We start from the raw sequence: 72,089 nt of genomic DNA on the forward strand, positions 1-72,089 counted from the left end.
ATTGAATTCATCATGCCAATACTTTACTCACAGATCCAACACATCTATATGTTTTCTTTTCTCATTCAGTATTACTTAACTTACACTATGAATACAGAAAAGTACTGAAGGTTCCCCATTGTTCCTATAGCTTCCTTCTGTAACGCCTTCTAGGGGAAAAACATTGAACATTGCTACTGTAAAACATTTAATTTTTTCAAGTGCAATCATAAAATTCTTGAAGATCACCTTTAAATGTGAGCAAAATCCAGACTTCAGTAGTTCCACATGTTAAAAGAACAAGAGTTTCCCTGCTAAAAGTTAAACATTTGCATTTAGTCGCGCATGTAACTTTCCAAGCAACAAATATACTTCATAAAGCATTATAGAGATTGGTAGTGTGAGTAGGCTACTTGCCTGACAGTCCAAGAATCGGTGATGTTAGCAGTCTTTACTTTTGTCATGTACTTTACATCTTTAACAGATGCAGCACTACAGCATTTGACTTCATTTGCCTATACAGTGCATGTAAAATGAAATAGTTTGCATCTATTCGCTATGAACAGATGGTGTATGAAATTAATAGAAACCTTTATAACTGACAGACGAATTCAAGTGCAGTAATGCTGCAAATTGACCATGAGCAGTATAGTGGGCCTATTTTATTTAATCAGACCACAACACTGTACTGTATGTAAATTAGGAAAAGCAAAACATAATCATTAGCCAAAACAATTGTTAGCTGTTTGACTTTTACTTTCATCTGTTGAACACAAGAGAAGATGTTTTGGAGAAAGCTGGAAACTGGTAACCATTGACTGCCACAGTATTTGCTTTTCCTACAATGGAAGTCAATGGTTACACGTTTTCATCATTCTTCAAAATATCTTCATTTGTGTTCAACAGAATTTTAAAAACATATACAAATTTGTAAGGGAAAGTAAATAGTAAGTAAAAAATGCTATTTTAAAATCTTATATTTTAGGGTAGCATCAACTTTATTTCTGTAACTGGAACAATTCAATAAAACAAAACATCATTCAAATGTTTAAATTACCTGAGAAAAAAGTACACAAAAACAAGATGTTTCTAAAATTAGGCTAATTAACGACATCATTAACGCACGACGCATGCATTAAATGAGATCTATTTAAAAAAATACCAAGGAATAAGTAGTTATGCTAATAATCCTGCGATGACAGGTGTTTGAGAGCGCGCGCGCGCACTGGAGCAGTGGGTCAGCGCGGTATTAGGTGACGTCATAATGCCCCGCTAGAAGCGCTCGCTTATGATGTGACCGTCTGAAGAGAAAGCGAGAAGAAAATGAACTTCAGCAACAAATTTGTGTAACCAAAACGTACAAAAACTACTTCAACATGTCTCAAAGAACTCTTCCTTTGCTCATTATAAACCTCGGCGGAGAAATGATCTACATTCTGGATCAGCGCCTCCGAGCGCCGGATGAAAACGATGAAAAAACTCAGAGAGGTAACCAACAGTAGACTACAGTATAGCTGCTAAACGAACAACTCCTGCTATAGAAAACTACCAACAACTACATTAAATAGCCTTGTGTTTCGTCACATTCATTTATGATAAAACATTTAGAGTAGATAATTTCTTATATCTCAAAATAGCCTAGAAATAAAGTGCAGATAATAAAAACTGAAGCCACATTGATGGTTAAACAGTCTTAGTCAGGTGTTAATCATATTGAAACTATGGTATTTTTAGTCTTTTTTGTATATAATATATAATATAACCAATTGATCAAACAAGCTGTCAGCTTTCATAGGTATTTTTGTATATTTGTGTACTGTGAGCACACATTTTTGAAAGGCCTAATACAATTTTAAAGTTTGTTTTAAGGACATTTTGTACACAATAACCTGAAACTTGAAGCAAAATCAGTAGAGAAACACAAACCAGAAGTAAATAAAACACTGAAACAAGCTTTCAACTAAAATCTTATTACATTATTTTAGTTTTTATCCTGAGTAAATATATATTATACTAGCAGAAGGTAGTTTGAAAAAGCTTCATGTACCATGTTTAATAAATGGAGGTTCATGTCTGTGTTGCAGGCTGTTGGACAGAGGATGACAGGAAAAGAGGTACACTTACTTTTCTTTCTATTTGTTATGTTACATTCTTCAAAATTATTTGCAAAGATGTAGATGATTGTTTAAAACAATAAAAATAAAAATACGCCTAATAGAGTTCAAAAGCTATATAATAATGCAAAAAATAGATCATAATAAATACACTTTACAATTCAAAATAAAGCATAAAAATGACTTTATCTCATCCTCCAGACAAAACAAAAACATAAATAACTATAATAACATATAATAAAATTAATCATAAGTTCTATGTCTAGTTCTTAACCAAATACATAATAATAATAATAAATACACTATTAAAAATTCAATAACAAAACAATGATAACAAATGCTTTTATGTTACTGTAAATTATATCAATAAGTTATTCAAGTTTCAACATTTTTTTAAGTTATAAAATATTTAACTTTTTTTTTTTTTTGTCAGAATGACTGATGTAATTTGAGATAAATAAAAAGTTAATTTAAACAAAAACAAAAGCAATTTTTTAAATGGGATAGCACACCCAAAACTGAAAACTTGATCATCATTTACTCACCCTTCACTTGTTTGACTTTCTGTTGAACACAAATGAAAATATTTTGTTGAAAAGCTGGACACAGGTAACCATTGACTTTCACAGTATTTGTTTTTCCTACAATGGAAGTCAATGGTTACAGATTTTCATCATTCTTCAAAATATCTTCTTTTGTGTTCAACAGAATAGAAAACACAAAGATTTGTAAGGGAGAGTAAATAGTGAGTACATTTTCATTTTTGGGTGTAATATCCCTTTAAGGCAGCATAATGGAGCTTCTACCCATTTTTTCTGTCCTTTTGTGAGATGTTAAAGATTTTAGCCTTATCTTAATATTTCTCCTTTCTCCCTCATCTTTCTCGTTCTCTTTATGCAGTTATGAATGATATAGTGAGCACTATGTTTAGTAAAGTGTTTCTGGAGGAGCTCTTGCAGCCGCAGGATCTGTACTCTCACCGAGCCCTGCGGACAGTGTTAACTCGGATAGCACACACATCTATTATGCGTCTCAATCCGGCAAGCATGGACAAGGTATGAACCCACCTTTTTTCATTACAGAACTCACTTCAATACAGTTATGCAAATGTCTAAAAGTCTGTATCGATAAGACATTTTATGCATTGCTTTTTTATTGCCAGCATTAGACCAGCTTATAATGAAAATCATAAGCGTAATCTTCCCTGATTAAACTATACATACTGTAATTATTATTTAATTATTATACTGTTTTTATATACTGAATATTATATAATACACAATATTTTATTATTCATTCATTCATTTTCCTTCAGCTTAGTCCCTTATTTATCAGGGGTCGCCACACTGTACCCCAACTATTCCGTTTTACACAGCGTATGCATATATAGCGGATGCATGCATATGTTTTACACAGCGGATGCCCTTCCAGCTGTAACACTGTAGTGGGAAACACTCATAAATACTCATTCACACACACACACACACACACACACACACTATGGCCAATTTAGTTTATTCAATTCCCCTATAGCGCATGTGTTTAGACTGTGGGAAAAACCGGAGCACCCGGAGGAAACCCACACCAACACGGGCAGAACTTGCAACAGTCAGTGACATTAATAGTAATACAATCATAGTAATACTATATTAAATATGACTTGAATGCATGCTTATGTGGCTCAAAAATGTTCTCATCTCTCTAATTCTGTTTTCTTAATGGCAGCTGTACGATTTGATGACCATGGCCTTTAAGTATCAGCTGGTTTTGTGTCCACGTCCACAAGATTTACTGCTGATCACCTTCAACCACACAGACGCCATCAAGGAACTGGTAAAGGATAATCCCAGCCTCGTTAACCAGATCAATGAAGCCCAGCGGCTGCTTATTGAGGTAAACTCCCACTGCATTGCAAAAAGTCAGACATTGTATTAACGTTAAAACAACACTTCAACTTGTTGCACCTAAAAGAATTCAGTTTTTTTTACTTATTTTGAATTAGTGTAGTTTGCATTAATAAATCATTTCAATTTAGTTTTTAAGATGATTTAATATTGAATTTTTATAGTGTTTCTCCAATCAAAATCCTGCTTTCAAATACTTTTTCATTGTGTACAAATAATGTGTGCGCTTTTAATCATTTTTCAAATACTTCACAAATACTTTATTTTAAACATAATAGTTTTATTAACTCTATTTATTTATCAGTTAACTTTAGCAACTATTTATTTGGTCTTTACTATGAAGACATACTCTTTATTGTGCAGGATAATAGTACTTTAGCAGCCTAAAGTACAATTTAAAGCCTTAATAGGCAAGTTAGGTTAGGTTTTTGACTCTTCTAAAGCATAAAAATATATTATGTTTGCGTGTATTTAAGAAACATGCTAAGTGAACATTCTTGTTTATCTGAAAAACAATGCTGAAGTCAGATATTCTGCTTTAAATATGTGCGTAACGCAGAACGTCTGTTTTTGTTTTGGTCTCTTTAACCCGCCAGTTTAATCAATTATATTTCAGCACCCTTGGTTGCCTTGTTGGAAAACTGAACATTTCGTTCATTCAGTCAGTAACGCTCTCAAAGCATGTGTCTGCGACCGAAATGCAACCTCCTGTGGACAGTTACAGACTGCGAAATTAGATGCAGCTTTAGAGTTCCACATGAGGTTATTAATTAGGAAATAATATTGCAAATGTAAACATTAGGTGAGCAGGTTACATTGTAATCCCTTCTCCCAACAACACGCTACGTGACCAGATTTGCAGTGATAAGCAATTTGGCTGTTTGCACCAGACAAAATACAACCGAAATTTAAATTCAGGCATTCAGAAGCACAGAATAGCGCACTCACTGCACTCCAACGAAATGGTGAGGTTTATAATCTAATTAATACATGTTAAACCTCTTTAACATTATTAAATGTACAGGCTAAATCACTGATGTGTGTTGGCTTGCAACAACTTCAATTTCAGACGGTTTATTTTATTTTCAAGATCTGAAGTGAATCTGCTGCTGCTTTCAGTAGTATGGCTGTAAATGTCATGTGAAATGGCATTCAAACTAACATTATTAGCATTTAACACAGAATAAAGCACATGAGGTGCACCTGAGGTGATCATTATCAGTTTATCCTGTTGTTCAGCTGCAAAAAAAATATAGAATAGTTTCTAAGATTTACATTTCAGGTGTTGGTTAGGACAAAAACTCTTTTAATATGGAAAATATTCCTCCTATCGCGTGCCGTTGCTTTTATTTAGAACAGAACTAAATCAGCTTTTAGGCTCGATAGTCAGGCTCGCTCCAGTTGGTGTCATCAATCTGGCAACCTGCGCTTGCGTGTGTTTTGAACCAGGAGTGCAATACCTAGTTCAACCACTGGGTGTCAAACTTACATACTGCACCTTTAATTAGGCAGGTCGCTATAGGCAACAGTGGTTTGTTCTGTAGACAATTGAAAAATATATATTTCTTAAGGTTTCTTAATATATATTTCTTATATTTCTTAATATTGACCATAAAAATTGCTTTTATTCCAGCCAAACTAACAGACATAAGCTTTTCTCCAGAATAAAAATATATAATAGAAAATCCACATCTCCGTTTAACATCACTTCGGAAACATTTGAGAAAAAGAAGTTACATGTCAAAATATTTTGCATTCAACTGTATATCACTACATCTCTTTTAAAAACTATTCAGGTTCATTTGTGCTTATGTTATGAAGTAACTGGAGATCAAGTTGCTTTTCTGTGGCAATGTTATTAAAAGGCTCTTCTTCCAAGGTATACACACCCTTATCCGACGGTGAGCTTCAACTCATCAGGCACACACTGCTGCTTCTCTTTCAAGATATGCAAATCAGGGTGAGTGAATGGTTCTTACCTGTGAGGTTTATCCTGAGTGTTTGCAGTGGAACGCTGCCAGGCCATACGGTTATATGCAAATCATCTCATGACATTTATGTAAGAACATTCAAGCTGGGGTGTTGCCAAGTAGTCATAATGAAACTGATTTCATGACATTTTCGTCAATCAGGTTTCAATCTTCTTGAAAGAAAAAATCCAGAATCCAAATGGGCACTTTGTGCTGCAGACCTCAGGGCCGGTGCCTTATGGACTTCAGGTTCCTGGTTTAATCAGGTAAAATGGACGAAAGGTTACAAATTTATACTATATTACAGTGTTTCCCAACCCTGTTCCTGAAGGCACACCAACAGTACATATTTTGGATGTCTCCCTTTTCTGACCTCTGGAGTCTCTTCTGATGTTATGATAAGATGATTCAGGTGTGTTTGATTACGGAGAGGTTGTAAATGTGGATTGTTGGTATGCCTTCAGGAACAGGGTTGGGAAACACTGCTATATTTTATACTAAATATACTATTAGTAGTAGATATACTATTCTAAACATACTATTTAATAGTAAATTGTATTATATTGTGGTAATTAGAAGTTTTTGACTGAAAAACACTGAGGTTTCACAGAAATAAGATCACATCCTTGCAGTCAATAATTCATTATATCTAGGTGATATGACAAAAATCTCACATCATATATACTGTTAACAATTTCCTGTAGAATCTACAGTAACTTACTGGCAGCAGTTCGCCAGCAACTTACTATAAATCAATTACAGCAAAAAATACTGTATTTAAATTCATTGCACAATTTATCTTGCTGTATATGTATATAGGTTCTGTAGAGTGGTGTAATCTTTAAAAAAAAGGTGGTGTACTATTACACCCGACCCAAATTTTAAATGAAAGTAGGCAAAGAAACGACGAAAGTCAATGTTTCTTTGATTGATTAGCTAGCCTTGGCAATTGGCTGTATGTATACAGTATGTAGCTTATATAATCATTTTAATACTGAATAAAAGCATCAATCAAGATAGTTACAACAATTTAGTTCACTTTTATTTAAGTTAACTCAATAGGGCCTGTGCATACATGGAAAGACAGCTTTTTAACTTACTTTCTTTACTGGCTTATTACTTTACATTTAATAGGTTCCTTTAAACATCAATTAGCCATTATTTTTGATTGTCACATTCGTGCATGCTTGTTTTAAACCAAACTATTAGGACTCTGTCCTCTGTTGTCACTATTATATACTAGTAGTTACCCTTTTAAATTGCATATTGTTACGTGATTTTATGATTAGCCTCATAAAAAATTTTTTTGTGTTTTACATATATATATATATAGTACAATTTCTGTAACTTGAATCAATTGTTAGTTTACATATATATATATATATATATATATATATATATATATATATATATATATATATATATATATATATATATATATATATATATATATATATATGTATGTATATATTAAACATATGTCAAGGACTAATTATTTTTAACATTAAGTATATATTCAGAAATCTACTCATTCATATGTGATCATATTTCTCACTTTACTTAGAATGCAAATGTTTGATTAGAAATATAGAAATATAAAATAAAAATTAAATATAAAACGCTTTTCAAAAAGCAATGATTACGGGTCCAACATAAAAAAATGTAAAATATTGTTGAATAAAATGCAAAATGTAAACTTTGTACTTTTAAGATTGCAAATTTCTCATGATGCTGTCGTTCATGTTTCTGTTTGCATCCCCGTATATGACTATATATTGTCATATTGCACACTCATAGAAAATCGTGTCTTGCAGGTTGTTTAATGCAAAAGGCAGAGAGGTGACGAGGAGCAGATTTCCCAGTGGAGGAAGCTACACGAGTGCTTTAAACCCAGGATCATTGGACCTCTATGGAGACAGGGTCACACTTCTAGGCACCAACATGTAAATATCAACATTAATAATTAGGGATTAAGGATGCTGTTACTAGAATAAAATACTAAATATTATTAATTGTGTATATATACAGTTTATTTAATTAAATTGTAATTAAAATATTTGATTCATTATATTGTTTCAATATATTAATAAGGATATAAAATATGTGGCCCTGGTCATAAGTGTCTTTTTGTTTTTATTTAAATTTTGTCTCAAAAAATTGTGTGTCTAATTTGAAATTAGTAGTTTGAACAAGCAGCAGAAATCTCTTTTAAGTGTGTAAAATTTCTATTTTTCCAACTCAAGAAATAATACTAAAATACAGTCAAATTGTTTTTGGTAATTTCGGTAAGCTTTCCATTGGTGTTTGGTTTATTTTAGGATAATATTTGGCAAAGAAACAACGTTAGACATAATATACGTGTTAAACATTATTAAAAATAATGCCATTTTAATAAAAGATGACTAAAAATTATGATTATATATGCAGATTTTTTAAAGTTCAAACATTAGTATTGTGTATTGTCAAAATAAATATAAAATAAATTATAAATAAAAACAAAATGGAAGAAACGTAAACAATAGTTTTATATTGTGTGTGTGTGTGTGTGTGTGTGTTGTTAAGCTTTTTTTAATCTAAATAAACACATGATGTGATTATATAATCAATAAAATACCTTTGTCTTTGGTATTATTCAAATTAATTTGCACAATTATATTATTATACATATGATATATTACGGTCTTATTAAATGTGAATAATTTCTGGTGACCTCTGCACAGGTACAGCACACCCTCACCTGAAGACATGAACCCGTCATCCACGCACACCAGCAGAGGGAAGCCAAAGCAGGTACACCCTCACTGCAGGCTCCACAGCAGATTCCAGGAGTACATCTCATACTGCAGTAAAACATACAAGAACATACATATTACCATTTTACAATGAGGTTTTATTAGTTAATGTATTTACTAAGATGAACTAATAATGAACAATACTTGTAGAGCATTTATTAATCATAGCTCAACATATATTAATGTGTTATTACAATGTTGTGCTTGTTAACATTATTTAATGCACTGTTTGTTAACAAGAACTAACAATAAATGACTGTATCTTCCTTAAATAACATTACAAAATGAATAAATACTGTAATAAATGTACTGCTCATTATGTATTCATGTTATATTCACTGAGAAATGTATAAGTTGTCACTTATGCTGAGCACTGTACATATTGCATTCTCATTTAGCTCAATACATTTCAAAATAAATATTTCTGCTCATATGCTTCAACGATTACAGTGCTACCTTAATAATCTATAGGAAATTAGCATGGGGTTTTATCATTACACCCCAAGGCTTTCTCACTGTCATTGCATTTTGTGTGAAAATCAGGCAGATTCGACACCCAATCCTTTGGCCACCGAGGAGCTCAATCTGCTCGCGAAACTGATGGGAGGAATGGAGGTGCAGAAGCTCTCCAATGTGGACGCTGGATTCAAAGTCAACCTGCTGGCTTTAAACCAGGAGGAGGAGAGCAGGTGAGCATTACTAATCCAAGCATAATCCTGCCACGTCCACACACAAGCTCTATGGCCTGCTTGATTTACTGTTGTGCTTTTAGACACACACACAAAACATTATTTTTGGTACAGCTCTTCTGCGAATAAATGCTATGTTTATGAAGGAAATACAGTCATATTTACTAGAGTATTACAAAAATAAATGGGACTTTACAATTAGGTTTTAATAGTCGATGTATTTACTAGCACGAACTAATAATGAACAATACTTGTGCAGCATCTATTATCATAGTTAAACATTTACTAATGTATTAATAAAATTCAATTCATGCTTATTAACATTAATGAGTTAACATGAACTAGCAATGAACAACTGTATTTTCATTAACTAACATGAACAAATACTGTATTAAGTGTGTTGTTCATTGTTTGTTCATGTTAGTAAATGCAACCTTAATTAATAATATTTATTAAGATCTTATTGTATAGTGTTACCTATAAATATTTTATTCGTTTAAACATACAGCTGCAAATAATTGAAAATAAAAAACAAATTAAAAGTCCCATTCAAAATTCTTTGGATTTAGCAGGTTTTGAGTCAAACGTTAATATTTGTTTTATTCTACAAAAGGTCCGATAACATGTTTTTACATTATCACGTGATAAAAATTCATTTTTATCCCCCCAGAAAATTTCAATTGGTAAGATTTACAAATGTTTTCAGATATTGTGATTGAAAATCAGAGTTATTTTTCCAAATATCGATTTCTTAAAACACTGGTATTATGTTATGTGAAAAAAAATACTGGAATGTCTGAAAACATTACACCTTTTTGTTGCTTACAGCTTTTCTCAGTCGCTTTGGTACATTTCTCAGATCAGAATTGAAATTTTGCAAAGCAGTAAGTGCACTTCTCAAAACAACGTGTACCAATAGCGAAACACCATGGATTACCTGCAAAAGAAAGTCGCTTGCTCAAAATCTTTCATTAGTTTAATACTCAAAACTAAATTTCTGTGTCAATGAATGTATCAGTGCCATCAGAATTAAAAGTCCATGTGTCATTGTTTACGAATAAGACAGTCAAATTACTTGTCATGTTGTCAATATAACTCTGGAGGGGTGTTCTGATGTAAACTATGGCTAATTTTATGGCTTTGTACTGTAATTTGTTGACAGATAATGTCATTGTGATACAAAAGGAAAAGCCAGCACTGCATAGCACAAAGAAAAAAACAAAACAAAAGTAAAATGTGAACATAGATCAATTGAGATGCACCTTCATTAGATAAAGTCAAGATTCACCTGCGAGAAATTGACCAATTGTATACAGATTTAGGAAAAAAAAGTCTAAAGGAAATGTATAGAAAAATGCATTATGACAAAGTATGACAACTTGTTCAGCCATTTTGAATGTAAAGCTTTATGCCATGAACAAACGAATAAATGTTATGCTGGGTGAGACTATTCAACAGAGACCAAAATAATACATTTTGACCAGCATGACATACGCAATTGATAATGTGGGAAAGATTAGAGAATTGCACATAATCATTTGCATGGATGTACGCAAGCAATTGCAACTTGTTCAGAGAAATGAGAAACTGCTTTTTTGATGAGCACAAGTGACTAAATAATGTGAAGATTAAACAAGTAATTTAGAGAATTTCAATTCTGATCTGAGAAATGGACCAAAGTGAAAAACTGTAATGCACAAACAAATATTCAAAATCAGTGTTGGGAATTTTTGTTTGAGTTATATTTTACATTATTATTTATTTATTATTCTTAAGCCCAGCAGAGATTTAAAAAAAACATAAATAGCATAACACATTAAATTGCTTAAAAAGTAACTTTTCTTTATTTAGTTACTTTTTATTCGTTTAGTTACTTCATTTAGTTACTTTTTAAGTCTTTTAAGAAGATTTTAATATGTTACTTTTAAAAGTAACTTTCCACAACGCTGCACATTTTTATTTAAATTTGCAAGAAAACGTCATCAGTAGTTTACAGAATAAAACAAGTGTGTTTTCTGTTTTATTCAATCCAAAAAAATCGTAAAACATCAAAGAAACGGAGAATTTTGACATTCGATTGTTTTTTCCATAGCTACACTGTAAAACCCGATAAAGTTAACTCTATCTGTTTGAGGAAACCGATTGCAGCTAACCATTTAATTTTTGAAACCAAATGGTTTGAGTACTGTTAACCTATATATACTGTATACTGAGTCATATACACATATATTATTCATGTTTATATCGTCAAACATTTAGAGTGTTAGTAACTTAAACATTGAATTGGGCCCAAACAACTATATACTCTACAGCTACTCAAATGATTTGGTATTGCTTCTAGCATTAAAGTTAAGTTAACACAAGGAAATAGAATTTATTCATTCATAAATCATTCAGTTTGAGTTCTGCTTGATATAATCAGTTTATGAGTTATCATAACTCTTTTTGTTAAGTCAAAGTTACTTTTTAAATAATTATAAGTTAATCTTATAAGTTAAAGTTATTTCATTTAGTGATTTTCACTGTTAGGTTTTACAGTGTATATATTTAAAATGTAAAAGGGACTAAGCCGAAAAGAAAATGAATGAATGAATGATATTTAAAATGTAATTTATTCCTGTAATGCAAAGTTGAATTTTCATAATCAATAGTCAATCCGTGAGACAAGATCCTTCAAAAATCATTCTAATCGAATATTTGTCGCTTAATATTTAAGCGGAAATCATGATAGCATTGAACGGTCTAGGGCAGTGATCACCAAACTTGTTCCTGGAGGGCCGGTGTCCTGCAGATTTTGCCTCCAACCCTAATCAAACACACCTGAACAAGCTAATCAAGGTCTTCCTAGGTATACTAGAAACATCCAGGCAGGTGTGTTGAGGCAAGTTGGAGCTAAATCCTGGAGGGACACCGGCCCTTCAGGAACGAGATTGGTGACCCCTGCCATAAATCATGACCCCTGGTCTAGGGTAATTAAAAAAATAGTCAAGATTTATTTCACTATTTATTTAATCAGCAAGGATGCATTAATTTAAAACATTTTTTTTCATTCATCAAATATTCCTGGGGACAAAAAACAAGGTTTTCTCAAAATATTGAACTTTTAACATTAAAAATAAAAACTATATAAATAATAATCAACAATTAGCACCACATCAGCATATTAGAATTTCTTAAGAATGATTTGTCATTGAAAACATCAGCATCAATAGGAAATCACAATTAAAAATTCATAGTAATAGAGTTACTTTAATTTACTTTGGTTATACTTGGTTATATTACTCAAATAAATGCTTCCTTTTAGCATAATCCCTTAATTATACTTAATTATTAACTTAATTGACCTACATTGAAGCCTGATTGAAAAAAAATAAAATAAAAAAAATAACAGACTAAAATTTTCATTGCTATAATAAATAACCAACTATCTTTGATTGCTTTTCAGTGGAACTTCAGAAGGAACTGATCAACATTCATCAGCAGTCATTAACATTCAAGCCACGCAGGTGTCACTCACTTCACAAAACCTTCTCGTATCCTCGTTTTGCTTTATTCTGTTGCCCAGGGGAGGATGTGTTTTTTTTTTTTTGCTACCAGTCAAATCTGTCTTAGTAAGAATCACAGGTTTCGCTCCAGGGCTTTTAGCTCATGATTTTAATTCCATCCAAAAGGAAGTTACCAGGAATTAAACAAGCAACCACATATTTGTATCTTCAAATTCAGATTTTTGTTTTCATTTTCAGATTTAATGTTTTATGAGAACAATCAGTACATCTAATATAACGAAATAAAATTCCAGGGTAGCACAGTGGCTCAGTGGTTAGCCCTGTCACCTCACAGCAAGAAAGTTGCTGGTTCGAGTCCCGGCTGGGTCAGTTGGCATTTCTGTGTGGAGTTTGCACTGGAAAAATCTTACACTGCAATATTTTACTTTCTGCGATTTATATTGCGATATTTCACAAGATAAATAATCAACTTAATAATTTTAGATTGATTGGGATGATTTTGTAGCATTTGCATAAAATATAATAAACAAGCTACAAGCAGAGATAAAGTAGAACAAATATACAAATGAAGGAGTCTAAAACTATACAGGTACAGAAATAAAAGAATCAAATGTACAATTAAGCTGTATATTAAGCGCAATTCATCTTTGTTAAAGCTACAAACGTAATGGTTCAATGGTTCATACTGCTTTAAACTTGTTTGAAATGTTTACAGAGCCCTTAAAATCACTTTTTACATTGTTCAGCTGAAATGACCCCGAAATGATCATGTGTGCTGAACAGTTGGAATCCTGACTCCACATTGTTCGTCCTGTGATGTGACTATTGCGGATTCACACATTGCGATATCGATGCTAAAATAACATATTGTGTAGCCGTACTATCCACCTTATTTCTTACATATGAGCCATTGTAACTTAAATGTGTCAAGACTCCCGATCTCATTCACTTCTATTAGTTTTTAGCAAAACAAAACAACTCATGCTGATTGATTTTGTAAACTGTCATTTTCATATCAGATTGTTTTAATGTATTTGATTGCCGGATGACAAGTGAGAAAGAAATAAAAGGCACAGAAAGAATTGACTAATCATAACAATAGGTAAACCGTGAAAACTCAAATAAAAAGAAAACAAAACAAAAGAAAACAAAACGTATATTCATAAAAAGTTAATAAAAAATCCATAATATTCCATGACGTGGACAAAAAATAAATAAATAATACTGATTTTAAATTATTAAAATAGACCTTTTAAATATCTGTGATATATCAGAAATTCCATCACCTGTGGAAACCCTGAATACCAGTGTAAAGAGACCACATTTATATATATATATATACACTATATTACTTACTGTATATTGGATGGATGGATGGATGGATGGATGGATAGATAGATAGACAGATGTATACATAATGGATGGATGATGGATAGATAGATGATAGAGTTGGACAGATGTATACAATACAGACAGACGGACGGACGGACGGACGGACGGACAGATGGATAGATGTATACATAATGGATGGATGATGGATAGATAGATGATAGAGTTGGACAGATGTATACAATACAGACAGACAGACAGACAGACAGACAGACAGACAGACAGACAGATAGACAGATAGATAGATAGATAGATAGATAGATAGATAGATAGATAGATAGATAGATAGATAGATAATGTATGGATGGATGGATGGATACAATATAGACAGACAGACAGACAGACCGACTGATTGATTGATTGATAACTTGTTGTGGTTGTTGTTAATAAAAAATTACCTTGGTATTACCAGGATGAGCTGGCCAGCACTGAACTGGCTCGCATAGCGGGAGAGTTTGATGAAGAGGGAAACCAGACGGAGGAACTGGGAAACAAGGGTGACGATTTGCTGGCCATGATGGATGAGCTCTAAAGGTCAGTTGCTGAAATCTGTGAGTCAGAAAACATGTGGCAGGTCTGAAAGGTCACAAAAAATATGCTAGGTTAGAAGATGCCTGGCATATTTACTTTCATAAGCATTATTAAGGACAAGCTGGAAGGTATATTCAGCTGTTATTGGTTCCCTTTATGGTTTTATTTGCTTCACACTTTATGTAATGTGTTGTATTAACATTTTTGACTACTTTTAATGAGAAAATTGTTAAATTGTGTCCCCTGACAAAAATTCTGAATGGACAACGTCTAATGGGAAATCGTTCATTAAAAGAAAATAACGAATGTTATTCAATTTATTTGACTGTTGCTTGAAATTGCTAGTTTCCTCACAGCAAGAAGGTCGCTGGTTCGAGTCCCGGCTGGGTCAGTTGGCATTTCTGTGTGGAGTTTGCATGTTCTCCCCGTGTTGGCGTGGGTTTCCTCCAGGTGCTCCGGTTTCCTCCAGGTGCTCCGGTTTCCCCCAGTGTCCAAACACATGTGCTATAGGTGAATTGAATAAACTAAATTGGCCGTAGTGTATGAGTGTGAATAAGTGTGTTTGGATGTTTCCCAGTACTGGGTTGCAGCTGGAAAAAACATATGCTGGATAAGTTGGCGGTTCATTCTGCTGTGGCAACCCCTGATGAATAATGGAAATTAATGAATGACTGCTGCAAAATAGCAGGTATAAATAGTTTACTTAAGCAAAAAACGGTTTCATTTTCTGTATTAGCTGATGATTTTCGGCCAAATATTATTTTAACCGTCAGGATAAAATTATACGTCATGTTTGTTTTGCTATAGTCGAATGAATTAATATATGAATTATCCTTTACATTTTAATTAGTTTGAGTTTTTTCATAAATGTAATACAGTTCAAATTTAGCATAAAGTCATTTAATAATAAAGAATATATGGTAAATAAATACAGAGGTGTATCGACTATTTTGGACATTTTAAACAAAGCTAACGTTAACGTTATTCTGAAAGGACGTTTAAATCAAAATGTCGACTACAGTCAACGCGTCTTAAAATAAGTAGTATCAACAGCTTGCCCAGCATACAGAAAGCAGCTGCATTTTAATAGATAACTTACCATAAATAAAAAACGAGAAGTTTGTAAACGAACCCAAGTTGTACAAGTAATGAGCCGCCAGAGGGAGTGCGAGCGATTTCAATCCGGTACATCTTGATGACGTCATCATCAGCTGCGACAAAGCGCGGTGCTCGAAACCATTAGGACGTAAACATGTCTTGAGCATGTTAGACAACATCAAGGAAGGTAACAAATGTTTTATTCTATCTCTAGTTCAGCAGCATTTTATAAGTGGCTGTGGTTTCAATGGGAAATGGGCAGTCATTTTCTTTCCTCTGTTAAGTTACAACTCTCGCGTGCTTCAATAAGTCAGTTGACGTTTTCAGTTCAACTAGTTAGTAGTCAAGTGGATACTTTACAGTGATAAGTTACGTTAGCTACTATCCAGTATGCATTTATTAGATAGTCGTCATTATTGTTTATTTCGTTATTTAACTTTAGAAACAATATAAAGATGGAGTCAGTATAAAGATGCACATAAACATTACCTATACGCGCACACACATAATTGAGTAACTAAAACTGCAGGTTAACTATGTTTACATGTTTATATTATTAGTAACTAATACAGTTATGGTAACTAATATATTTTAATAATCTCACTAACATCACTGCAATAATGTGCAGCTTTTGTAAAGCTACTTTAAAACATTAATAATTGTGTAAAGAGCTGTACAAACTTGAATTGAAAACTAGTCTTGGTATACATACTATATTTAGTGAAGTAAAATTGAATATAATATAAAATAAATAAATAATAGTTGGCTTAAATTGATGTTAGACTCTCATCACATACACAAACACAAGTATGAAGGTTATTAAACAGTGCATTAATTAATGGAAACATTACATATGTATGTGTATGTTGTGTTTTATTAATGTGGCTTGAAAATATTTTTACAAGACATTTGACAACATATTTCACCTTTGAAAACAAACTTGCTTTGCATATTTTCCATCAATTCATTTCATAAACGGCGGTGTGTGGTTTGTCAGTCAGCAGTGCAGTAAACCTGTAATTATCATTAATTATCTGCAAGCATGCACATGCCCAGAACATTTAAATTGTTATTGAGCTTATGACTATTTCAAGCTTATACGTATTTTTATCTGTTTCTCAGTGAATATAGGTAATATATTTTGGTGCATTTAAACAAAACAGATTTATTAAATATATATATATATATATATATATATATATATATATATATATATATATATATTAAAATAATATTTTGGTCACCAAACATATTTCGAAATAGAAAGATTACATTTAAATTCATGCGAAATATTGGGGAAAAATCTACAAACTACTTTTGGATCGTTTTCATGAATTATTTTGTTAGATTAGCTCCAGATTTGACAAATGTAATGTATATGCATAAATGTGATATTGTAACGCTTCCTAGAGAAAATATTAATTTAAATGAGAAATTTGTGAGGGGTTGACTCATATGTTAAGCACTGAACCTGCTGTTATTTTTGTTAAGTCATTACCTATTATTAGGAATGCAATGATTATAGATTTTGGTTGTACAAATATAGTTTGAGGAATAATCACGTTTTTTAACATTATTATGCATTTATTAATTTCAAAACATTAAGGCTGGCCGATTAATCGAAATCGACATTTAAAACCTACAATCGATCTAATTTTTTTATACTTAATATATTATTATGATATTATACTTCTGCCGAGGGCACGAGTACAGTCCGGCGCAGCCTTCGCATACCTGCGCATCTCTCAAAAAATGTACTTGCATGTCACAACAATGAGTAGCGCAAGCTTTGTGATTGGTCGGTTTGGTATCAGTGACGTTGGTGGGTGTCGCAGAGAGCCGTATTTTAGGCAATGTATGTTTTAATTTCAGCCGTTTAGCGTTAATATTTAATAAATAATCATAGGTAGAAGATAGTGTATGTTTCTATTATTTTAAAATCAAGTAATCCACCTTACATTCAAAATCTCTCACTTGTAATATGGGAGTATATTTACTGCACAAAACCTGTCTATGAGGGCAAAAACATAAAGTAAATGAATAAAATAATCGTTCATTATTCGTAATCAAGTTAAAATGGTAAATTAATCGGTATTTTAATTTTAGGCCAAATCGCATAGCCCTAATTAGCATAACTGTTTAGTTGCAGCAGTTTTGTTCCGTGCAGAAGCCTTTACGATTAATTAACCGTGACCATAGACTGTAAAATATATAAACGGAGTACGTCACCCATAGGTTTTTGAACACTGCAAAAGAAGCTACAAGTAGGCGTGGCCAACCGTCGCCATTTTGTTCGCGCGTCATCGCACCCACGGCGGGATACCAAACAAGGGCAAAGAGGCGGAGAGTGAGCGGAGCTACAGACACCTGCTGGCACTTTGCTTAGACCTGGCAGACAGACTTTACTTTGGGAGAAACACCTGATACTTTATTACCTGCGACTCGTTTGTGTTCTGACCACATGTGCTTGGCTGTACACTATATCAATAAAGTGTTTAGACTTTTAAAAACACTGTAGTAATACATTGAGCCACTAAACATTGTTCTTATGAAGTTTTTCTACAGGAGGAAAACGCAAAATACTTCCAAACACTTCAGATATAGTGTGTGTTAGTAAAAGCAAGACTATTGATGAAATCCAGCATAACACTGTATGATAACGCTTCAGATGGCTGTTCTAGAGCCTACAGCTAATCAATCTGTCACATTCTGGAGTGCTTTATGGGTCTAAAGAAAAATATTAATGATAAATGATCTTAAATAAAACAAATACATTTATAGAGATGGTATACAATTATATAACTTTGCTCACATGGGAAACGAGGCCACATGAATGGTTTGTGAGCACAATTAAGTGCACACAGCATCCCATATCATCTGATAATTGAAAGAAATAAGTCCAAAAGGCAGCTGACTGTGTAAAGCCACATAAAACAACACAAAGATCCGATGAATATGCCGAGATCAGTGGCTAATCTGCCGGATTCAGCTGAGGTGAAGTGACGGCGACCAGCGAGACCTAGCTGTCACTCAAGTGGCCACGCCCTTAATTATGCAAACTTAATATAACCTAATATAAAGGAAATGGATGAGTTATAAAAAAAATCACCCCCCTCACAGTTGTCATGGAGGGTAATAATAGCTATATGAACCAAAATCGTTCTTTGTACCAGGCTGTAAACACCTTTTTTCTGCTGTAAAGTTGACCATTCTAACAGTGGGCTCAATTGCAATTTGCTCTATTATGGAGGCAGGACTAGCGGAATTTTGATGAATTGCAGTTTCAGTTACTTCCGTATTGGCTTCCCGAGGGAGAGCAGGAGGTTGCCGCTTGACCGTGACGAATTAAAGCGTGGTTAATAGTGAAATCGGGTCAGTGTCAGTAGCCTAGTGGTACTGCGCGCTGACATATAGAACCAACGTGCTTACGGTGACCCGAGTTCGATTCCTGGCTGGAGGTCTTTTGCCGATCCTTCCCCTCTCTCTGCTCTCAATGCTTATCTGTCTGAATTCTCTACTGTCCTGTCATAATAAAGGTGAAAAACCCCTAAATAAAAAAATCGTGAAATCGGTTAATCGTTACATCCTTATTTAATATTAAATCATTTATTATGTTACACAAATGACATTGTCTGATTGTTTAGGATTATTTTGTGCACAGATCAATATGGACGTGAGCCATTCCATTCGTGAACGCACCATCGCTGAGAACAGTCTGGTGATCCTCCTGCAGGGTCTGCATGGACAGGTGACCACCGTTGACCTGCGAGACGAGAGCACGGCGAGGGGTCGAGTGATAAATGTGGACGCTTTCATGAACATCCGCCTGGAGAACGTCCTATACAGGGACAGACGAGGACGCAAGTCAAGCATGGATGATCTGTTCATCACTGGCAGAAACGTGCGATACGTCCACATCCCTGACCAGGTCAACATTATAGAGACAATAGAGGCGCAGCTCTCCAAAATACACCGCGTGCGAAACTTTGGAGCAGGCGGCGGACGGAAGGAATACTCAAAGAAAAAGTAGCTGACTGATGCTTGCAGTGTATTTTTGATGGGAATGCTTATTGTCGAATAGTTTGTTTATACTAAAATGGTTTCTAGGTTGTGTGGGAAAATGACTTCTGCTTATTTTGTGCGTCTCTGGGGGATTGAGAATTAAATAAACAGATTAGTGTGGTGAAATAATTATTGATTGATGAGCTATTTAATGTGGCGTTGTTTGTTTAAACTACACGCCTCATCCTTTTTTTTCCCATGTCAATAATGCTTAGCCAAAAGTACACTTATATTTCAGGTTATATGCAAATATTGGTACACTAATGCGTTAAACACTTTGTTTACAGTGTAATGGGAATTCTTGTTTTCATAGGCGGCCATTTTAATTATTTGTAATGACTTCGTAAGATCAAATGAATTAAATTGGATATCTTATTCATCCATTTTCCTCCAGCGTAGTCCCTGATTATCAGGGGTCACCACTGCGGAATGAACCGCCAACATCTAGCATATGTTTTTCACAGCGGATGCCCAACCGCAACCCAGTGCTGGGAAACACCCATACAAACATATATTCATACACTATGGACAATTTTTGTTTACCCAGTTCACCTATAGCGCATGTGTTTGGACTGTGTTCCAACATGAGGAGAACATGCTAACTCCACACAGAAATGCCAACTGGGCCAGCCGGGGTTTGAACCGGCGAGCTTCTTGCTGTGAGGTGACAGTGTTAACCACCGTGCCACCAATTGAATAACTATTTAAAAATGCAAAGTAATTTGTAATTAATGTATATTTCACTCAAGATCAAACTCAGAAAGAGAAGGAATTTAGTCTCGTAAACTGCCTCACTCTTCTGTTTTTGTCTTGTGGTCCCTGTGGCATACGATTTTACGTCTTATTTTGGAACAGCATTGTTTTGCTTCCACAATGCTCCATATATTTTGGCATTGCGTATGTGGAGTCAATATATTTCAGTGGCCACATAATCACCATCTATGAAATGACTCATAAACCTCATTCCTGTGCAAAACACAGGCCGCTCTGGTAAACAAAAACATTGCACAACACGTCAGTTACACATGTAGCCCTTGATGAAATTGACATCCAATTACAAAAACACAACAAGTTGAAATGTACTGCGTTGCTTATGAAATGAAGCTTGATTCATTTATTATTAAATTAATTAGCTCCCACAAAAGTTCATTCATTTTCTTTTTGCCTTAGTCCTTTTATTAATCGGGTCGCCACAGCGGAATGAACCGCCAACTTATCTAGCATATGTTTTATACAGCGGATGCCCTTCCAGCCTCAACCCAACACTGGGAAACACCCATACATTCTTGCATTCACACTCATACTCTACAGCCAATTTAGCTTATTCAATTCACCTATAGCCAGGGTATATACAGGAATCAGAGGGTAAAATTCAATACCTTTTAAGACCTTTTTAAAGACTCTTCATACATTTTAAGACCTCACCGCCCCTCAGGTCTAAGGAGGTAACATTGACGACATTTTAAATGTATTCATTAGCGGCCCGTCCAACAGGCAATATGGGCGGTTGCCTAGGGCGCTGTTATTGTATATTTATTGTGAATGTAAGAGTGAAGACAAGTGCGTATGTATAAATCATGACTAATGAACATTGCGCAATGCACAAAAACCATTAAACGCGATACAATTCACAACGATGGTGAGGAAAAATAAATAACCTCCACTTTTCATTAAAAGAATAGCTCTGTATAAATTGTACATGACAAATAGCTGAAAACTATAATAAATACTCTGTTAAAATAGTTGGGTTAAAAAATAACCCAACATATAACCCAACTATAGGTTATTAAAGCACCTATGGGTTATTTTAACTTAATGCATTGGGTTATTTGGATTAAATGATTTTTTTAAAAATGGTATTACTAATGCTACTAGTACTACTAATAATTTTTTAATTATGACTGTAAATAAATAACATACAGGATTCAAAAATATTGAAAAAAATCTTTTTCCATTACGATTTAGTTCCAGACAGTTGAAAATAAATCAAGAATCACAAACAATAAAGAAACAACAACGTACAGGCAGTTATAAACTGCATGCAGAAAATCATGTGTTGATTGAGCAGAATATGGAGCTCTGTGTGCTGTAGAGACTGTCCAGCAGCTACATCAGGCTTCACTCAGTGTCCACAGTGTACAATACATTAACCACATCCAAACGCTTCTAAAAGATGGTTTTGGATGGTGAAACGGATACAAAAACACAACATGGAGAGGTAATTTGATAAAAGATCTCTCTCTCTCTCTATCTATCTATAATTGTGTTATAGCTTAAATGAACTTTATAACGCAAAAACAACATTACGCATACTCATTAATACATCGGTTTTGTGTCGGTTAAATCGGTTGAAATTGAGACTGTTGAAATCCAAATTTTTACCCCAACTGATTGAGTTATTAAATAGCCAAATAAAGGTTAAAAATAACCCGTCAAAGAACCAAATATGTTTAACTCAACCATTGGGCTAAATAAGTAAAGTTTTTAAGAGTGTACACAGCAACAGCATGAATAAAAGCAGAAAATATTAGTAATATATCCAGCAACACCACACTCTATTTTGCAAAGAACAGCCTGTAATCGGCTATTGGGTGAACTAGAAAGATGCAACAGCTTTCCACAGATTCCACATATCTCTTCAAATTGCTCTTGTTCGATATAAACCCGAAAAGTGTCTTAAAGCCTTAAGTAATATAACGCCACAAGTGTCCAATCTGTGCCCATCTTAATTTATTATTTTTGACTTATTTTTATTGACTTTGTTTTATGTAAAATTTGTGTTTTTAACACACTTGCGCTTTCATTTGCAATACCTGCAAATTTATTTCTTTAAATCGGAGTAAATATTTTATCATATGTATTATAGATTAGATATGTTTCAGTTAATAAAAATGTAGATACAAATATTAAAAATGTATTTTTACACTGAAAAAAATTATTCAAAGATGATTCCTTGGATTTACTCAATTTTTTACGTTTAGTGGTTGTAAACAATTTAATTGGGCTGAACTTAAACAAATAAATTAAGTTGAATTTTCTTAAATTTAATTAGTTTGTTTAAATTCAACACAAATAAATTGTTTGCAACAGACATCATTTTTTTCCAGTGTATCGTCTCGCTGTTTTTACACCAGTGAGACCCTTTTTTTATCTCGCCCCTCAGCCCTACACTGAATATTCACCAAATACTGACTGTAAGAAACTAATCTTAAATTAAAACATTATTTATTTACTTTATAAAAATGTTAATCCAGAAGGTTTTTCATAAAGAACAGCGTAAATAAGGGTGCCTTGGTTACTGCAGTAAACAAATATAGATGGATTTTATGGATTTCATTTACTGCACAGCATCCCATCACAGCATATACAACTGTATAATCAAAAATTATGCTATATTTTATACGTTGTAACAGCATTTAAGATTTTTAAGGGCCTTAAATTTCTCTAAATTAATTGATCAACTTTTAATACTTTTTAAGACCCTGCGGACACCCTGTGTAGCGCATCCCTGCTGAAAAATCAAGCTTAAACCAGCCTAGGCTGGTTGGCTGGGTTTAGCTGGTTGACCAGCCTGGTTTTAGAGGGGTTTTGGCCACATCGAGGCTGGTTTCCAACCATTTCCAGCCTGGTCTTAGCTGGTCAGGCTGGAAAATGACCAGCTAAAACCATCTAAAACTAGCTTGACCAGCCTGGTTTAAGCTGGACATACCTGGTTTTGGCTGGGCTCCCAGCCTGGCTCGGCTGGTCAAGCTGGATTTAGCTGGTCATCTACCAGCCTGACCAGCTAGGATCAGGGTGGAAACCAGCCTGGAAATGGCCAAAACCCCTCTAAAACCAGGCTGGTCAACCAGCTAAAACCAGCCAACCAGCCTAGGCTGGATTACGCTGTTTTTTTTAGTAGGGATGTCTTTGGACTGTGGGTGAAAACCGGAGCACCCAGAGGAAACCCACGCGAACGCGCGGAGAACATGCAAACTCCACATAGAAATGCCAACTGACCCAGCCGAGGCTCGAACCAGCAACCTTCTTGCTGTGAGGCCATCTTGCTACCCACTGTTATTCTGTTATTAATTACTCTGGTGTCATTTAAATCCCCAGAGATATTCATTGATAATCTGAACCCAAATTATGCTGGAATAAGAAGGTTTATTGGGCAGCACGATGTTGTGGTGGGTAGCACAATTGCCTCACAGCAAGAAGGTCGCTGCTTCGAGCCCCGGCTGGGCCAGCTGCCCCAGTGGTGCTCCGGTTTCCCCCACAAGTCCAAAAACATGTGGTATAGGTGAATTGGGTAAACTAAACTGTCCATAGTGTGTGTGAATGAGTGTGTATGGATGTTTCCCAGTAATGGGTTGCAGCTGAAAGGCATCTGCTGCATAAAACATATGCTGGATAAGTTGGTGGTTCATTCCGCTGTGGCGACCCCGGATTAATAAAGGGACTAAGCTGAAAAGGAAATGAATGAATGAAGAAGCTTCATTAAAAGTTGTGTGTGCCAAAAAAACTGCGTGACACGGTGGCTCAGTGGTTAGCACTGTTGCCTCACACCAAGAAGGTCGCTGGTTTGAGTTTCGGCTGGGTCAGTTGGCATTTCTATGTGGAGTTTGTATTCCCCCCGTGTTGGCGTGGGTTTCCTCCGGGTGTTCTGGTTTCCCGCACAATCCCAAAGACATGTGCTTTAGGAGAATTGAACAAACTAAATTGGCCGTAGTGTGTGTTTATAAGTGTATATGGGTGTTTTCCAGTGCTGGGTTGCAGCTGGAAGGCCATCCAATGCATAAAACATGCTGGAATAGTTGGCGGTTCATTCCACTGTAGCTACCTCTGAAATGGAGACTAAGCTGAAGGAAAATGAATGAATGACAACATTGTTTGCACACTCATCCAACATGAATGTCTTAAAGTTACAAGCAGCAAAAGTCACACCAGGCTCTTTCTATTTCTGTTTACTTTCTCTTTCAACATTTAAACACTTGTGCGCATAAATGAAGCCTCTTTCGGCCTGCTCAGGCTTGAATACGGCTGGGACGGTCTGTGTCTCGTGTCAGAGAGAGAGATGTGTGTGTCTGTGGATGCTGTTAAGGGTTAAACCTGTGGGGAGGGACAGGAAATGTCTGCAGTGGCCACTAAAAGAGCTCTTTGTGCTCCTGTCTGACCACCTGAAGGCTTAGTCCAGCAAACAGCCAATCGAAACCTTCTCCCACAGAGTGGAAAATGAGCCACGCTCCAAAGATACGTGTGTTAATAAGAGATGAATAGATACACAGTTGAAGTCAATATTATCCGCTTCAACTTATATATAGTTATAATATATTTTTTTCTTTTACAAATATTTCCCAAATTATGATTAATGGAGCAAGGAAATTTTCACAGTATGTCTGATAATATTTTTTCTTCTGGAGAAAGTCTTATTTCTTTTATTTCAGCTCGAATAAAACCAGTGTTAAATTTTTTTAAACAATTTTAAGGTTAAAATTATTAGCCCCTCGATTGGCTTCAGAATAACCCACTGGAATACAATGACTTGCCTAATTATCCTAACTTGCCTAATTAACCTAGTTAAGCCTTTAAATGTCACTTTAAGCTGAAAACTAGTATCTTGAAAAATATCTAGACAAATATTATATATTATTATATTATATTATTATGGCAAAGATAAAAGAAATCAGTTAATAGAAATTAGTTATTGAACTATTATGATTTGAAATGTGCTGAAAAATATTAATTTAGTATATTACATTGTATTTTATTTATATTAATGTAGAAAACAAACACATAAATGACATTTATACATTCAATAAATGCTTCATTTTATCATTTCAAAGCATTTCATCACAGTAAAAATATCTGTTAATGAACCGTTTCCGTATTTTGAGATTCACAATTGTTTTCCTTTTATTGATGGTTGTGAATTGTATTATGGGATGTTGATCTCTGCTCTGTTGACTTTTGATGTAAAAAATTCAACTGTACAGTTTAAAGCTGCGGTCACACTAGAGTTTGTGCGTGCGAAATTCTGTCGTATGGAGCTGCGAAAAGGGGCGGGATTAAACAAGATGATTAGACATTTAAAAAAGCGAGCGATTGCTCCATGTTTTAAATTTCTGTACAGAGAGGTCATGTTTTGATCTTCGATTGGTCTCACGCAGTCAAGTGATGCGATTTCGCAGGTCAGAGCTTGCGTTTCTGGCGTATGAATAGAAGTCTATGGGGGAAAAAAAGTCCAGTGTGACGGCGGCTTAACGTGACTTATATTGGCATTTTAGTAGTTTAAAATAATATAATGTATAATAAATAATAGAGAATTAAATCTGTAAAATAAGAGAAAATGTACTGGCAGTTTATTACAAGATTTTTGCACCGTAATATGCAACACTAACCTAGAAAATATAGCACTTTAAACTATTAAATAAGTGAAGTTTATTTATAAACAAATTTCAAGAGGATCACAGGCTTATGATTGATCACAGCTGGTCCTGCATTAGCCAATTAAGCCACTATATATACCCTAAGTTCCATATTCCACAGCCATTTTTGTTTTGAAGAATCCCCCCTTCCACCCCTCCTCCTTTCCTAGATGGGTGGCCCAGTGGTTAGCACTGTTGCCTCACAGCAAGAACATCACTGGTTCTAGTCCTTACCAAGCCAGCCGACGTTTCTGTGCGGAGTTTACTTGTTCTCCCCGTGCTCACGTGGGTTTTCCCTGGGTTACCCGGTTTCCTCCCACCGTCCAAAAACATGCAACTTAAGTTAATTGACTAATCCAAATCAGCACCATTGACATGCTCCTAGTAAGTAGTTATATCTCTATCAGCTATAGGGGAGTTCTTGAGATCTACCTGAGCTCAAACTCCCTTCTCGCTTTGCAAACGGGAGGGAGCCCCGGGCTCGAGGATCTTCTGAACTCAGGGCCCTCTCCTGGGACAGCATGCCAAACAAGCTTAATAATCAATAAGCAACTAAGTGTGAACTCTTAACGTTAATAAAAGTCACTTTTTTGAGCTTTTTTAAGTATAAAAGTTGGAAGAATGATCCCATACGTCACGTCTGCTATAGTGACACCTTGTGGTCTTTTGAACACTAGTTATGTTTTGGTTCCTGTTTTAAAAGTTGTTCACGTGATCACTGCGTGTTTCCAGCTGTCCGTCATTTGCCTAATTTAAGCGTCGTCTTTATAAGCTCTGTTGTGTTTAGTTTGCCTTTGGATTTTTGCTGTTTGCACGATTCTGTTTTGTTCTGTCTGGCTCTTATCTGGTCCTAGTCTGTTCACAGACTCGTCATTTTGGTTTGTTTGTTCACTTTGTTTCACGTATTGATTATGTTTTTGAACTCCTGTTTAAGCGTTGTTTGATTCACCTTGTATTTATTGTGTTGTACCTGACCTGTCCCCTTGTTATTTTTTTAGTAAGACTTAAATTGCTGCACTTGGATATACCTTTTATTTTTGTAAGCCCATCGTGACACCATAAAGCAATTAAAAGGCATAAATAAATCAGGAAAAATAATAAAATTAATCACAAAATACAGAAAACTACTAATTTACGGACATTTTTTAATAGAAAGGGGGTCTTTCACTCAAAATGTTACTCTTTGAGAACATCATATAGTGTAGAAACTATTCATTATTGCGGCACTGCTTTAAAACTACAATTATACACTGCCAAATTTAGCACATCATGTATAGGTGTATGTTTTACTGTGCTTTACACACCCACAAAACACATTCAAATATACATGTGCGGACCTGAAGAAGAGGTTTACTCTGGTGGTGACCAGCGGGCGTGAAATGTGGCCTGGATCGCTCTGCCATCCTGAGGGTGTAAATTCTCATGTCGTGTGCTCCTCCCTGACTCTATTTTCCCCTCTGACAGGAAACACCTCCCTTTAGCCAAACTGCTTTTCTATCGTCTGGCCCCAGTGTGTGTGTGTGTGTGTGTGTGTGTGTGTGCGTGTGCGTGTGCGTGACCAAAGAGGCTGTTCTGCTCTCGCTGCTTCTCCTCATGTCAGGATCAGACGTGTGTGTGTGAGTAGACAGAGTGTGTGAGTGTGTGGAGCTCAAGCACCTCTCAGTGTTTAGTGTTCCTGCTTCATCTTCCAGTGTGTGAGGTCACAGCGCCTCTGGATACGGGACTTTCTGGGCTTTCTTACAGCAGGACAATCTGGAGGGAAAGGATGGTTCAGTAGAAAAAGGTAAGAAATATTTTATATTGTATAAAACATCTATGGAAATGTTTATATAATTGTTCAGATATCATTAAGATGTGACTTGGGTTTAATTCAAAAGGAGCTGGAGTTACTTTTAAGCCTTTAAAATTCAGATTTTTGTCTGATGTACAATTTAACTGGGTAAGAAAATCACGTTTTTATAGTTATGAATAAAAAACTGAGACAAATAGATCAGAATATCACTGAAGTAAAAACTTTCTGATTTAGATCAACTCTGAAAAATCTGCAGAGAAGCAACCTTAAAACTGAATTGCAACACTAACTACCCATAACACCCTAGCAACTGCATAGCGATACTTTAGCAACCTAACAACTGCATAGTAATGCTCTAGCAAACTACCACAATATTCTAGCAACCACATTCCAATGCTCTACAAACCCCCGTACAGCTGAGCAGAAACAACCTAGCCACTTTGTAGCAACAACAATCTGACCACTGCATAGTAACAGCATAGTAACGGTATAGCAACACTCAAACAACGGCTCATAACTCCTTAAACTTACATTTACAAACAACATCCTAGCAATTGCATAGCAACCACCCACAATAACAACCGTTTATTACACTAGCATGTCAACACTCTAACTACCACATATAATATCCTAGTAACTGCATAGAACCAGATAAATTTGTAGTAATGCCGTGGAAAACCTGTAACATTGTATAGCAACTACATGGCAACATTCTAGCAAAGAACGAGGATACCCTAGAAACTTCATAGCAACACCTTAGCAACGGCATAGCCAACATCCTAGCAAATAACCCTAAAACCCTAGTAACCGCATAGCAATGCACTAGCAACTACCCACAATGGGCAGAAAGCTGCATAGCAACCCCCTAGCAACTGCATAAAATAGTACTAGCATAGCAACAATCTACCAAACTACCACCAATCTAACAAACTACCACCTAAAACACCCTAGCAACTGCATATAACAACTTAATGACTGTGTAGTAATGCTGTAGCAACCCTATAACATTCTACCAACTTCACAGCAACACCCTAGCAACTACATAACAATGATTAGCAAAGAACTCCAATACTCTAGCAACTGCATAGCAATGCACTAGCAACCACCCACAATGGGCGGAAAGCTGCAAGGCAACACCCTAGCAACTTCATAAAGATGCACTAGCAAAGCAACACTCTAACTACCACCTAAAACACTCTAGCAACTGCAAATAACAACTTAATGACTGTGTAGTAATGCTGTAGCAACCCTATAACATTCTACCAACTTCACAGCAACACCCTAGCAACTGCATAGCAATGATCTAACAATCAACTTACAACATAACTCTAACAACTAACATAGCACTCTAACTACCACCTAAAACACCCTAGCAACTGCATAGCAACCACCCGCAATGGGAAGAAAGCTGTATAGCAACTGCATAAAGATGTACTAGCATAGCAACACTCTTACAACCACCTAAAACACCCTAGCAACTGCATCTAACAGCTGTGTAGTAATGCAGTAGCAACCCTATAACATTCTAACATCATCTCAGCAACACTCTAGCAACTGCATAACAATGATCTAACAAGCACAACACCCTAACAACTACATAAAGATGTAAAGTACTAGCATAGCAACACTAACTACCACCTAAAACACCCTAGCAACTGCATCTAACAACCTAACAACTGTGTAGTAATGCAGTAGCAACCCTATAACATTCTAACATCGTCTCAGCAACACTCTAGCAACTGCATAGCAATGATAAACATGCACAACACTAACAAATACATAAAGATATACAGTACTAGCATAGCAACACTAACTACCACCTAAAACACCCTAGCAACTGCATCTAACAACTGTGTAGTAATGCTGTAGCAACCCTATAACATTCTAACAACTTCACAGCAACACCCTAGCAACTGCATAGCAATGATAAACATCCACAACACTAACAACTACATAAAGATGTACAGTACTAGCATGGCAACACTAACAACCACCTAAAAACACCCTAGCAACTGCATAGCAATGATAAACATCCACAACACTAACAACTACATAAAGATGTACAGTACTAGCATGGCAACACTAACAACCACCTAAAAACACCCTAGCAACTGCATAGCAATGATAAACATCCACAACACTAACAACTACATAAAGATGTAAAGTACTAGCATGGCAACACTAACAACCACCTAAAAACACCCTAGCAACTGCATCTAACAACTGTGTAGTAATGCTGTAGCAACCCTATAACATTCTAACAACTTCACAGCAACACCCTAGCAACTGCATAGCAATGATCTAACAAGCACAACACCCTAACAACTACATAAAGATGTACAGTACTAGCATAGCAACACTAACTACCACCTAAAACACCCTAGCAACCACATAGAACAACTTAACAACTGTGTAGTAATGCTGTAGCAACCATATAACATTCTTTCAACTTTATAACAATGATTGAACAACCATTACACCCTAGCAACAGCATAGCAACCACCCACAATGGCCACAAATCTGTACTGTATTGACTTAAGTGATCCCAGAGTGCAGCATGAGCTCAGCAGCTTCTTCAGACATGTGCTCCTACATGCCCGTCTGCAGGTCTGCTGTTCTGGGAAGCTCTGACAGGTGGTTGATGGTATGCCGGGGATGTTTTGTCCTGTCGCTGATTCACAGCTGTGGTGGGGCAGAGCTCCGCCGGTCAGCCTCACTGGAATATTTCTGGCACTTGTGGCATCGTACAGCCCACGCTAATTGGTACTTGAAGCAGGACTTGACAGTGTTTACAAGCTTTTAGTGTAATCGTATATCCCTGGTATCCCAGTTCCTGTTTGTCATGTGTTTGTGTATGAGGGAATGGAGTTTTTGTTTGCTAAACCACACTGGAGGGGCTTTAAAAATGGAGATGTCGTGAGACAAAAACAACTAAATGCATTTAAATATTTAACTACTGGGCGTATTGGTAAATATGTTATTATTATTGTTAATATTATAGCGACAAGGTGGCTCAGTTGACTGCACTGTCGCCTCACAGCAAGAAGGTCGCTGGTTCGAGTCCTGACCGGGCCAGCTGGCATTTCTGTGTGGAGTTAGCATGTTCTCCCCGTGTTGGTGTGTTGGTTTTTCTATTTAAGCAATATTTAACATCCTACAGGTGCTACTAACAATATTTCTTTAATAATAATATTAATTGTTGTTAATAATCATAACAATAATAACATGAGCATCGTCATTATTACTTTTACTTTACATAATTACATTATTATTCCTTTTATTAGCTATACATCTAATTATATCGTCACCATTTAATGTTTTTAATATACTACTACTAATACTATATTAATGATAATTTTTTAAAAATAATTATACAACCTCAAAAGTATACTAGCAGAAAAATAAATACATTTAATCCTGTCTTTCTATAGTTATGCAATATTTAACATACTACAGGTACTACTAACAATATTGGTTTAATAATAATAATAATAATAATAATCATTGTTGTCATAAGATTATTAGTATCATCATCATCATCATCATTATTATTATTATTACTTTTATTGGGTATATAATAAGTTATATCATTACCATTTAGTTTATTTAATGTACTACTACTACTACTGTATAAATAATTATTTTAAATATGTTTTCCAAAATTATATTATTACATAAATATTGCTATATCACATATTCTATAAGCATAAAAATAAATAAATACAATTAATTCTCTAATTATCTTTGTTAAGAATAGTATTTTTAAATAATTATGCGATATTTAACATACAGCATACGCATATTTAACATACAGTCAAGACGATCCGCTGCAGTTCAAACCGAGTATCAGAATGGGGAAGAAAGGTGATTTAAGTGATTTACCATCTCTAGGGTTGATTCGGAGGGTGGGGTTAGAATTTGTCGTCAACAACACGAAAGCATGGATCCATCCTGCCTTTCATCAACGATTGAGGCTGGTGGTGGTGTAACGGTGTGGGGGTATTTTCTTGGTACACTTTGGGCCCATTAGTACCAATTGAGTACTGTTAAGTACTGAGTATTGTTGCTGATCATGTCGATCCCTTTATGACCACAGTGTTCCCATCTTCTGATGGCTACTTTCATCAGGATAACATGCCAAGCGCGAATCATCTCAGACTGGTTTCTTGAACATGACAATGAGTTCACTGTACTCAAATGGCCTCCACAGTCACCAGATCTCAATCCAATAGAGCACCTTTGGGATGTAGTGGAACAGGACGTTCGCATCATGGATGTGCAGCCGACAAATCTGCAGCAACTGCGTGATGCTATCATGTCAATATGGAGCAAAATCTCTGAGCAATATTTCCAGTTCCTTGTTGAATCTATGCCATGAAGGATTAGGGCAGTTCTGAAGGCAAAAGGGGGTCCAACCTGGTACTAGTAACGTGTACCTAATAAAGTGGCCGGTGAGTGTATTTTTGTCTAATTGCTGTTTACATCAAATGTAAATTAGAATTAAATTACATCTAAACAAAGAGAAACCTCTAAACAAAACCTAGTTTTAGTTTTCGTATATATAATAGCCAAGAATTTTAACCTATAAAAAAGCCACAAACAAATAAACAAGTCACAGTCGACATACCATGATGCACAGTAGTGCACTTAATCGTGTGCCCTTGTTCTGCCAAATGTGTGCAGATAGTGATCGGGGCGGCTGAGACTCTGGCTCTCGATGGCGTAGATTAAAGTTTGCTGTAATTACAGGCCCCGAGAGGAAACAAACAGGAAGACAACAACATGGCACCTCTTCCGTGATCTCAGCACGGCCTCGGCCACTGCAGGCTTTATGGTGCGCAGTCACCGCATTAACAGTCTGATGCGTTTTACGGTTTCCTTTCTCGGCTGGAAGAGACTTACACACATCCAGGACTCGTGTGGCTCCGGCTTGGGAAATCCAGATGTTCAGCTTTAATTCTCCCCCTCCCCTTTTCCTGCTTGGAGAGAGTGACACTAGCTGGATCTTCCCCAGTTTCTCAGAGAAGAATCCCACGCAGACCCGTCCCAGCAGAATCTGGGTTCCTGTGGGAAAAAATGGGAAAGTCTGGATTGGAGCAAAGAGTGAGACCCGGGTCAATGCAACAACAACAACAGAAGTTACAAATGGCCTGTGCAGAAAGAGACGTGTACAATGCTCCTTAATAGCACAGTTAGTGTTATTTCAGCCTCGGGGGCCAAAATAAACAAGTTAAGGGGTATTTGTCTAATTATGCATGGAAGGGCATGTTGCTTTAGTTGTCCTTGCAATGTTAGGGCAATTACGATTAATGATTTATTGAAACCTCTAAACCTACAAATTGAACTTATGCACGCAACTCAACACAGTTTGTGCTATCAACATGTATGATCTACTAAATGGCTACCAAATATCCTCATAGCAAGCATGCAGAAATGGTTCAAAACTTCAACAACCAATCAGAAAATAATACCAAACCGCAACCACTGCGCTGTCCAGAACATCATAAAAAATGAATAGCAATTACTCAGAACACCCTAGCAACCGATAAGAACACTTTAGCAATCACACAGAACACCCTAGCAACCAATAAGAACATCTTAACAACTCAACAGAATATCCCAGCAATTATATAGCAACCAGACAGAAACTGCCCAAAATAATTCAGCATCTTAGAAATCACATAGCATACCAATTATATTATTATTCTATTCAACAACCTTCAATATAATAGTTACCTCATAGCAACCACCCATAACATCTAAGAAATCTGTATAGCAACGACATAGAACACCAAAGCCACTATCCAAAACACCCTAGCAACAACTCAAAATATATTACTTTACATCAACCACACATAATGCCCTAGAAATCACACAGACTATCCAAAACTCCCTAGCAACAACTCGGAACATAACATCTTAGAAACCACACATCAACCATCCAAAACACCCTAGCAACAACTCGGAACATAACATCTTAGAAATCATATAACAACCATCCAAAACACCTTGGCAACAACTCAGAACAACCATCCAAAACACCCTAGCAACAACTCGGAACACAAAACCCTAAAAACCATATAACAACCATCCAAAACACCCTAGCAACAGCCGAGAAACAACCATCCAAAACACCCTTGAAACAACTCGGAACATAACATCTTATAAACCATATAACAACCATCCAAAACACCCCAGCAACAGCTCAGAACAACCATCCAAAACACCCTAGCAACAACTCGGAACATAACATCTTAGGAATCATATAACAACCATCAAAAACACCCGAGCAACAACTCGGAACATAACATCTTATAAACCATATAACAAGCATCCACAACACCCTAGTTACAGCCCAGAACAAACATCCAAAACACCCGAGCAACAACTAAGAACATAACATCCTAAAAACCATAGGACAACCATCCAAAACACCCTAGCAACAGCGCAGAACAACCATCCAAAACACCCTAGCAACGACTCGGAACATAACAGCTTATAAACCATATAACAACCATCCAAAATACCCTAGCAACAGCTCAGAACGACCATCCAAAACACCCTAGCAACAACTAAGAACATAACATCCTCAAAACCATATAACAACCATCCAAAACACCCTAGTTACAGCTCAGAACAACCATCCAAAACACCCCAGCAACAGCTGAGAAACAACTATCCAAAACACCCTAGCAACAACTCGGAACATAACATCTTATAACCATATAACACCCATCCAAAACACCCCAGCATCAGCTCAGAACCACCATCCAAAACACCCTAGCAACAACCAAGAACATAGCATATTAGAAACCACAGACCAACCATCCAAAACACCATAGCAACAATTCAGAACCACTATCCAAAACACCCTAGCAACTGCATAGCAACCACTCGGAACGTCACAACAACCGCAAAACACCCAGAACACCCTATCACATAGCAACAAAGTGGAACTCCATAGCAACAACTCAAAGCATACTAGCGACAAATCAGAACTGCACAACACCCTCCAGAACCGAACACCTTAGAACCACTCAGAACACCCCAGCAACGGCATAGCAACCACGGAACGCATAGAAGTTAGCATTGACTTGTATTTCCTCCACAGCGGCTGAAGCCTGAGGTGAGAAAATAGAGACGAAAGCACAAGAAACGCTTAAGTCTTCAAGAGGCCTCCAGAAAGCGCCAACATGAACCCCATTCGGAAAGACATGGAGCTGCTGAGTAACAGCATGGCTACTTACGCCCATATAAAAGGTAAAAGCACTACACACATTAATGCCCAGGTTAAGAATTCACCTGGCTAAGCACTATAGGATTGAGTTGGTTCTGTTGAACTGGTCACATTTCTAACCCCAGGAACAGAACAACAAGCCATTCCATAGACTTAAGTGTTCTGTTTGATTTGGCTTCACACCTCGGGCTACATAAGAAACAGCTTAAACTTTCCTAAAGACTTTTTTCTTTTTTAAGCAGTGTTGCCAGATTGGAGATGTCAAAGTATCGTACCAGAACCTCAAAATTATTGTATTTGGAGGAAAATTATCATACACGATACAGTATACAGCTATTATCTAGACAAATAGCGTTGAGGCAACGTGTAAATTACCACAATACGTTAAAAAAAACTAGGCATACCTTAGTGGGAAGGTTCAAACTCCACCTCGGAGTTGCGGTCATCGAATGTTGCCAGATGTTGAGGGATTTATTTTGCTGTACAAATTTGACGCCATCATGGACTGCAAAATAGTACTGGTTGGCTTGAAAGCAGTGCATCCTCCCGAATTTTTAACACTCTCTGAAGTGTGCATGCTTTGTTTTGAAGAGATTAACTTTGGAAAAACACGTTCACATGACGCATTTGAATTAAAGGCTTTGTTTACGGAATAAATTTTTTTTTTTTTAATAGTTTTTTGCCGCACAAACGTGTTCTTGGAGCTCTAAATGATTACAGTTGAAGACACATTGGATGTTTTTGGTTCCTTTTGAGAAATTAGACCATGTGAAAATAAAAAAGCTCTAGGATTTCATCCGAAATACATTAGGCCCCGTTTACACTAGTACGTTTTATAAAACGGCATTTTAGAATGAAATTGATCTGCGTCCACACTGGCGTTTCACCCAGCGTTTCTGAACAACTCTCTATCCACAACGCACATCACACACACACTCTAGCATGCGCTACAGCATATCCACCCAGATGAGAGCTGTGCTCGTTGGACTGTTCATCAAGGATCTACCGCTGGATCCAATCTGACTATATTTGTTAAACGTGATATTAAATTCATCTTGTTGTCTATATCTAACGACATATTCTCCGACTTCGCTCTTTTGAATTTATTACTTGTTTTCAGGTTACATGTTTTGGCTGAGCACAAAGATAAGTTAATAATTAATGTAACCACGTACATTCTGTATATTGACTGAGTGTTTGCTTTTATTTTCCTATGCTTATTGTATGTTATACTTTTATGATGGCCATTATTGATTATTAAAACTGATATTTAGCAAAAGAGAGGCTGTTTCGAATTTTCAATGAAAATGAAAGGCAGTTCTGTTATAGGCTTTTTGTTGTGAATATGCATACAGCGAAAATATGCCGCACGACGCCTCAACATTTCTGCTGTCTGTTAAATTGCTAATATCAAAGTGAAAATAGCAGTTCCTTAAATTATGTTTTCATTTTACTGTTAAGAAAGTGAAACAGCATAGCCAGGGGGATGTGAATGAGGTTATAAAGTACACCGTTCCCTTTGAAGATTTACCCGACGTGTCCTCTGGAGTTTGTTTTCCATATCAAACTTGCAAAGTCTGAAATTACAAGAAGAGGATGCAGGATTGAACTGTGTATAGGCTATTTAATATTGAGGGAAAACCCCCCAATCAGATCCGATTTCCCCCATCCACACTGACACAGTGCAACAGCGTTTTAGAATGAAAACAACCTCTTCAGTGTTTTCAAAACGCTCCGTTTTTGAGGCTCGAAAACTCCAGCGTGTTGATGGATGGCGTAACAGTAGCAAAACGTTTGCGTTTTAAAACTAAAACGTAGTGTAAACGGGGCCTTAAGTTGTGTTTAGAAGATGAACGAAGATCTTGGAGTGTCATGAAGGTTAATAAAAGAATTATAGTCTTTGGGTGAACTAACCCTTCAATCGTGATTAACTGTTTGACAACGCTAGTTTTAAAAGGAGACCTATTATGCTTCTTTTTACCAGGTGTAAATTAAGTCAAATAATGTATACAATAATGTAATAACGTACACAAATAATGTTTTATAACTCTTTGAAACTGCCTCTTTTAGGCTTTGATCCCAATCGTGGCATTTTGGTGACTGTCGCTTTAAATTCAAATGAGATTGCGCTCTTTCAAAAGAGGGCGGAGCTACTAATGCCTGTGTGTCAGCATAGTGGCAGATTCAAAAACCAGACTACTGTTGTATGCTAATGAGGGAGAGATGGTCACTAATGGGCGGAGCTTTCCCCCTCTGATGATACGTATAAAGGGAGAACGTCAATCAAAGTGTTTCTTTCAAGTGTAATAATAAATTAAATGAATAAATGTTAACTATTAAAAAAAAACAGTCGCCCCACAACTGTGATTAAACTACTTATAAAAGTGATTTCTGATTTAAATGTTGAACGGAAGCTCCTCTGATACTGAAGTAAAACATTAAATTTTCTCTTTTTAACACAGCCAACATGGAGAGCTTTGCGCTGTACTTCATGATGGGCGTATGTTCAGGTCTTCTCCTGGCGCTGGTGCTCCTCATACTGGGAATCACCTGTCGGCCGCATCCAAAGACAAAAACACCCTCCACACCTGACAAGAAAAGACTGAAGGAGTCCAGCGAGGAGGATGAAGACGACGACAAGGAAGAAGATGAACTTGATGAAGGAGATGAAGAGGATCTAGAGGTGCCAGTGGTCACCGTGAGTCCCATGAGTGATCAAACACAACTGAACGGCACTATAAAGAGCGTGAATGTGTTCGCTTCAGCAGAGGAGCTGGAGAGAGCCAGAAGACTGGAGGAGAGAGAGCGGATAGTCAGGGAGATCTGGAGGAATGGACAGCCGGATATACTGAGCACAGGCACACTTGGAAGAGTTCACTATCACTAGTGGGTTAACTTGTGGATGATTTACGCACAAGGAGCCACCAAGACAGGAGGTGTTAAACTCAGCTCCTGGAGGGTCATTTCCTGCAGTTAAAGGGTTAGTTCATCCAATAATGAACATTTACTCACCTCCAAACCTTTATGAGTTTCTCTCTTCTCTTGAACACAAAAGTAGGTAGCTTAAAGAAAGCTGTGAACATTGACATCCATGGAAGGAAATACTACTATGGAGGTCAACGGTTACCAGTTTTAACTGTCCTCAAAATATGTTCAGCATAAGATAGAAACTGATAAAGGTTTGGAACAAGTGAAGAGTAAATGATGGCAATTTTCAGATGTGAGTGAACTATCCCTCTAACAGTAATGCACGTGACCAAGCTGATCAAGGTTTTTAGGAGTGCTCAAAGAAAAAAGGGTGTGTTAAGTGCTGAACTCTGGAGGACAATGGCGATATGTTCCTAAAACAAGCATGTCCAGTTCTGCTCCTGGAGGGCCAGAATCTTGCAGATTCAAGAAATGAGCTCAAACTCCTATAGACGTTTCTAATCTCAAACCATGTTTCTGGTGAGATACTGTGCTGGAGAGATGCAATTGTTCAATTTTTGCACTGACCAAGAAACAGAATTTGTTTGTAAAACTTCCGCATTGCCTAACAAACTTTGCATTTGCTTGCAAAACTTGCAACGAAACTTTGTGTTTGCGCAAACAACCTTTGCTTTTCCTAAAGAAACCTTGTTCGCTTGCAAATCTTATGTGTTTCTGGAGAAAGGTTTGCTATTTGTACACAAACGTGTCTTCTATAATCCTGGGAAACCATGGGTCTGTTCTTCGTACGTGGATTACTCAATTGGCTGGATTTGGTTATTGACCATTTGACAATGCAGGATCGTTTCGTTCTATAAAGCTTTCCCGAGATTTGTTGTGGCAACAGTTCTGGTAGCTCAAACCTGCACTGGAACAGGTTTATTTCATGTAAACAGGATTGGGTCTTTTCAAGGAAAAGTAATCCTGAAAGTATGTAACAAATGCTGATATTTTCTTACAGTAGTAGTTAGACCATTGTAAGGGAAGTAAACAATAACAATGGTCCTGACGTATTTCCTGTTTTACATTTTAAATTTCCATAGCTTCTGAGAGTCCAAAAAGTTCCACATATTGATAAATAATGTTACAATAGCTGTTATAACATCAAAATATGATTGAATCGTCTTTTGTTATAGATATGAAATAGTTCGACAAGCAGGAAAATGTTCATGGGCCAATGACGTCATCACATTAAAATGTCTAGTTACAGTAAAAGAAAATCTATAAATAAAATGTATGAAATCTGCACTGCGAAATAAAAAGTACAATAATTTTCATGGGGTGATTCTCCCCAAGTGGTTTGAAGAGAATATGTATTAATATCGACTTTTAGTTACAAACGTGTACCATTTTAAGTTACCGACCCAGCTTTAGTATGATTTGTGTATGATAACAGATATAACCAAAATTCAACAGTTTTTTTTTTTTTAAAGGAATAATATTTTATGCAGTCATGCATGTGTTTTGACAGCTAATATTCTGGTGATTTGATGCTTCGCAAAAGTTGCAGACACCCTTACTGATTACAAATAGCAGCCAGTTATTTCTTACGCTGATTGAAAAACTTCAATAAGCCTAGGCTACTATAAAGAGTAAAAATCTGTAAAACTAAATGCATTGCTAAATACTTTTGACACATAAAAGTGTAAAGCCTGCAGCTCACAACAAATGTGGAAAGTTATTGCGTATCATATTTAACAAACCGTTTACTACGAATTTTATGTAATTTTGCTCACATGGATAACTGAATATTAATCAGATGATGTCATTATGCTGCTGTGCCGTCAGCCAATCGTTGCATTGCAGGTCATGATTTCGAGGATCGATAGATCTGTTCTTCACAACACACACAGCAATCTCAAATCAGTTTATCCACACATTTTAATCTGATTCGCGAACTTGTTTGAAGAACCAAATTAGCCAGAGATCAGTTATCAAGATTAAAAGATCCAGGATCTGCCAAATCATCTTGGATCATTTAAGTGAGGTACGAAGAACGGACCCATGTTTACTTGCAAACCTTTTGCATTCCCTGAAGCAGGGGTGTCCAAACTCAACCTGGCGGGCCGGTGTCCTGCAACTCCAACTTTCTTCACACCAGCCTAAAAGTTTCTAGTATACCTAGAAAGAGCTTGATCAGCTAGTTCAGGTGTGTCTAATTGGGGTTGGAACTAAAATATGCAGGACACCGGACCTGCAGGACTGAGCCAGAGAAAGTACTGAAGTATAAATTTCTAGATTTCCCCCATCAAAACACCACTGTTAGATGGGATTTTGGTGTTATATACCTTTAAAAATAAGAAGGCCTCCATATTTGATTTGCATACTTTTGAGGTTGGTCTCACAAGCCCTTGCTTGTCTTCAGAGTAATCATTTGTAAGCACTGACAGATCCTTTTATACGTCTTCTACATACATTTTGAAGTAAATGGGTATTTATGCTGTTTTTTTAAAATAAAATCACAGCTTTATACCATTTGTCCCACATGGTGCAAATTATAATAAGTGGAAATTATTATAATGGAAAAAGCCTTCTTCACTCATAACCTTTCATCAAGTTAAAGCAAGGTATTTTGCACCATAATCAAATGGGTGTTCTTTGTAAAAGTTAACATGAACAGAACATGAAAAAAGGCAATTTTAAAATGCACTTTTACTCACCAATTCTCATCTGCTGGTGTAAATAAAGTGCTGTCCAGTCCTGCTTGTAGAACAACTTCAACCTTGATCAAACACACCTAAACCAACTAATCAAGATCTTCAGGATTACTAAAAACTTTACACAAACAAGTGTAAAACAAGAATTGGTTAACTCGTATGCACTATAACATGCACAATATATTAAGCATCAATATCGCAATGTGTCCGCCCACAAGTCACATCGCAAAATATGCAATGTTGAGTAAAGGATTACAATCGGGCAGGATCCACAGTTCAAAACTCTTGAGATGTGTACGTTTAAGAGCATTTCAAGAGAATTTAAAGCACTTTAACAGCGCATAAAGAAGTTTAAGAACTGGGTTTCTGCCAGTTTCAATAAGTAAAATTTAAGACTTTTTAAGCTCCTTTTAAGACCATTATGAAATAAATTGTACTTATACAGGCCTAAACACTAATGATTATTTCTTTATTATTTTTTGCTTTCCACAAAAAAAAATCTAATGTAATTGTTCCTTAGAGACATATTTTAATGTGTCAAAACAAGAAAACTCTAGTTGTATAAACTATTTTCAACATAATATTTTAGGGGGGTTTTAATGACACATTTAACAGTATTAAAAGTGTATTTATTGTGGAGGGAATTACAGACATTAACAGAAATAGATATTTGATGGCTTTTGTTCCAAACTGATTGAGTATAACCTTTATTCACTCTAATGCGTTTCTGTTATCATCATGAGGAACTGTGTAATTGTTTTTAGCTTTCTTTCCCTGATTTTATTAAGATGGATTGCTGTCGGATGGATGTCGGGCCAATTGGGTAACTTCACTTGGACAGAGGAAAATTAGGACCTGTTTAAAATTAAGACATACAACACAATATTTCAGTGAATTTAAGACTTTAAGGCCTAAAATTTCGTTTTTGAAATACAAGACCCCGCGGACACCCTGTAAGAAATATTAATTGCATTCAATTATTAAAGATGAAGACAACGCAGTGTTATTTTACATTTAATTTCTGTCCCTGAATATTGTTAAACTCTTTCCAGAAAACCATTAAGCACTGTTCATCCCACTTCAATATTTGCTCCATTGCTTATGACTGTAGTTTGTTTATTATATACACTGCATAAAAATACACTGCTCAGCATATACGAGTACACCCCTCACAAATCTAGCTTTTAAACTCAGATGTTTAATAGGAAGCAATACAGTATTATATTTGTGCATATGCATTAGATTAGGCAGTACTGAAGCCAACTCTGGAGCTTATCTAACAAAATAACTTATGATAACGGTGCAAAAACTAGTACAGCCAAAATTAATATGTTATAGAAAATATTTTAAAAAATAAATAAAAAAAGGGAGAAAAAATAAAAATAAAAAAATCAAGCAGCAAAAAAAAAATTGAAAGATTTTAGTTGAAATTTTGTAGTTTATATATATATTTTTTGCAATGTTTTGCTTGAATTTAATTGTATTATCTTTAAGTTTCTAAATATGTTTGGTGACTAAAATATTATTTTAATAAATATATCTGTTTTGTTTAAATGCATTCCCTATATTCACTGAGAAAATGATCAAAATATTCATTTTCAAAATGAGCTGTACCCAATTTTGGTAGCACTGTATATTCATGTCATTCCACTGCAAAATCATCCCAATCAATCTAAACGAATGACTTTCCAAATATAGCTCATCTCCTGAAACTGTATTTACATCGCAATATATATCACAGAGAAAGAAATATAATATTACAATGTCAAATGCATTCAATATCGTGCAGCCCCAATGCAAAACCGTATAAATTGAGAACGGAGTCATTAAATAGCTCACATCGCACATCTACCACCACCAAGCTGAAGCTCTTCATAATAATCACCAAAAAGCTCCAGCTGTCGAGAGCAGCGGTCTTACAAAACCAACGAAACATTAAGAAAAACAAGACTGTTTATCAAACAGAGGACGGGTTTTATTTCAAATCCACCACGGAGACCGAAAGCACTGAGTAATGTTAACAGAAGATCACAGCGTTACAGTAATATCACCACAAAGCGAGATGCCTACAAGGAAAAGCAAGCGATCGAGTCCCTGGTGTGTCGTACAGCACAACCGAACGGCGCAAAAGCCACATGATCTAAACATGCAGCATGAGCTATCTTACAACGTGAGGGACAGTTCAAGCACAATAATGCAATAAACGCGTCGCTATAACCTGCATGTTCCATCATTATCTACACTTTAAAATCAGAATTATAATGGTGGACATTTTGTTTTTGATCAAATTAGGAGTATAATTTACACTATATTATTTAACTTATTTAGTCATTAGTGGTATTGTTAAGGGAACGACTAATTTGGATGTTACATTTGCTGGGAAACTCAGAGTATGTACACTTTTAGCAGACGATTTTCAGAAAAACGGCCCACCACACAGTGTGTTGGTCCACAAGGGACATCCGCACATCTTTGAGATTACACGACAAAATGGGAGAAATAGAAATGATTGCAGCATGAACGTACATGCACAGAAAGGGGAAAATAGAAAGCCAAAATTAAAATAAAAACGTAAAAAAGAAATCATAAAGTACAGTTAAATCTAAGGCACAAGTGCATGGATTTCCTTATTGCACTTTTTAAATGAAGATCAAATTAATGTCAGCCACCGAATGACTGAACTCTTCAAATCACCTCCCCCCACCTAAAGCAAACCAAAAAAAACAGACTAAAATGCTGATAAACTGGTGCTATGAACCAGTTTCCCAACCCTGTTCCTAAAGGCACACCAACAGCACACATTTTCAACCTAATCAAAACACATCTGAATCAACTCATCAGAACATTAGGAGACTCCAAAACCTGAAGTTAATAGTTAACATCTAAAATATGTGCTGTTGGTGTGTCTTCGGGAACATTGTTGGGAAACACTGCTATAAACGACATGGTTTTATCATACAGTCCAACACCAGAACAAAAAGAGGATGCATTTCTCGATTTACAGAAACAGACTATGGTTTAGAAGCGGTGTTTTCCCCAGATTTATCATCATCTTTGTTTTCTGAGCCTCCCTCAATCTCTCCCTCTTCGATGTTGCCTTGGAACATGTCGTGGGTCCACTTTGGGCTCCCACCGCTCTTTCGAATCACGAAGGTGCCTCTAGCACGTGGATAATTCCCTCTTCCTCGCCCCCTTGTGTCCAGCCACTTCATCTCCCCCTCCTTGTCCCGGTCGTCGTGCTGCAGTGGGATATGAGAGAGAGAAGGAAATTGAAACTCTCCTACTGGCCACCATGCAGCTTATTCTGTCTCACTTATTCAGGACAAGCGAAGCCACCCACCACCAGTTTTTTACATGCCGTTTAAGAGGGGAGATGAATGCTAGCACACCTGGAAGTATTTTCGACTTTTGGGGGTGTATTCAGGGTCCCACTCCTCATCTGGGGGACGCGGTGGGCCGCCCATATTCGGAGGGTTGATGTTGGGGTTGTTGCCTGGGTAATTACCACGGTTCCATCCTCTTCCTCTCATTCTCGGCTGAGAACACAAGAGATGATGACATGAGAATCCAAGAGAAATAAAAAATAATGCATTGCAAATAAAAGAAATTGAAATAAGTGCTTAAATCATAGCAGATAATGCACGAATAAACCACAATTAAAATGGTACAATTATAGTACACTATACAGTGTTAAAGGCATGACGTGTGACCATTCACGCTCATTGGGCATGTGTGTATTTTGTGACCATTAGAGGGTGAATCAGAGAAAGATACACAATAGACCAGAGCCATTGTGGATTGCCATGCCTGTTTGCAAACACAACACTAGCATGTCCTAATTAAAATGGAGTCTTCAGTGCTTTTAAAACACTATTTTCACAGGTCAAGAGGCCAGAGTAACATGGGCACAAGGCGTAAACGTAAAAAATACTTAGGAGGTTATAAAAAAAAATGCTGAACTGAATCAACTAGAAGGATTAAAAAAATTAAACCAATCACTTCAGAGGCTCTAATTCAGTTATGACTGTAAACAACCAGTATGAGAAATAAAGTTTCACATTAATTAGCTTCAACTGAATTGGGTGATCAAGAATTTGTCCTGGGATAGTTCCTTATTTTAACTCTAGTGTCCCTAATTATTATGAATAAAACAAAATAATAAAAAAGTTGCATATTCCACGAATCCTACTACAACTTCTACTAAGGTCCGATCACACAGAATGTGCTATCTATTTTGAGAAAACAAGCCTTTTTAGTCGACAGTGCCTTGTGGTTATCAGCTCACAACAGATGGCCTGCCTCTCCATTCATTTAATTGAACAATGAAAGAAACCCAAACAACATTGAGCATTTTTTTTGTTGCTCAGTTGATTATTTTTCAACTTCATGTTTGAAAATATGATAATTCCTGAAATGTGCAGGGTGCCAAATAATTGACAAATCAGCATTTTACCCATAGGACTTAATCAATAAAACATCTTGTAAGCTATACCAGGGCTCAAAATTAACTTTTTTTGCTTGGTAGCACTGGTGCTCTCAACTTCAACACAAATTTAGGAGCATCAGGAAATATTTGGGACCCACCCAACATTTAAAATTAAATTACATTTTTATAATTACCGTTAGGGTTAGGTTAGGATAATTAGGCAAGTTATTGTATAATGATGGTTTATTCTGTGGACTATCGAAAAAAACATAGCTTTAAGGGGCTAATAATATTGACCTTAAAATGTTATTATTTTTTTTTTTTTTAAAAACTGCTTTTATTCTAGCCAAAATAAAAAAGATAAAAAAATATCAGGCATACTGTGAAAATTTCCTTGCTCTGTTAAACATCATTTGGGAAATATTTGAAGAAAATAAAATTCAAAAAGGGGCTAATAATTCTGACTTAAACGGTTTATTTATTCTAAATATTATCTGTCCGTTCCAGATCAGGGTGCCAATCAGAAGAGCTTGATTGCAGGGAAAGTATTGTAGGCTTCTGTTTACTGTAGAAACTTGCCATGACAATCGTTTTAAACCATGCACAGCATTTAATTTTTTTTTGGTGCAAAGATAAATTCTGCATGAATGTCCTCTAAATTTGTGCATGCAGTGTTTGTTTTGTAGTGAAAATGTTATGCAGTTGCTCATTTGCTCCCAAAACTTATTTTGCTGCATGCTATTGGAATAAACTGACATTGCATTGGTTTTCTGCAATTATATATCGCGATACGATTACAATTTCGTAGGTGATTCTTGTTGAAAAGAATTCATATTTTATTTTACATTGATAGGGATGATTTTGTAGGGGAGTGCATTTGCATCAAATGTATAAAACTGCATAAAATATATACAAAATACAAATTACAGCACAGATGAAAATAATCAAACAATGATAAAAATGAAATAAACCGCATCAGTCTAACAGTATTGACTTACAGAAATCCAACAATCTGATTTAAAATAATAATGTAGTCTTCATTATATAAATACTTAACAGATAATCTTTGTAATTTTAAACTATATAATTTCTTATGTCCAAATTGTTTAAATTCACTTGAAATCGCTTGAGATCTTGCAGATTCACCCATTGCAATATTGATGCTAAAATGATATTGCATAGCCCCATTTCATAGGTTAAATTTCGACCAAAAAAGGTAGCATTTTCAAGCCCCGTAGAGTCATCCATGATTCCAGTCTGCGTGAAGAAACAAATTCCATCTCCAACTCATTAATAATCAGTAAGTGTTTTCAGCTGGATAAGGAATGGTTAAGTACTTACAAAGCCCCGGTCATAACCTCCGCGACCCCTGTCATATCCTCCTCGATCGTATCCTCCTCTGTCCCGCTCATAACCCCTCTCCATGTAGCCCTCATAGTCTCGAGGGCCGCGCTCCATGGGCCCGGGGTAGTCCCGTGACCCCAGGCGGGCCTTGTTAAAGCCTCCCTCCATGTGCTCCTCCAGGTACTCCTTCCCTCTGTAGGGACGAGGGGAGGGAGAGGAGGACGAAGAGGAGGAGGAGGAAGGAGAGCGCTCTCGTTTCTTTTTGCTTTTTCTTTAAAATGAGAGAAAAAAAAAAAAGAATAAAAAAAATTACCAAATCAATGACTAAAGAAAAAAATCTGAGTGCAAAGTAAACTCGGCGATCTAAAAGGATGTAGCAAAAGTACTCAGTATACACTAGATTTAAATTATAATTTAAAACAATACATTTGCATTTAAAGATTTCCATTTTCGTTTGAAAGACTGTAATGGTGCGTTAACACCAGATGCCAAGTCAATGCAAAGACATGAATAGACGTCCTGCAGTGTGCGCGAATGACAGGATTTACACCAATTAATCAGCGTGAGTTAAGTATTTCGCACGAGAATCGCTTCAGTTGTAAATCTGTAGTTTAGCGGACATTCGTGCCGCATTAACCAATCATGAGCTTGCTCTAGCAGGGGCGCGATTATGAAGTAGTGCCTGTTGTTGGTGTCCAAAGCTGTACGGTACGATACTGATCGGTATGGGTCACCTTTATCAGGCTTACGTTTCCACTGCTAAAAGGGTACCAATGGTAGGCGTGGTGTTCGACAAAGTTTCAGTCGACGTCATCCACGCTCGAAAAAATGTCTACAGTAAAGCTGTATGGGTCGTTCACATATCATATGAGAAGCACTTCTCACAAAACAGATGCTTAATACACATAAATACTGGTGTATAAATGTCTATTACTAACCTTTCTAAGAACATAATTTGATTATAACTGCAGATCAATGATCTTTGCAAAATAGCCTACTGTAATGTCTGTAATTATGTAAAATAAATAAATAAATGCAACATTTATGAACACGTACAGCACCTTACAGTCTCTGATATACGAATTACAGAAAAACTACACACAGCATACATTTAGTGCTTATTTGGCTTCAAAAACACACAACATATAGCCTAGAGTCAGTCCAAACCTCTCATCTGTATCTTTAACGTTCACATCATTTAGACTTCACAATAGTCCAAAAGGTGTTGGTAATAGTTAAACATGGCAGTTTGTTCATGTTTTAGGTTGCTGAAAGAATCATTTGCTCATTTTTTTTTTCTCAGCTTCTCCTTTGTTTTATCAGGCATCACTCTCACGTTTGTCCATTTCTGAAAGGACAGGATGTCAGAAGCACTTCAATAACCACGCGCACGTTATCATCATCAGCTCAATTTCGTTATTTCAAATATAGATGCGCTGTGAGTGCATGAGAAAGTGAAACCGCACACTCTTTTAGACAGCCTCATAAAACAACAACAGGACACGGCCGATTTTGTTCTTCTTGGCTTTGTGGCTGTTCCCCAAGATGACGACAAGGTTTGTTTGAGCTCAGGTCAACCATGGCTTGCTATTATATGTATATATTATTACAGCGTAATGTCTCGACTGTGTATTTAAAAATGGCGCTTCCTTTGTTTTCATTCTTCTGGCTTGAGTACGCATTGTAGTGACATTTCTCCATAAATCAATAGCGTTCAGCTGCATGTCTTGCTTTTCCTTTTGGTACCCTTTTGGCGTGCTAGGTACCCTGTATAAAGGATACCCAAAAAGCGCTACGCTTCACTTTTTGGTACTTTTGGGCCATAAAAGCGTACCGAACCGTACCACTCAGTGGAAACCAGCCAAAACTGGGCACGGCTCAGTCTGAAGCACCGCTGAAAGCTTCCATTATCCAGGTAGAGTTTCTGGAGGAGCTTATGAACTCAGAGCTGGGTGCACCTCAGAAAGGATCTAATGGACTCAGACACAGCGCTTAAGTAATACATGCTGTTTTTCAGCCTTCCTTAAGCACAGTTACTCTCTCAATAAAATCCACGTTAGCCATTTGGCAACAAAGTAAGTCACCGGGCAGACAGAAGCGCCGCTCATGATGCTAACTTGCATCTATTGTGAAGAGAATTTTAAGCACGAATGAAGCGAATTTGATGCGCGAATGAGGCAACTCAAGTTAACTCAAAAAGCTCAGGCGTCTATTTATGTGCAATTTCTTTGCGCAAGATGCGTCTGGTGTGAACACAGCATAGAAGTTTAAAGATGGCTTTGATTCTGCTTACATTAAATGAGGCATCAGAGTAGTTGTTGGACACCAAAAAAACAACAACACAACATAAAACCAATTATTGCATGGGCAATAAAATTACATATAATTTTGGTGTGGTACTTCACTAATATTAAAACGAGTTTCATACTTTAGGAAATTACTTTCATTGTTATAAATATGCTAAAAAATTTTATAATATTACTTTCCTAAAATATTAAAGCACACTGAAAATTAAGCATCTAAAACGGTAATCTAAGTCTACATTCATTTGATTCTGAACAGCAGACAGATGAAGAATTAGAGAATTAAAATGACAAAACATTATCAAACAGATCTTGAGAAACTAAGCAATGCCACCTTTTTAATTCTGCAATCATGGATTGTTTTAAATATGAATACAGCTTTTCTCTGTGAATGAAAACAGACATGTTAGAACAACAATTAGACAAATGATTGCAGTCCAGCAAAAGCGCACAAGACTGCAAAAATCTGCAACTGTTCAAATATTATTCATCAGTAAAAATCAAAGACTTGAGCGTACTTGGATTTCTTTTGTTTGGAGGATCTGTCGGGAGAGAGTTCATGGCTGGGTGTGCGTGAGCCAGCTGAACTCTTTCCCCCTTCTCGTTTAGGATCCTTTTTACGGCGTTCAATAGCCAAACGGAGGTCCAATGAGTCGCCTTCATGCCTTTTGCCATGATCCTGTGGAGACACAACAAGATCCAAAAATATTAGCAAAGCAATAGTGTAAACAACTATAAATTCCTTTGTTTCATCTTAATGAAATAAACCAGTATGACATTAATTTAAGCAATATTTTGTTAACAGAATCTGTACAATGACTTTTACCAAACAATAAAAGTTTGATTTATTTGTTTGGATGTAATTTAGCCTTGATGCTCATTCGTTTTTATTGCAGAGAAAGAACATGTAGCAGATTCTGATAAACAACTGTGGTTACAGACAGAGAAAATTGGTGTTTTTGTGCAAACCTACAACAAATTAATAATTAACATGATTAATTTAGTGTTAACCTAACACAATGCTGAGAACATTCTTCTCACACTGAAATGGCAGACGGTTATGACAATTAAAAAGGAAAATCCAGCTGAAAAACTCCATCTATTGGCCATCTTAAGGAACAGCCTCAAATGCAATAGTCACCCTCTATTACTTTAGTGTTGGGTAAGATTAAATGAAACCACTGAAATGTGTTTAAATTTAGGAACAAATGTGATAAAAGACTTTATAGGACGCCCACTGAAAATGTGACATCTATCAACACGTAAGAATCTATGAAAAATAAAGGAATCAAAACTAAAACAAAAACGGACAGATCTCATGGGAAAGCAGCATGCTCCATGCTTTCCCAATACTGATCAGTACTGAGGCTCACTTTTTTATAAACACATTTTTGATGAGATATACTTACTATTGCATTGGTTAGCGGTCCATTGAAAGGCTTGGACACAGGATCAATTGTCACTTCCTTTTGATTAGCCATTTTGTTTGGGCAAGTATGTACCCACGATTAATCATACGACAAATGCTGGAGGGTGAGAGCGTAACGCTCAGTAATACAAGACTGAGATTGGGGTTCTTGTGCATTAGAATTATACACCTCATAGCACATTTCTGCTGTTTCAGCTGGTACACATTTGGGCAGGAATTTCAGATTTGAAAACGCTCTGTGTCACCTTGTAGCCGCTCTCTTCGAAATCCTCAAACATCTGAGAGTGCTTCTTAAAAGCACTGGGAGACACATCGATTCGCCTGTGGAAGAGCATGGAAAGAAGTATTAAAAAAGGAAGAGGGAAAAACAAGGCATTAAACTATAATAATTCATTTGAAGATGCACAAGCACAAATTCACATACCTGTGGATCTCAGGACTCTTTTTTGGCTTCATCATTTCGACCTCAGCAGCTTTTCTTTGGTATATTCCAAAACGCTCATTCAGAGTCATCCCAGATGACTTGAAATGTTGAGCTATATTCAGAGAGAAGAAACAAAAATGTCTTACATACCATCACATTAAAATGTTCAAAACTGAAACCAAAGTCTTTACAAAGAAAATGTATCCTATGACTGCACCCTGACGCTCCTCAAAGCACAAAGAGCAGAATTAATGATGAATTACTCAAAACTATCAGATTAGACTGGATTTACCTTTAATGTGATGTACTATGGTCACTATGTGTTGAGCAAATAGCTCTGAAGGGCTTCTGCGAAGCTGAGCGGACTGAATATGCTGGAAGATTGAGCGAAAGTCTTCCTGATCTTTTTTACCAGGGTGCACAAGATCCCGTGACAAACGCCTCTCTTTATTTAATGCACCTGATGAGCTGAGGAAAAACAGTGAGTCATTCATTTGTACAGATGTTTCATAAATAATAATAAGAGATTTTTTTTAAAGTCTGTAAATGTGACTTCACATACCCTTCTCCATCACCAGTAAATGCCTTGATACTAAAATTAAACTGTGGCTCTTTCTTGGCTGAAGATTTAACTGGTGGGGAAGCCTCTCTACCAGCTGGAAACAGTGGCCTGCCTCCAGATGATGGCGGAGAAGATGGACTGATACTGATCCTACTTTTTTTCTTTTCTTTCTTCTTGGCGGCCTTCTCTTCTTTTCTGGACGCATGTTTCCGACTGCGATAAAGTTCCTCATCCAGTTCCTCCTCAACATCTTCATCCCTCCTTGACGATTCTTTGCTGGACAGATAAACGGAGTCGTCCCATTTCCCGAAGCGCTCTTCAGTCAAGTCCCTCATCGTGACAAGAGTTTTTTCTTTATACTTTGTCTCCTCCTCAGCCTTCCTCTCCTTCAGTTCCTGTCGATACTCCTCTTCTTCAGGATCCAAAAACGGAAGGACTTTGTCAGTCTTTGAACCATCATAGTCAGAATCTGATGTGTTAAATGTGGTTCTCGACTTACTGCCACTCTTCTCGTTGTCAGCTTCACCCAAGCTTAAAGATTCCCCCCTGCCATTATCCCTGTCTGAAGGCTTTTTCTTTTCTGCCAAAAACCTGAGGTGAACGATCACACATTTATCAGATTTTTGTTCATAGTAACTAGCAGATTGTATTAGAAAATATTTACATTTCCAAACCAGTTGCCAACAAGACAGCAAGATAAAAAGGGTTACTTACAACAACAAAAAACAGTTAAAACATGCGCAAACTAATGGCTCAACTTTTCAGCAATGCAGACACGACTAACCAAGGTGTTTTTTTCCATACTTACATCATTAAAAATCTCCTAAATTATGGGATTGCAAACAACCTCATAGCACAGGTAAAGGCCCATTTGTGACATTTGAGTTTTGAAATTAGTTGGCTTCCATTATAAGCTCTATTCTTCCAAGGATCTGTGTTGCTGTACAAGGACTAAACACATTTGAGAGAATGATGATTGATTAAAAACTGCCTGGAGGAGAAAAGAAAGAGGGAAAACATCCACAAAGCAATATTAAAAGCAAAAAGACATACTTTTTGAAAGCTGTCGAGATGGAGGCAGACTTGTCTTCTGTCTTCATGTCTTCTTTTGAGAAGAAGCCAAAGCCAGTTGAGGTTGACGTCTTTGCTGGTGGACTTTTACTAGCAGGGCCGATGCTTCGCCACAGTGAACCACCATTGCCGGAATTTCCAGAAAGTGACACTTTGATGTCTGATGGACCAGCAGATGCAGCACTGCGTTTGGGACTGGCATCATAGTCGGTCATGCCTTCCCATTTATTGCCGGACTCTTCTGGGGGGCTTCCTGTAGGCTTGGATGCTTCTTTAGTGGCTCCCTTGCTCTCACCTGGTGATCCCTTGTCTTTGCCATCTTTAGAATGGGGTCGCCCAGTGCTGGAGTTGCGTCGATGTGAAGATGGCGAGCGGGAAGATGAGCTGGAGCGTCTGGAACGGCCAGAAGATGATCTATTGGAATGGCGTGAGCGGCTTCGGCTTGGTGTACGTTTTCGTGGTGAGTGGGAACGCGAGCGGCCTCTTCTAGGGCTGTATGAGTGGTCGTACTGCTGCTGTTGGTCTCTATGGCCGTGCCAATTGTTGGACCGGTAACCATAGTTGCTACCACCCCGGTGATAGTTACCTCTTGGGAAGTAGCCACGCCCTCTACCCCGGTTGTACTGAAAAGGCCTCCGGTAGCCACGAAAACCACGGTTATACCCACGATTGCCCTGGAAATCTCTAGAAGGATAGTTCCTCTCCCTGCTATGCGAACGGGATCTTGATCTAGAACTTGAAGAAAGAAGAGTGAAATGCAAAGCACAGAGAGAGGATTGCAGTTAGACAAGAAAGAGAGAGAGAGAGAGAGAGAGAGAGAGAGAGAGAGAGAAGAGAAAGATGCAGTTAGGATTTATGACCACTTGATGGCGCTACAGGATCAATATTTCACACAGATGGCACAATCTCCTTCCTGGGTTTTTGCAAATGAGCAAGTGCTTTTGATACCAGTGGTAAATGACTTCCTGCTAACTTTGTAACTGACGCAACACTTTTCTCACCGAATAAAAGATTACATATCCAGCCTCAGAAGCTTTGCAAGAAGTTCCTACACAGTTATTTGAATTGATTACCTAAATCTGGTAATGCCTCAAGACATTTCTTGGCTTTACTAGAGACACTACAGATCAAATCTAGCATTTACTAAACCAAAATGAAAATGTCTTACCGTCTGTGCTTTTTCATTGGAAAATGGATTTAGAAAAACAATTACTGACCAACGTTGAAAGCTCTCGATTGTGGGAGAGACATGCTTAGCCACATGCAGTGGAAATTGTACAGTCAGATTAGACAAAAGGAAACAGTTTTACTGTTCACAGGATGCGTGCAAAAAAAAAAGAGGCGGGCTTTTACACGAGAAGTACTTAAGAGGAGGAGCAACCTACTTTCTCATCTCTGTGGTTTCTGTTTGAGTATTCAATGACTATACAGTCATGTGCAGGATAAACCCAAGAGGAACTTTTTTCCTTTTTAAACAGACCTAAAAATGGCCATCTAACACCTCTCACTCAGATTTAACATTAAAATTCAAAAACAACTTTGTTAGAAAAAATGTGTCAATAATCTATTTAATTTGTTTACCTGTAGCGACGCTTTCTTGACCTCGAGCGAGAGCGACTCCTCGAGTGAGATCGGGAGTAGGTCCTCGATCTGGACCTAGACCTGGACCGGGAGCGAGAAGCAGAATTTGTTGGCTTGGACATCTCTGCGTACCTGAAATGAGAAAAATCATAATTAAAACTCCTCAAACTACGTGCATAATTGATAATCTTTAAATCAAGAGTAAAAAAACAAACCTTAGCTAAGGCTGTCTTTAGCAAAATCAACTTGCAATTAATTTACTTCCGCATTAATCACTAAATAATCATTTCATAGCAACAATGAAATTACAACTGAGGCTGCTGTTACTTTACTGCCATTATATTAGGGCTGAAATCGATTTGAACTGATTAAAAAGATATGTTGCAGTAGTAAAAAACTGTAAAATTTAGCAAAACTGTCTACTTATTTAAATCCACAGGACAAACAAGTAATTTAATTTATAAGAATTATAACTTACTTTTTTTTTTTAAAGGCAGCAAAGAATTCAATTTAATCTATAGAATTTAATTTATTTTGCACTATTATTTCTCATTAAATCCACACAATTATTTAAATCTTTGCAATAGATATTACATACTTTGTCAACACACTAACTACATGTAAGATTAGCTAACAAAGACTACTGTTGTCTCTCCAGTGTAATACAGCAGTTTAAATCAAGGTCAGCTGAACAAAATCCAATTTACGGTAACTGATGCAACGACAAAACTTTATTTGTCTTCAAACACTGCACTATTTCTTAACTGATAAACATTTATGGTCAAAGTGTGTGTCTGTGTGGTTTTTGTTTTACCTTGACCCTCATTGGATGAACTGTTTACACTATGTGGATCAGATTAATCAAACATTAACAGAAGACAACCCTAAAAGTATGCAGCGAAAAAGGACAAAGATCTGCCAATCTGTCTTGAATGACCAAAAACAAAGGGTGAAAGCTTCAGATCCTAAACATACAAAAACACACTTCCTTTTAATTTGAATGCAACATTTGCAGAAGTAGTTTGCAATACAGGGGTGATTCATTAAGCTCTCTCTGCGAAACACACAATAGACAACTGTGTGCAGATTCTTAGATGAATATACTGCAAATATTACTCTGTGAAAGCTAGTTACACATTCAGAATGTAGTAAAATGAGATGCATGAGTTAACTGATGATTATTCAGTGTGTGATGCATATCTTCTAGCTTGAAAGCTGATATGCATTTAGTTAATGTTTTTGCACTGATCAACAAAGCAGGAAGAAAAACAACTGCAAAGCAATTTTAACTAACCCTTTAGGGTAAAGACAGCCCAGTTTATCTTGTGTAGCTAGATTCCGATCTATTCCGGAAATTCATGGGCAACATTTGCATTGACCAAGTCATCAGTACAGAGCACATTTGCATACCCACCCAGGCAGTATTTAGACTACATAGGAACTCAATGGGCAGTTCAATAAACATATTACTAAGTATTATTAAATTATTTTGAAATACTCAAGATGGATATGCAGCAAACTAATAACCAGATATACAGAACACACAACTGTGTGAATAGGCATTGCATGGTGTCTAGATATGCAAGTCACTAGGTTTAGACATTATGGAAAAGGTTTAAATTCCCATTGGATTAGATGGAAAATCCCAATGCAAAAGCAAGAGAACACAACAGCCATTTTATAGTCAAAACACTTTCGTTTTCGCTTCTTCCATGATAAATGAATAGCACATGAGTTCAGCTCAACGGTCACATTCTAAACATAATTTGATATGATAACCTGCAGTCGTGTTCATTCTGGTTCGTTTTGTGACTAAAATGAAGGACATTTAAACATTCGTCAACTTAAAAATAATTTCATAACCAAACGTAAAACAAACATAAAATACGTTTTTACAATCAAATGCTAGCAAAACAACGAAATTACAACTCAAATCGCCAATTTATGCCACCAAACTAACATTATAGGTACAGCTAAAAAATATTATAAAATAGCTAATGTTAGCCGCTATGCTAACAGTAGCTTGATTAGCTTGTCGGAAACGCGTGCAAAAGAAAACGCGACAGCAACAAAATAACAAGAACCAACGTTTTATGAGAGATTCTCAATTACAATATTAACAAAACAGCGTTTTAATATATAAAAACAGACTCACCTGGTGGGCTAGTTTGGTGTGATTAGCGCGAGCTCACGAGCTGAGGCACCGCGAGCACGCGACGGAGGAATAACGCGTTTTAACCGCTTTATCCTGAGCAATAATCGTATGCTTTTATCTAACCTGATTTATTTCGCCCTTTTAACATATGTGAGATCAGTTTTGCAAGGTTTCTCAGTAATGAAGCGGAGAAGTGGCCATTTAGTCGCCTCACAAAACGCAAGAGGCTTCCGAAGTCGTTCAGATCTTCCTGATCAACATGCGCGCGCACACAAGACGGTTTTACACGCCCCTTTCTACTATTCTTCCCATTTTCAACATAAATAAACACTCTTTCTTTTCTTAAAAATAAATTGATAAAATATTGATATATAAAATAAGCTTTAACATGTCTGGTAAATGTGGATATGGCAAAATGTTAATCTATGAACCATACAACAGTACCTACTGTATTAGTAGCTTCTTTTATACAAGTATCTTTTCCGTTAAGTACACTGAAAGAAATAACCTACTGAAAAAAACAGATTAAACCAGCCTAGGCTGGTTGGCTGGTTTTAGCTGGTTGACCAGCCTGGTTTTAGAGGGGTTTTGGCCATTTCCAGGCTGGTTTCCAGCCATTTCAAGCCTGGTCTTAGCTGGTCAGGCTGGAAAATGACCAGCTAAAACCAGCTTGACCACCTAGCCAGGCTGGGAGCCCAGCCAAAACCAACTATGTCCAGCTTAAACCAGGCTGGTCAAGCTGGATTTAGCTGGTTATTTTCCAGCCTGACCAGCTAAGACCAGGCTGGAAATGGCTGGAAACCAGCCTGGAAATGGCCAAAACCCCTCTAAAACCAGGCTGGTCAACCAGCTAAAACCAGCCAACCAGCCTAGGCTGGTTTAAGCTAGATTTTTCAGCAGGGAATCCAGAGCTGACTCTTTGGATTTACTCATTTTTTTAAATTAAGTGGTTGCAAACAATTTATTTTGGGATGAATTTAAACAAAGAAATGAACTTGAACATTTAATAAATTTATTTGTTTAAATTCAGTAGATCAGACTTGTAAGATAAAAACTGCTAGAAATAAATACAAGAGTCTAGTGTGTAATAAGTGAATGACTATAATGACTATTTCATGAAGTATTATCTAATAATAAATGCTTCTGATTATACTAGGGATACTGATAATGTCTAAAAACAATCCCAAATGGAATTCATTAGTCTCAAAAGTAGATTGCAGATTACATTTGTTTTTGTAATAATAGAAAACTTACTAGTCGCTACTGAAATAAGTACTACTATTTATTGAATAAGTACATATTTTTAATAGTTATTGGTTAGAATAAGTAATGGCCAAGTGTCTATTTATTATCTGTACTTAATGAATGAGCATCCAAACACTAAAAACTAGCATGCAATGAATAATCATATGTAAAATATATTAGATTATAAAAATATCAGATAAAAAGTAGTATTAGCAGCAGCATGACGATGCTAGTAGTTTACTTTAAATGTTAAACCAACATGTTATGAATTCAATTTGCCCCTTCAATTCATTATGTTAACACATCTACCCTCACTTATTTGTTCTGATTAAGACATGTATGTAAAGTTCACCCCAAAAATGAAACTGTACTTACAAATTACTCACCCACAGGATCTTCCAAACACAAAACAAGATATTTTGAATAATGTTGAAAACTTATAACCACTGTCATTCAGGAAAACAAATACTATGGAAGTCAATGGCTACCGGTTTCCAACATTTGTAAAAAAAAAATACATCTACATTCATGTTCATTAAGAAAGAAACTCAATGTATATGATATGTTAATGCTGAGTAAGTGATTTATTTTTAGGTGAACTATCCCTTTAATATATTATGTGGCCATTTTTTTCCACTGCACCATCTACACATGGTAAAACAGACACAGCGCCTCCATTTCAAACACCTGTCTGAAGCTTCTCAGAGTGACAGCCGTAATCACAGGCCAGTTCAGAGAAATCTGGCCAACACCAGTTAGTATTTCACACAACAGAGAGCCAGTGAGCATGAGCCAACCTCTCTCTCAGACATGTCTGCAAAATTACTATCACACATGCGTATGTTTCTGTAAGTCAGAACTATAGCATTTTCTAAGAGAGGTCATTTTCACAGTGAGAAAAAGTATGCTAGAGGTATAGATTTGATTAAAGATCACATATTATGCCACTTTTTACAAGATGTAAAATAAGTCTCTGATGTCCCTAGAGTATGTGTATATGTATGTATTGCATATGAAGTTTCAGCTCAGAATACTACAGAAATAATGTTTATAACTCTTTAAAACTGCCCCTTTTAGGCTTTGATCCAAATTGTGTAGCTTTGGTGACTGTCGCTTTAAATTCAAATAAGATTGTAAGCTTTTAAAACGAGGGCGGGGCTACATATGTGTCAGCATAGAGGCAGATTCAAAAACAAAACATTCTATGCTAATAATGGAGGTATGGTCACTAGTGGGCGGGGCTTTCCCACTCTGATGACATGTACAAAGGGAGAATGTCAATCAAAGTGTTTCTGCAGACTGTTTTTATGAGGAGCGAGTATAAAAAAAATGGAATTCATATTTTTTTCTATTAGAAGCTGGTTATATTCACACATTGTTGCCACACAGTTGTGTTTAAAAGCCTTATAAAAGTGATTTTTGCATAATAGGTCCCCTTTATTTGTATTAATGGTTTAGAGCAAAATAAAATCTGTGCCAAAATTTCACAAACAAATCCAGAATTTTGCAAACAAACACAATCTGCTTTGCAAAGAATCACTTGACTTGCAAAATAAACGACAACCACTCTGCAAAAACAAATGTCAGTTTAAGCAAAACCCCAGTGGTGCTAACAAATAGATGTATAGAGTTTTACAAATATATATCATATTTCATACATAAATTGAGTGCATCTAAATGTATGTATGTATACTGTATGTAGCCCTTAAATAAACACATCTAGTGCATACAGCTGAATTTTCTCACAATTGCACTCAATCAGATTTTCTCACAAATGCATCCAGGTAAATTCTCACACAAATGCACTCAGGCAGATTTTCTCCCAAATGCATTAATTCAGATTTTCTCACAAATGCATCCCGACAGGTTTTCTCACAAATGCACTCAATCAGATTTTCTCACAAATGCACTTAGAGAGATTTTCTCACAAATATCCCCAAATAAGATTTTCTCACAAATGCACTCAAATATTTTTTCACAAATGCCCTTAATCAGATTTGCTCAAAAATGCCATCAATCAGATTTTCTCACAAATACCCTCAATCAGATGTTCTAACAAATGCACTCAGGTAGATTCTCTCACAAATGCCCTCAATCAGATTTTCTCACAAATGCACCCAGAAAGATTTTCTCACAAATATCCCCCAAGCAGATTTATTTCACAAATACAGTCAAGCAGATTTTCTCACAAATGTATTTATTCAGATTTTCTCAAATACATTCAAGCAGATTTTCTCACAAATGCATTTATTCAGATTTTCTCACAAATACAGTCAGGCAGATTTTGTCAAAAGTGCACTCATTCAGATTTTCTCACAAATGCACACAGGTCAATTCTCACCCAAATGCACTCAAGCAGATTTTCTCACAAATGCATTTATTCAGATTTTCTCACAAATGCCATCAATCAGACTTTCTCTCAAATGCCATCAATCAGATTTGCTAAAAAATGCACTCATTCAGATTTTCTCACAAATGCACTCATTCGGATTTTCTCACAAATGCATCCAGGTAGATTCTCTCACAAATGCCCTCAATCAGATTTTCTCACAAATGCATCCAGGTCAATTCTCTCACAAATGCCCTCAATCACATTTTCTCACAAATGCATCCAGGTTGATTCTCTCACATATGCCCTCAATCAGATTTTCTCACAAATGCACTCAGAGAGATTTTCTCACAAATATCCCCCAAGCAGATTTTTTTCTCAAATACATTCAAGCAGATTTTCTCACAAATGCATTTATTCAGATTTTCTCACAAATACAGTCAGGCAGATTTTCTCAAAAGTGCACTCATTCAGATTTTCTCACAAATGCATCTAGGTCGGTTCTCTCACAAATGCACTCAGGCAGATTTTCTAACAAATTCACTTTGATTTTCTCACAATTGCCACCAATCAGACTTTCTCACAAATGCCATCAATCAGATTTGCTCACAAATGCACTTAGAGAGATTTTCTCACAAATGCACTCAGGCAGATTTTCTAACAAATTCACTTTGATTTTCTCACAATTGCCACCAATCAGACTTTCTCACAAATGCCATCAATCAGATTTGCTCACAAATGCACTCATTCAGATTTTCTCACAAATGCACTCAGGCAGATTTTCTCAAAAATGCACTCATTCAGATTTTCTCAAAAATGCACTCAGGCAGATTTTCTCACAAATCCATTCATTCAGATTTTCTCACAAATGCATCCAGATGGATTAGGCCTTTATTTTTTGTGTTTCTTTGTTTGTTTAACGCCATGTTAATAATTACTTCAAAAGAATAAACTTAATAACATACATTCCTCACCAAATTAAAGCCAACACAATCAAATAATACATTCTTAATAATTAAAAAGCTTTAACAAATAGAGCATGTTGGAGGATCTTCTCCAAGTATTAAAAACTTTTCTGTCATCCTGGCGTGACCGATTCTACAGTGGATAAAGTCAATCTCATCCCACCAGTTGTAGAATTTATAGACGTTTCTTATTCCAATATAAGGCTAATTTCATGCAGTTGTTTTTGTTTGTATGCAGATCCCATTCTTCATTTGTTATTAGGCATATTTTTGTTAATTGAGGTAAAGTTGGATTTATATTTACACATTCAGATGTTCGTGATCAATAAAATAGTAAAGCAGAATTTAAAAAAATGTAATTATGATGTATTGTTATGAGCACAACACATTATATTTATAACTGTAACACTGCGTTTTAAAAAGCTGATAAACACGCTTACCTCTATAGAAGGTCGCTGTATTGTTTCCCACACTACTTTGAATATATTTGGTCTCAAATCGCATGCAAGTAAAACTTCAAAACAACATTAGCACTATTAAACTGACTGTGAACAGGTTGTACTTTGATAGTCACTGGCTGCTAATATGATTTCCCTATTTAAAATACTTTTATAATTATATTTAGAAGGTGAAAGTCTGATTGTGTGAATATAAAATACATTTTGCCCCAGTTTTTTTCGTTATACATTTCATTTGACTGTGCACATGAGTTCCAGGAAGTTGTAGACATTTGAACGGATGTACTGTGGTAATCTCACTTTTTTTTAGACTGTTCATGTGTCTACTTTTTTATTTCTCACATTTGTTGCACTGCTAAATAGATGGAAGCCATGTTATTCTTATTATAGTCTTATGATGCATATAACATCATGGCACAGTTCACCCATTGAAAATGTACTCAGTATATACTCACCCTCAAATGGTTATAAATCTTTATGAGTTTCTGTTGAACACAAAAGAATATATTGGAGAATGTTAGAAACCTGTAACCATTGACATCAATAGAAAAAACAAATACTATAGAAGCCAATAGTTACCGGATTTCAACATATTTCAAATGATCTTCTTTTACATTTCAGCAGAAGAAAGAAACTCAAGCTGGTTTGTGACAAGTGAGGATGAGTAAAGGATGACAGAACCTGAAGTTCTGGGTGAACTATCTCTTGACAATGGCTTGCCATATGGTAATCAAAAAAGCATAGAGATTATAGACACACATTCTTCTCCGGGTGTTATTAAGACTGCTGCCAGCTGCTATCGCAAAAATAGTCATCTGCAACAGGGCCATGGAAAGCTTGTGGTGCAATGAGTGTCGTAGAGAAAACTAGTGAAGTCAACACACACACAAATATATAGACTCAACGGCCACTTTAATAGGTACACCTGTTCAACTGCTCGTTAACGAAGCGAACGTTAAGAAGATTGGGGAAAAAAACCTTGCCTGGTCTGATGAGTCTCGATTTCTGCTGCGACATTGGGATGGTAGGGTCAGAATTTGGCAGCAACAACATGAAAGCACGGATCCATCTTCCCTTGCATCAATGATTCAGGCTGCTGGTGGTGGTGTAATGGTGTCAGGGATATTTTCTTGGCACAATTTGGGTTCATTAGTACCAATTGAGCATCGTGTCAACGGCACAGCCTACCTGAGTACTGTTGTTGACCATGCCCACCCCTTTATGACCACAGTGTACCCATCATCTGATGGCTACCTCCAGCAGGATAACGCGCCATGTCATAAAGTGTGAATCATCTCAGACTGGTTTCTTGAACATGACAATGAGTTCACTGTACTCAAATAGCCTCCACAGTCACCAGATCTCAATCCAATAGAGCACCTTTGGGATGTGGTGAAACAGGAGATTCACATCACGGATGTGCAGCCAACTAATCTGCAGCAACTGCGTGATGCTATCATATCAATATGGAGCAAAATCTCTGAGGAACATTTTCAGTACCTTGCTGAATCTAAACCACGAATGATTAAGGCAGTTCTGAAGGCAAAAAAATAAAGTGTACCTAATAAAGTGGCCAGTGAGTGTATACAAGACGAAAAAACATTATTATTTTTTCCTGGTGTTTAAAAAAAAAGAAAAAAAGCAAAAGGACCCGCAAGCCAACAGGAGAAAATTTGGCCAATTGAAACTCTATTCTGTCATTCAATTGGCTTGAACTCTGGATTGCTGTAATGTAATCAGTATGTGCCAATGACACCGTCCAGAGTGAATGAAGGATCGCCACACAGCACGACTCTGCAATCCTGCCTGTCACACAAGCAAACTGTTTACATTCCCAAACTGATCTAGAGGGTAACTACATCAAGACAGTTCAATTCACATCCAGCAAAGTATTCGTTTTTGATGTACAGTTGAAATCAGAAATATTCGCCCACCTGAATGATTAGCCCCACTGTATGTTTTCCCCCCAATGTCTGTTTAATGTAGAGAGTTGATTTTTCAACACATTTCTAAACATAATAGTTTTAATAACTCATTTCTAATAATGACATGCCATGAAGACAGTCCATAATATTTGACTACACATTTCTCAAGATACTAGTATTCAGCTTAAAGTGACATTTAAAGGTTTAACTAGGTTAATTAGGCAAGTTAGCGTAATTCAGCAAGTCATTATATTTCGATAGTTTGTTCTGTAGACCAGTGTTTCCCAACTCTGTTCCTGGAGGCACACCAACAGTACATATTTTGTATCTCTCCCTTATCTGATCCATTCGTGTCAGGTTTTGGGGTCTTTTCTAATGTTCTGCTGAGTTGATTCAGGTGTGTTTGATTAGGGAGAGGTTGAAAATGTGTTCTGTTGGTGTGCCTTCAGGAACAAGGTTGGGAAACACTACTGTAGACTATCGAAAACAAATATCGCTTAAGGGGTCTAATAAAATTGACCATAAAATGGTTTGAAAAAAATTAAAAACTGCTTTTCTCCTAGCCAAAATAAAACAAATAAGACTTTCTCCAGAGGAAAAATATTATAGGAAATACTGTAAAAAAATTGTTCTGTTAAACATCATTTGGGAAATATTTAAAAATGAAAATAAATTATAATTCTGACTTGAACTGTATATTCTGGCTGGATGCTCAAACATAATAAACACAAGCACATCATAAAGTGTGTGAGCTGGACAATGAAAAGCTTGAGAAAACACATATATACATACATCTAGACCGGGGGTGCCCAAACTTTTTCCTATAAAGGGCCAAAAACCGAACTTGATTGAAGAGTGTGGGCAGAATTATACCAAACCGCATTATATTAATAAAATATAATTAGTGAATTTCCTTATTTATTCTGTAATATAAAAAAAACTAGAAAATGTTGCTTTAAATAATATTTAATATCTAATTCAGTATCATTTTTAACATTTTATACTGAACTTATTACAGTAAAAACATCCAATTTATAACACAACAGAGTTCAATGCTGAATACACTAGTCGAGCTGCACCTGCCTTTACCTTGATATGCTTGTAGATGTCAGATGTACTGTATACGTCAGGTGACAGTATTTACATTTTAAAAGTTTGATTAAATTGAATCACTTAATTTCTGTTGCCTTTTGTATCTCAGCAATAAAACTAAGAAACAAAAGATTATGTTTACTTCACAATTCAAAATCGAGGATTTCTGTCAAAGGCATTCGCAACCACCAACATCCTTCCTCTATTTTCAGATGAGATGGCGGGCCCAATCAAAGGTTACCATGGGCCAACTTTTGGCCCTTGTTTGGGCATCTCTGACCTAGACGAAACCACAACCATATTTAGAGTATATAAGAACTATTTTCAACAGAGCGAACATTTTCTGCATTCTTCATCTTGTGGTTTTCTGCTCAGTTAAGAAACGTATTTCCATTTTCATCTCAACGTTGTGCTGTTTCTCAATATGAAATGTCTTTTAAAGCCATATTTCTCTTTTCCGGCATCTTTTTTGGCAAGCATTCGGTTTGCCTATAGATTCGACACGCACTAATGACATGTTCTGCCGCAGTTTGAAAGAAAGCTCACCACGTAAACCTCGCCACATCCTCTGAAAAATGATTTAGCGTATGGTTTTATTTTAAAAACATGCCGAAAACAAACCACTGAAGGAATGAATGTGACATTTTCTGAAAGCTACTGTGCTTAAAGGGGCCCTATTATGCATAAATCACTTTTATAAGGGGTTTAAACCCTGTTAAACCTTGTGTGGTGAGAGTGTGAATATAACCAGCTTCCATGGGCGTAGCAACCGAGGAGGGGGGGTAGGGGGGGGGGGGTTGCTACTTTTCCCCTCACTTTTAGAGACAGACCATTTAGAAACAGGTGATTAATAATTATATGAACATATGATCTCATACAGCCCCCACTTTTAAAATGTCCGCCATGCGCCTGCCAGCTTCTAATAATAAAAATGTATTACTGTACTTTTTCTATAATCACACTTGATAAAACAGTCTGCAGAAACACTTTGATTGACAGTCTCCCTTTGTTTGTGTCATCAGAGGAGGAAAGCCCCGCCCAGTAGTGATGATCTCTCCCTCATTAGCATAGGAGGATAGTCTTGTTTTTTAAATCTGCCACTATGCTGACACACAGGCATTTGCAGCTCCACCTTCTTTTGAAAACTGCACAATCTCATTTGAATTTAAAGTGACAGTCACCAAAACACCACAATTAGAATCAAAGAGTTATAATACATAATTTGGGTGGTATTTCAAGCTGAAACTTCACATAAACACTCTAGAAACATCAGAGACTTATACTACATCTAAAAACAAGCAGTAAATGACCCCTTTAAGCATCAAAATTGTTCTACTTTAACTATAAGCAATTCTCATAAATAACAAAGTACAAAAAACTGTCAGTCATCGAGACACTATCAATGTTTTATATACTATTATATATATTTTAATGTATATCTTAAATGGAATAATAGACATTAACAACAATAATAAATGTAAAAATTTGACATTTGTTTTTATTTAAAGGCCACCTATGGTAAAAAATCTACTTTTCAAGCTGTTTGGACAGACATATGTGCATGTATGGTGTATAGACCGTCCTATTGGGGTGATATAAACACACCCAGTGCTTTTTTTTTCAATTTAACAACATAAAAAACGGTGGACCAATTGGAGCGGTTTTCAAACCGACCGCAACTTTACGTAGGAGAGCGGTCCCCCCGCCCACCAATATTGATTGACAGGGGCGTCATCATATCCTCAGTTTGTTGATTCACGTCTGCCATTTTCAGCGTGAGTCGAAGCGATATCACTAAAGGAACACCCTAGCTCTATTTTTTAGATGCAAGGCTCATTGGGCTCAACACAAGAGCAATATTCTCCACATTATCGCTCTAATCGGAATTATTGGTTGTATCTTTAGGTAGGTTTGCAAACATGTGTACTTCTCATTGAGTCTACCTTATACTTCAGCCGTTTGCATTTCTCGCGATCCCAGAAGCTCCCTGTGATCTTAACTAGCGTGCGTTTTAGATTTCTAAACACAGGTTTCTATCAGGGTGCACTCAAGTCGACGGCTGGGCGCCGTGGACCGCTGCAGAAACCTATGTTTAGAATTCAAAAATGCGTGGCGCGACGATTCGGGACACTTCATGTATCTGCCGCACCACAGAGAGTGTCTGGTGTGCCGTGTCGCGGCTTCGAGCGACGCATCCCGTGCCTCAGTCAAAGTTAATTCAGTGTGCGTGGTTATTAGTTTTTGTGTACAAGCTCGGCACTTGAAACTAGCACACAGTTGGCTGTAAAACTGTACAAAGACACATATGATTTTGTACTCTCTGCTTGGTCTGTGTCCGAGTCGTACATGTACAACTGAATGGTGATCCTCTCTCTCCTTCTCCTCTGAGTCTGCCTATCAGACTCTGTTGCAAACGCAGAGCGGGTGAGCTCATGGCCCCGCCCCCTTGTTACGTTGGCGGGAAGCCGAAACTAATTTACATGTGAAGCAACACACCCATAAATCAGCGAGCTGTGGACACGCCCCCAACATGACACTTTTTAACACATTATAATAAACAAATCTGAATTGTGTTTAAACTGAACCTAAACTGGCACACTCAGAAGAACCATAATATTAATATTAAATCATAAAAAAGAGGTCAACTATGTGCCCTTTAAGGCACTGTAGCATAATTAATGCAAGTGTCTACTTTAATGTTTCGAATCACGTTTTGTGAAAAAAAAAAAAGTAAAAATATGGGTGTCAGTTTATTTATTTATGTATTTTCAGTTAATTTAGAACTTTGTTTTTAATTTATTTTTAGTATTTATTTATATTTTATTTAATTTTACATAATTCTTTTAGCAAAAATTTTCTTATTTATCAGACTTATACTACAACACTACAATATTAAAAATAAATAAATAAAAAAAATGTTCCCAAAGTGTCCTATTTAAAAATATATATATAATAATCATATAAAAATATATTTAACAACCTTACAATTTACAGTAATACTGTTGCAAACCTGCTATACATGGACAAAAGTGTTGTATTGGATTGTAGGATTGTAGAATCTCACCATAGTGTAAACCAAAAAGATTCTCAGTCTGTAAACCAAAAAACTCTCTGTCTGGAAATTCTGTATATTTCAGGAAGCAGATGTGTGACACCATTAAACAAAGCAACTCGCATTCAAGTGCAACGGCTGATGGAAACATGCTCCGAGACCACATTTAAATACAGAGGTCCAAAATACAACACATACAGAGAGACACAGAGTTTAGATGCAAATAAATGCACCACACAAACATAAGCTTATCAACAGCAACCGAAACAGCCCCACAACAAACACAGCAAATTCTCAGTTGTCTTTACACCTTGCACGGACTTATGGGAAATTGTTCAGTGAGGCTTTATAATAGCCAGATTTAAACTGACACTACATACTGTACTGCTGGATGGGAATTTAAAGGTCAAAGGTTAAAGGCAAACATGAACTTTGCATCCTCATCAGCCAGTTTGCCCAGTTCAGACTTTGGGATCAAATAAAATAAAATCTGCATTATTTTGGGGCTTTTAATACTCTTGTAGTATTTATTAAATGGCAATGTTTATCATTTTAAAACTGATTGCTTTTTTAAGTCAAGTTAAGTTTTTCATCTAATATTTAATGTTCAATTTTTATTTTAATTGTAGTTTACTGTAGGTATTAGTAATCTTGCTAGGTTTTCTTGCAATTTATGTTTAATATTGAATTCTTTTTATTTATTATATATTTAAATATGGTCTGTTTAAAAATAAGATATAATATAATAAGATTTTCAACAAGTTAAAGTCAGATAAAAATAAGTTAGCTTTAATCTAATAATCAAATGTGATGCTATTTAGTTTTCATATACATATACATACATATATGTATATATATATATATATATATATATATATATATATATATATATATATATATATATATATATATATATATATATATATATATAAATGTTCCATTTCTCAGTGAATATAGGTAAGTATAAGTATTTTGGTGCATTTAAACAAAACAGATTTATTAAACAGATATATTTATTATTCATTATGTAAATATTTATTATATAAATAAACTAATATTTTAGTCACCAAACATATTTAGAAACTGAAAGATAATACAATTAAATTCAAGCAAAATATTGCAAAAAAAATAAATAAAAAAAAATTACAACCTACAAAATTTCAACTAAATCTTTCACATTTTTTGCTTCTCTTGATTTGTGACTCTGTATTTATTATTTTTGTATAAAATATAAATTTGGCTGAACTAGTTTTTGGACCGTTATCGCAAGTTATTTTGTTAGATAAACTCCAGATTTGGCTTCAGTAGTGACTAATCTAATGTATACGCACAAATATAATATTGTATAGCTTCCTATTAGTAATATGAATTTAAAAGAGAGATGTGTGAGGTGTGTCTATATATATATATATATATATATATATATATATATATATATATATATATATATATATATATATATATATATATATATATATATATATATATATATATTTGCAGTGTTATTTTTTGTTAATATCTAATAAAATAATATGAATATATAATAATATATAATATATCTAACAATAATTAAAATGTGAAAAGACAATTGTATTTGAAACTGCACACATAAAAACAACAGTAATTTATAGTAAACACTAGTATTTTTAGTACCATATTATAGTAAAGTGTTTCTTACTGTATTACTGTATGTTACTCACAACTCTTTGTTAATGAATGAACTGATAATTTAATGAACTGATAAACTGTAATGGATACTGTATTCTTTAGTTTTTACTACAGTAATCTGGTTTATTGTAATAGAATAGAACATAGTTGTAAAAAACGTATTATCATGTACCCACCGCATTTTAATACATGTGTTCACTCATATTTTTTACAAACCTAAACTGAAAATCACATGCAAATGAAGGTATCATCATAAAAATATTGGATATTTTGTGAGTAATTTGCATAAATTTAGTTGTTGTATTACTATAGCAATCACTTAATTACCACAACTGATTATGTACTTTACAATTCTAAAACTCTATAGTATTTACAATAAACTGCTGTAGTATTTTTTTCATGTAAGTAGAATGAATGAATGAATCAATGAATCAATCAATCAATGAATCAATGAATGAATGAATCAATCAATCAGTCAATCAATCAATCAATCAATCAATCAATCAGTCGATCATAATTTTATAATATGGGCTTATGATCAACCTAAAATCTTATACAAAGGTCAAATACTATTGTATATTTCAGTACTTATATGAACTTAAGTATGTCTTAAATAGGAGTTTGAAACTCAAACATTTCTCACATTTCTAAGACGACAAATCTGACTAGAAACACCTGAGAAAAACAACCAAGGCACGACTCGAGGCTCTAAAAGATGATATTCATCAAATGAAATGCAACCAGAGAGCAGTGTTTGTCACTCATTAGTATCCTGTTCGCTCCTGTCATGTCAAAATGAACTAAAGCCCGTCTGGCAGCGTCCACTCCAGCCATAACTCACCTTACATCTGTTATCAAGCATCTAAAAATACAGATCCTGAGATGAAGACTATATTTTACAGTCTATGGATGAAGAGCATCTGACAGTCAGGGCTAATGATGAAACTTCTGCTCAGACAATGATCTGAGGACAGCAGCAATGTTTACGAGCGAGCTAAATACTGCTTTGTGTAACTATACATTACACAGACGGTAATGTTACTTCATATGTGCTTCAATATCTCTCTGAAATCACGCAAAGACTCTCAAAGAGGGTAAAAGGGTATTGCAGAGTTGAGCATGATACGACGTAAATACTAGATCGCGCCCTCCAAGAACGCCATCTAGCGGTCACATAATCTAATAGCATGTTACTTGCTACTAACCACCCCCCACACGGCCAAAAGTTCCAGCGTTTGTCCTTTTAATTATTTTGTTATTTAATATTATATATATAATATTAAATAACATAAAATAATTAAAAGGACAAACATATATATATATATATATATATATATATATATATATATATATATATATATATATATATATATATATATATATATATATATATATATATATTTATATATTTATATTCAATATATATTTCCGTCAAGTCTGTGTTTATGAGGCTGTTTGGTCACTTCATTTGTTTTATTCTGATCAGGTATCAGATCGCTCAAACCACTTCAGAAGGTGATCCGGGATGGATTTTTAGACAAAATTAATATAAACAAAATAAATTATGACCTGGAGAAAATCTGACCTGCGCCTGAAACACCTGTAGGTGCGCTTTTACAGCCAAAATTCTATTAAAAACATAAAACATATTCTAAATTTTCAGTCCTGTAGCCAGGGGCAAGGGCGTAGGTTTGCACTTGACATTGGTGGGGACTGGAGACGAGTGAATACAATCCCCCCAACACCCCCGGCAAGAATGAATATTGTTGTATATATATATATATATATATTGCTATTAATTATTTAACTGCTATTAAATGTATTATTCATACAATTTATTAAGTTAAATTAAATAGTCAGGCGCGTAGCTGGGTGGGTTCAGGTGGTTTGAAAGACCAAAAGTTGAATTATTATTATAATGTTTGAATTTATCTTATTATTCAAATGGCCATATTCTCACTGAGGAAGGTTGAATGCACTGGCCAGTTTGTTATTTGCCAGTAGGCTTCAGTTTTTAAATTTAAAGTCTAATCTAATAAAGTTTTAAGAGAAAATTATGATTTAAAAACATGGCATTTAGAGGTTTTGGCATCTGAACTCTTCATTTCTTTAATCTAAGAATTAAAATTTTCTAATTCAAAGTATTTTTATTCTTTCTAAAACTGAGTTTAAATGCACATGTGTAAATAAAGCAATTTGTCAAAATGAGTAGACTAAACGAGTATTAAATATTACACCAAAAAATATCAAACCCAATTATGTATACACTACTGTTTTTATAAAAGAATATGTGCAAATAAAAACACACACTTTTGTCTTTGCAGACTTTTCGTATTTGCATTGTGTTGTTTTCCAGTTTTTCTCAGTCTCTTTGGTACATTTCTCAGATTTTTAATTTACAAAGCAGTACGTGCATTTCTCAAAACAGCACATACAAATGGCAAAACAGCAGGGGTTACCTGCAAAAGCCAGTCTCTTGCTTAAAATGCTTAGATCATCTCTCAGTGTCAGTGCCATCAGAATGACAAGTCCTTGTGTACGGATAAGACAGTCAAATTACTTATTGTCAATATAACTGTACTCTGTAGGGGTGTTCTGATGTAAGCTTTGGCTAATTTATTCTATTTTTTTGCTGTTTGTACTGTGGACATAGGACAATCTCCTTTCAGATACATCTTCATTAGACAAAGTCAAGATTGACCTGGAAGAAATTTACCAATTGTAGATTTCGGAAAAAATTCTAATGGAAAGCATAGAAAAATGCATTATGACTAAATATTATGACAACGTGTTTATTTTATATATATAACTTGACATTCACTTTTTTTCTCAGCACCCCACTGGTCATTTTCACAAGACAAAATTTTGGAAACTGTATTTTATATACTTAAATTTGACTTTTGAATGCTAAAAGTACTTGAGTAAGAGCCATTTTACTTGATTTGGGTCATAAAAATAACTCTTGA

The 72,089-nt window shown here is 35.9% G+C and overlaps 5 protein-coding genes across 8 annotated transcripts in view; 3 read left to right on the top strand and 2 right to left on the bottom strand.

Annotated features, from left to right (window-relative positions):
* Nucleotides 1-291, bottom strand: part of LOC130247029 (1-phosphatidylinositol phosphodiesterase-like) — a gene marked incomplete at its 3' end in the record, with an annotated part of 1,351 nt that extends 1,060 nt beyond the window's left edge. Inside the window, exons 1-2 of the mRNA XM_056480210.1 lie at nt 229-291; nt 85-149 (exon numbers count right to left, since the gene is read on the bottom strand). Of these exons, the coding sequence (XP_056336185.1) occupies nt 85-119 (35 nt within the window). The remainder of the gene's footprint in view (nt 1-84; nt 150-228) is intronic.
* A 1,064-nt stretch (nt 292-1,355) lies between these two features.
* On the top strand, nt 1,356-14,875 carry oscp1a (organic solute carrier partner 1a). Its single transcript, XM_056480255.1, has 11 exons — nt 1,356-1,467; nt 2,064-2,093; nt 2,994-3,148; nt 3,819-3,986; nt 5,877-5,957; nt 6,130-6,233; nt 7,782-7,910; nt 8,688-8,757; nt 9,303-9,448; nt 12,894-12,954; nt 14,756-14,875. Exons 1-11 carry the CDS (start codon nt 1,356-1,358, stop codon nt 14,873-14,875), a joined length of 1,176 nt encoding a protein of 391 aa, XP_056336230.1.
* A 1,199-nt stretch (nt 14,876-16,074) lies between these two features.
* On the top strand, nt 16,075-20,163 carry lsm10 (LSM10, U7 small nuclear RNA associated). The gene is made up of 2 exons (XM_056479955.1): nt 16,075-16,159; nt 19,634-20,163. Exon 2 carries the CDS (start codon nt 19,640-19,642, stop codon nt 20,000-20,002), a length of 363 nt encoding a protein of 120 aa, XP_056335930.1. The 5' UTR covers nt 16,075-16,159; nt 19,634-19,639; the 3' UTR covers nt 20,003-20,163.
* Nucleotides 20,164-27,959: 7,796 nt separating this feature from the next.
* Nucleotides 27,960-41,527, top strand: eva1bb (eva-1 homolog Bb (C. elegans)). Its single transcript, XM_056480429.1, has 3 exons — nt 27,960-28,224; nt 35,345-35,493; nt 37,933-41,527. Exons 2-3 carry the CDS (start codon nt 35,427-35,429, stop codon nt 38,355-38,357), a joined length of 492 nt encoding a protein of 163 aa, XP_056336404.1. The 5' UTR covers nt 27,960-28,224; nt 35,345-35,426; the 3' UTR covers nt 38,358-41,527.
* Nucleotides 41,528-43,047: 1,520 nt separating this feature from the next.
* thrap3b (thyroid hormone receptor associated protein 3b) lies at nt 43,048-56,643 on the bottom strand. Of its 4 annotated transcripts, XM_056479143.1 has the most exons (12): nt 56,390-56,643; nt 54,235-54,366; nt 52,636-53,388; nt 52,082-52,173; nt 51,583-51,994; nt 51,313-51,488; nt 51,021-51,132; nt 50,842-50,917; nt 49,686-49,846; nt 46,862-47,135; nt 44,484-44,630; nt 43,048-44,333 (listed from the first exon to the last, which is right to left on the bottom strand). In XM_056479143.1, the coding sequence occupies exons 2-12, from the start codon at nt 54,354-54,356 to the stop codon at nt 44,106-44,108; spliced, it is 2,553 nt and encodes an 850-aa protein (XP_056335118.1). In that variant the 5' UTR covers nt 54,357-54,366; nt 56,390-56,643; the 3' UTR covers nt 43,048-44,105. The 4 variants fall into 4 exon arrangements, with proteins under 4 accessions (XP_056335118.1, XP_056335117.1, XP_056335119.1 ...); XM_056479142.1 differs by having other exon boundaries at nt 51,583-52,173; XM_056479144.1 differs by lacking the exons at nt 54,235-54,366; nt 56,390-56,643 and adding an exon at nt 53,822-53,928 and having other exon boundaries at nt 51,583-52,173.
* Between the last annotated feature and the right edge of the window lie 15,446 nt (nt 56,644-72,089).

Source organism: Danio aesculapii, chromosome 19 (genome assembly GCF_903798145.1).
Source record: "Danio aesculapii chromosome 19, fDanAes4.1, whole genome shotgun sequence".
Lineage (NCBI taxonomy): Eukaryota > Metazoa > Chordata > Actinopteri > Cypriniformes > Danionidae > Danio > Danio aesculapii.

What these genes read in the sequence shown, in the direction of transcription:
- oscp1a (XM_056480255.1), top strand. Translation starts at nt 1,356, where the DNA reads ATGTCTCAAAGAACTCTTCCTTTGCTCATTATAAACCTCGGCGGAGAA. An exon ending in ATCCGGCAAGCATGGACAAG is followed by an intron (nt 3,149 to 3,818) that starts GTATGAACCCAC and finishes TCTTAATGGCAG; the next exon opens with CTGTACGATTTGATGACCAT. An exon ending in TTCAAGATATGCAAATCAGG is followed by an intron (nt 5,958 to 6,129) that starts GTGAGTGAATGG and finishes TTCGTCAATCAG; the next exon opens with GTTTCAATCTTCTTGAAAGA.
- lsm10 (XM_056479955.1), top strand. Translation starts at nt 19,640, where the DNA reads ATGGACGTGAGCCATTCCATTCGTGAACGCACCATCGCTGAGAACAGT.
- eva1bb (XM_056480429.1), top strand. Translation starts at nt 35,427, where the DNA reads ATGAACCCCATTCGGAAAGACATGGAGCTGCTGAGTAACAGCATGGCT. An exon ending in TACTTACGCCCATATAAAAG is followed by an intron (nt 35,494 to 37,932) that starts GTAAAAGCACTA and finishes TTTTTAACACAG; the next exon opens with CCAACATGGAGAGCTTTGCG.
- thrap3b (XM_056479142.1), bottom strand. Translation starts at nt 54,356, where the DNA reads ATGTCCAAGCCAACAAATTCTGCTTCTCGCTCCCGGTCCAGGTCTAGG. An exon ending in CATAGTACATCACATTAAAG is followed by an intron (nt 51,133 to 51,312) that starts GTAAATCCAGTC and finishes CTCTGAATATAG; the next exon opens with CTCAACATTTCAAGTCATCT. An exon ending in TCGAAGAGAGCGGCTACAAG is followed by an intron (nt 49,847 to 50,841) that starts GTGACACAGAGC and finishes GTGTCTCCACAG; the next exon opens with GATCATGGCAAAAGGCATGA.